Source organism: Polistes fuscatus, unplaced genomic scaffold (genome assembly GCF_010416935.1).
Source record: "Polistes fuscatus isolate 324 unplaced genomic scaffold, CU_Pfus_HIC Scaffold48, whole genome shotgun sequence".
NCBI lineage: Eukaryota > Metazoa > Arthropoda > Insecta > Hymenoptera > Vespidae > Polistes > Polistes fuscatus.
The window spans coordinates 155,745-227,610 of NW_025113127.1; the positions used below are offsets into that span (position 1 = coordinate 155,745).

General features: G+C 33.9%; 4 protein-coding genes and 1 long non-coding RNA gene across 5 annotated transcripts; 1 reads left to right on the forward strand and 4 right to left on the reverse strand.

Annotated features, from left to right (window-relative positions):
* Window positions 1-20,592: 20,592 nt before the first annotated feature.
* LOC122521768 lies at window positions 20,593-27,901 on the reverse strand. The gene is made up of 6 exons (XM_043642519.1): window positions 27,336-27,901; window positions 26,893-27,275; window positions 26,267-26,802; window positions 25,879-26,164; window positions 25,434-25,789; window positions 20,593-20,697 (listed from the first exon to the last, which is right to left on the reverse strand). Exons 1-6 carry the CDS (start codon window positions 27,899-27,901, stop codon window positions 20,593-20,595), a joined length of 2,232 nt encoding a protein of 743 aa, XP_043498454.1.
* A 313-nt stretch (window positions 27,902-28,214) lies between these two features.
* On the reverse strand, window positions 28,215-28,886 carry LOC122521769. Its single transcript, XM_043642520.1, has one exon. It carries the CDS (start codon window positions 28,884-28,886, stop codon window positions 28,215-28,217), a length of 672 nt encoding a protein of 223 aa, XP_043498455.1.
* A 4,125-nt stretch (window positions 28,887-33,011) lies between these two features.
* LOC122521770 (THAP domain-containing protein 5-like) lies at window positions 33,012-34,145 on the reverse strand. Its single transcript, XM_043642521.1, has 3 exons — window positions 33,929-34,145; window positions 33,408-33,572; window positions 33,012-33,318 (listed from the first exon to the last, which is right to left on the reverse strand). The coding sequence occupies exons 1-3, from the start codon at window positions 34,063-34,065 to the stop codon at window positions 33,012-33,014; spliced, it is 609 nt and encodes a 202-aa protein (XP_043498456.1). The 5' UTR covers window positions 34,066-34,145.
* A 17,632-nt stretch (window positions 34,146-51,777) lies between these two features.
* LOC122521763 lies at window positions 51,778-52,221 on the reverse strand. The gene is made up of 2 exons (XR_006304893.1): window positions 52,033-52,221; window positions 51,778-51,952 (listed from the first exon to the last, which is right to left on the reverse strand). It is a non-coding gene; the product is annotated as an uncharacterized LOC122521763 (long non-coding RNA).
* A 3,538-nt stretch (window positions 52,222-55,759) lies between these two features.
* LOC122521771 (piggyBac transposable element-derived protein 4-like) lies at window positions 55,760-57,550 on the forward strand. Its single transcript, XM_043642522.1, has 2 exons — window positions 55,760-56,899; window positions 57,539-57,550. The coding sequence occupies exons 1-2, from the start codon at window positions 55,760-55,762 to the stop codon at window positions 57,548-57,550; spliced, it is 1,152 nt and encodes a 383-aa protein (XP_043498457.1).
* The last annotated feature ends 14,316 nt before the right edge of the window (window positions 57,551-71,866 follow it).

A 71,866-nucleotide genomic window follows, 5' to 3' on the forward strand; every position in this document is an offset into this window, starting at 1 on the left:
AGAAGAACCAGGTCGATAGACAATTTTGTAATTATAGTCTGCTAATTTGAGACTCCACTTTACGAGTCGTGAAGTGGGGTCTTTGACCGATTTAAGCCATACCAGAGGTCGATGGTCGGTTACCAATGTGAATTCTCTACCATACAAATAGGGGCGGAAATAGTTTACTGCGTAAACAATGGCTAGCAATTCCCGCTCTATGGTGGAGTAATTAATTTCTGCTTTGTTTAATGTTCGAGAGCAGTATGAAATTGGTAAATCTTTACCGATTGGACCCTGGCTTAAAACTGCACCGATTGCGTATCCGGAAGCATCGGTGGTAACATTGAAAGGTAATTCGAAATTTGGAAAAGCCAAAATTGGTTCTTTGCAAAGTGTGTCGCGCAATAAACAAAAACTATTTTCTTGAGTTCGTCCCCATTCAAATGGAACGTCCTTTTTTAATAAGTCCAAAAGTGGTTTTGATAATTTGGAAAAGGCAGGTATGAATCTCCAATAATAGCCTGCAAGACCCATGAACTGTCTAATTGACTTAATGTTTCTTGGTCGAGGAAATTCTTTTACTGCCATGACTTTCTTTGGATCTGGCTTTACGCCGTCTCCACTTATTATATGGCCTAGATAAGTTACTTCCCGTCTTAGAAATTCGCACTTATCAGGCTGTAGTTTTAAATTGGCTTTAGGTAGCCTTTGCGCGAGTTTACCGAATTTCACCTCGTGCTCGGAGAGCGATCTAGAATAAATGACCACGTCGTCTAAATAGACAAACATTTTTTCACCCTGCAACCCCGTAAGAACATGGTCCATTAACCTTTGAAAGGTTGCATTTGCGTTTTTAAGGCCAAATGGCATCCTATTAAATTCAAAGTGACCGTGTGGTTTTGAAAAAGCTGTCTTATCACGGTCATCTGGATGCATTTTAATTTGGTGAAAACCCGACTTTAAATCAAATATTGAAAAATATTTAGCTGCCCTGAGCTAATCTAAGATTTCGGTTATGTTTGGAATTGGGTAAGCGTCCCCAATGGTCTTCTCATTTAAGTTACGGTAATCTATTACCATTCGCCATTTGGGATTACCCTTTGAATCCGATTTTTTTAGTACGATCCATATCGGAGAGTTATATGGCGAAAGAGAAGGCCTGATTATACCATCTTTAAGCAATTCCGGAGTCTGTTTCTTTACTTCTTCCTTGTGAACCGGAGGAAATCTGTACTGTTTGGTATAAACAGGAACATTGTCGCTCGTAATGATTTTGTGCATTAATATGTCAGTACATCCGAGAGGTTCGCCCGGTAAATGGAAAATGTCTGCATTGTCTTTTATTAATTTGCAAACAGACCGTGTCTCTTCTAAATTCAAGTGATCGAGGCGGAGAAGAGCCTTGACGGATTCGGCTCGAGAGGAGGTAAGGGAAGGTTTGGCCTCAAGAGTATTTAATTTGGGAATTTCTCCTCCATTCTTTTCGGTGAAAATTGTATGGATAAAGGATAGGACCTCGGACGTGTCAGGATCGTTAGTTTTATTACTAGTATTAGATCCTGAATTTAGAAGGGTATCTTCTTTAAAATCCGAAAGTTCCAAACGCGGGATTTCAAACATATATGGTTCCGATTTAGTGTTTGAAATCTTGAAAAATCCTTTTCTGTTATTATTTTTAATTAAAGCCTCGCAAGCATAAATACCAGCTGGAAGCTGTAAGCGAGGCATATAACCTTCTGAAATTTTTGAATTTTTAACGTAGCAGTAGAAAATTTTGGACGAACGTGACGGAATGCAAACACTTTCGTTTTTCGAAAAGGGTACAGACATATTCTTAAAGTTCAAGCATCCGAGAGTATTATCAATAATAGCGGATCTGGATCCCAAAAAATCCATCCCTAAGATACCGTCGAAGTGAATGGGGAAGTTCTCGTCAACTACGTGAAATAAAACGTCTTCCTCGAAAATGCGAATAACTGAAGTACCCAGTGTGCTCTGTTTCTCAAGAGTTATTCCCGTCAATTGTAATAGGTCCGTCTTGTCAATTTCCGTTAAAGGTTCAATACAATTTCTCTTAAGTAAAGTTATTTCTGCGCCAGTGTCAATCATAAGTGTCACTTGTCCAGTCAGTCGAGGTGAGAACCCTGTGACACAAGGAGACTCCCACCTTGGATTATATTTTACTTGTTTGATCGAGACGGTCCTGGTCTCTGGGCTGGACTCTTTGGACGCTCCTTGGGAGTAGGGGAGCGACGCGCGTCTTGCGCCGCACCCTTTTCCAAGTTTCCCGAATTTAGATTCTCGATTTTATATTGAAGTTTTTACACTCGAGAATTTGGTGCCCAAAATTTTTACAATACTGGCATTTCTTTATTGGAGTCTTTTTCTTAGAAGGAGACCTAAATTTGGTAGGGGATCCAGGCTGGCTAGGAGATTTTCGCTCAGATTTTGAAGGGAAAGGGAAACCTTTCTTTTGCCAACAATTGCTTTCCAAATGCCCATCTCTTTTACAATAGTTACAGTTAATAGAATTGTTAATTGGTCTGACGTTCGCGACGCGACTCTTAATTATCGAAGTACCTAACTTACCATCTTCCTCCTTGATCTGTTTGTCTATTTTGAGGAGGCAGATTAAGACTTCGTCAAAGTTGTTATATCTCCTAAATCTCAATGCTGTTTTATAGTCCCGAGGCAGACCCTTAATAAATGCGTTTAATCCTTCTCTCTCGATTGTTATTTCCATCCCGCGTTCTAAACGTCCCGACTCTTTCGCCGTTTCATCTAGAACCGACTGAGTGAGTTCCCTCACCCGACCAAAATAATCGAGCGCGTGTTCGCCCAGTTTCATGAATTCCGTAGAGAGCTGTCCTCTATAGTAATTTGATCCGCGGGAAGGAAGGAATTCGTCTTTTAGTCTCTCTATAAGGTGTTTCACTCTATCGATTTTAAGGCTTTTTGTTACTAGATACGCATGACCACTAAGTTTTGAAAGGAGTAGCCTAGTGAGGGACGCTTCTACCTCTGGTGAATAACCTGCTGGCAATGAATCGAGCGCGCGTCGACACGCCCTAGAAAACTGCGTTACGGGGATATTGTGTCCGTCGAACTTCGGGACATGTTCTATATATTCCCGTAATTTTAAAGAGGAATTTGACAAATAGGAAGGGGGAGCGAAGGAAGCAATTCTTTTCATATTTCTAATTTCGCGCCTTAAATCCTCGATCTCTCTTCTCAATTCGCCTTCACTATCAAAATCAGGTGTTAGCGTTCTCCGTCTTGGAGCTGGCGCTGGAGAAATTACACGCGGAGAAACTGGACGCGGAGAACCAGGGGTAAAAGGTAAAGGGACGAAGGAGTCCACCGGAGGATCAGAACGTTCGAAACCACGAAAACCTGGCATATTATCGCCTAAGGATCTTCTGATCTCCTCCTCTTTCAACGCGAGTCTTCGTTCCCTAGGTTCTAATTCGAGTTCCCGGTTACAGTTTTGAGAAAAACGCGTTTAAAGTTTCAGAAGTAGTTTACACATAGTTAAAATTTTTTTTCTTTAATTTAAATGGTATCATCTATTCCAGGGTAATAAGAGGGACCTTCTGCAGTATTGATAGCTTCTAATAAGTTCAGCTGGTGTTGTCGTCGAGCCATTCTTCCTTCTCGCGTGCTCCCATGCGCTCTCGCGTCGGAGATCATTACACGCTCTGCGTCCTCTTTGTCGACATAAGCATGAGCTGCGTTGCCTAATGAAAGTCCTAATGCACTCATACAGTACAATAATGATTTTTTACCTTCATTAAATATTCCAGCTGCAATGTAAGCCGTTTTTTTCTACTACTTTAGAGCCACATGGAACAATTTTTGCAGTTATTTTCTATATTAATTGATTATAACTCTCATTATTGTTTTATGTATATCCACCAACACACCTTTCCAATAATTTTTCGTTGCTAAGGTCTTCATAAATGGGAAATATTGCTTCAGCAACATCAGCTGATAAAGTTTGATAATCATGGGTTTAAGAAGATAATGTGTTTGTTGCTAGCGCTTGCTGCCAACTACACCATGAACCTTCTCCACCAAGGCACATTTCGTGTTGAGGTTTCTCATCAGTCGAACAATAGTGATAATACGTTCCCCAAATTGCATTGTACATATTATTAACAGAATCATAATTTCTTCTTATTGCCAAACCATAGTAAACTATCAGCTTATCAATTAGCTTAGCCGTGAGTTTACCTTTCCCTGAAAGTACTGAATGTGACCTTGAAGTACTTAGTCGTGTCTGGAGTAGTATTGAGGGCGTTTTTTCTTCAGAGCTCGTCCCAATCTGATCAATTGTGTTCGGTAGAGAGTTCCAGTGATTGTTTCTCTTGGATTAAGCAACTCGTAATACACTACACCCAGCTGATCCCACCAAATACACAGCATGAGTTTTTTTCCATGAATATTCGGTTTTGCTGTGGATGTTGACGCGTGGCCAGGTAGTCCCCATGATTTTCTTCTTTTTGGATTATCATAATGTATCCACTTTTCATCACCAGTGACGATTCGATGTAAAAAACCTTTTTTTTTGTGCCCAGCTAGCAGCATTTCACTAATGCATAATCGGCGTTCAACATCTCTCAGTTTTAATTCGTATGGAACCCAATTACCTTGTTTATGAATCACTCCTAACGATTTTAAACGATGTGAGACTGCTTGCTGAGTGACTTCTAAAGTAAGTGCAAGTTCCTTTTGTGTTTGAGACGAATCTTCCTCCAATAATTCCACCAATTCTGCATCCCCGTAAATTTTTGGCCTTCCACTGCGATCTTTGTTTTTTACGTCAAAATCACCGTTTTTAAACTTTTGAAACATAACATGTTCTCTCACTCAAGGCAGCCTCATTACATGCTTCTACGAACAATCGATGCGCCTCAGCTTCAGATTTTTTTAAATTAAAGAAGTAAATTAAAAATTCCCGCAAATGACGCTTATTTGGCTCAAATTTAGAAATTTTTGGATAAAAAAAAATATATGATGCCAATACGAAGTTAATAATATAACAGGGTTATGTTGTTATTGAATGAGTAACCTAATTTTCAAGCCGGTTATCATCTGCGAATTCTAACGTAAGCCTTGTGCAATGCCATTTCTCTCAAAACTGCGGAAGCTTATTTGTACTTCTAATATATGTGATGTCGAGTGTTGTCGGTTTGTCGTTCGTTGTTGAGTCGTGATGTGTTGCTGTGATGCTTGCGTGATCTTTCTCGTTTTTTTGCTTCCTCGTCCGGGGCCGATGCGTTCTTCGTAAATTCGTTCTTCGTGATGTTGAAGCTCGTTAAAATGCTCTTCTCGTAATGCTCTCGTTGAATGCGCTGTCATGCTATTGTTTCAAGAGTTTTTATAGGGAGAAGATGATCGGTATCCCTTCCCTAGATTGATAGATCCAATAACAGAAAAGTCCGTAGTTCATCAATACAGACGATTAAAGTTTTTAATGGCTGTGGTAGTGGAGACAAGGGCCGGAAATAACTTATTCGGAATAAAGGAAATCGTCTTTCTGGGTAGGAACGCGTGTGTTTACTTAGTCAGTCGACACCACTTCGAAGGTCTGCCGGCCGAACGTTCCGTCGCATCGATACCTTTCAGATAATCTCGGGCTTTGCTTGACAGTTTTACGGCCTTCGAGGATGCGCTATAATGTCTCTTCTACATCTTCGAATACGATGCTTGCGACTCAACATAATATCGAAAACCTATGTCATACGATTCATTACTACAATTGCGTCATGCCTTAACATATAATAAATACATTTTTGCAAACGGTTTAATTAAATTTTTTTGAAGTAATACTTCTTTTGGCGCGTTGGGGAAAATGTAAAGGGGAGTGATTTTGTTCCGAGCGTCTGGAAAAACGACACCATGAAGTTTGTCGGTATTTAACAACGCTCGGCAAAGCGATTTCAAGTATACGGCATCATAGTCGCGATCAATACACTGATTGGTACGGACGTGTTTATATTTTGTTCTTAATCTCTTATCCTCCTGTCTATACACATTCAATAGTTTGAATAAGGTCGTTAGACAGCTGTTAAATTTGAAATCTTTTGACTCGGTTACATCAATGGATATAAGCTTTTCGCATATCCTTGACCAGGATATGCAAACATTCAAGCTACCGCCGTGGCAAGTAGCTATTGGATCCAGTCGTCCGACTACTCCTAATAGCAGGAAAAGACCAAGAGCAGAGGATGATAACTTTAATAAAAATCATGAAAAGGAAGGAGTTCTACTAACAGCAAATAGGTACGCAATTCTAAGTGAGTGCACGGAAGTAGATGCACCGGCTCCAGTAAATGGACAGTCACCAAAAGGGTCCCCTCCTCCTCCTCCGATATATATAGATGCCGTTATTGATATTCAATCGCTGAAGAAATGTTTAGAAGAAGTCGTGCATGAAAAAAGCTACACTCTTAAGATTAGCAATAATCAGGTTCGTGTCCTGCCGGCCGATCCGGAGTCTTATTGAAGGATTGTGAGAATTTTGAAGTCATCGAACGCTAATTTTCACACATATCAATTAAAACAGGAACGGTCGTTTCGGGTTGTCTTGCGCAACATTCATCATTCCGTTGATTTGAATGCCATTAAGGACGAACTTCAAGAGCTTGGGCATGAAGTTGTAAACATAAACAAAATAAGACACAGGGTACCACATAACCCGCTATCAATGTTCTACATTGATTTGAAGCAGAATCAAAATAATAACACGGTATATAACATAAACAAACTAAATAATACAATAGTCAAAATAGAACCACCCCTAAAAAAGAAAGAAATAGTTCAATGCAAAAGGTGCCAAAGGTACGGTCACACTCAGAGGTATTGCAATCGCACATACCAGTGTGTCAAATGTGCAGGTCAACACGCAACGGTTGATTGCAAAAAATCAATAGATACTTTAACAACCTGTATTCTATGTAGCGGCCTACATACTGTGGACTACAAGGGATGTCCACGCTATCAAGAACAGCTTAAGAAAACATTCCCGAAACCAAGGCTCAGGGAAAATCTTAATATTCAGACCAACCTACAAGCAACGAAGGGAAATAATCACCTGTAAATAATCCAAACCTGGAGACATCCAATAACGAAAATACAAGCAATTGTACAGAATCTTCCGAAAGTCTGAGGAAATTGGAAAAACTTATCGAAAAACATTCTGAGCAAATAAATAACCTCATCTCATTATTAACAGTTATCGTAAATAAATTGTCAAGTATCGGCAAATAATGAAGACTCTACGTATCGCGGTTTGGAATGCCAACGGTCTAATGCAACGAAAAGTTGAGTTGGAAGCTTCCTTGAAACATCAGGATATTCAAATATTGCTGGTATCTGAGACACCCTTTACTGACAAAACTTATTTCAAAATTTTTGGCTTTAAGGTTTACTGCACGAATCATCCAAGTGGAAAAGCACATGGAGGTACAGCGATTATAATTAAATCTAGTTTGAAAGATTACGAACTTGCACCCTATAAACAAGATTATCTTCAGGCAACAAATGTTATGATTTACGACTAGCATAGCCCACTAACTATCTCGGCAGTCTACTGCCCTCCTAAACACAATATCCAAAAAGCAGAATTCGATCATTTCTTGGAAAGTCTGAGTACTAAATATATGGCAGGAGGCTATTTTAATGCTAAAAATAACCATTGGGGCAGTAGAATTGTAAACCCAAGGGGGAGAACTCTTTTAAAAAGTATTGAAGCAAATAAGGCAACGTTTATTAGTTCTGGAGAACCAACGTATTTTCCAACAGATGTCAACAAAATTCCAGATTTGTTCGATTTTTGCATACTTAAAAATATATCTCTTAGATATATACAGGTATGCTCTACACCTGACTTTTCTTCTGACCATTCTCAAATCATAGCAACAATAAACACTACAATTGTTGAGAATAGCCCCCCCATGCTCAATATGCAATAAATTTACAAACTGGGATCATTTCGGGAGACATTTAGTACTGCTGCTACAGCCGTAACACCATTGGTAAAGACCAACGATGTAGACGTTGCGATAAATTACCTAACAAATAATATAATAAATGCAGCTCGAGCTTCTACACCTAGTCCTAAAAGCAAGAATAACCACGAGTACCCTGAATACATTATAAGAAAAATCCAAGAAAAACGAAAGCTGAGAAGAATCTGGCAAAATAGCAGATTACCGGATGACAAACAGAAATTAAATAAAGCAACGAGGATTCTAAGAAAAAATCTCACGAACTTTAAAAATGAAGGCCTACAGATCTTCCTAACAAAATTAAATCCCACAGCTAACAGTAACTATTCACTTTGGAAAGCAACCAGGCGATTCACATGTCCAATACAAGACATTCCGCCGATTCGACAACCACAAGGTGGATGGGCCAGAAGACCGATAGATAAAGCGAATCTCTTTGCCCTTCATCTGACTGAAGTATTCAAATCTTCTCCATCTTCTGCATCTAACGAGGAAGAAGAGATCAAGTGTTTTCTCTGCTCGCCTTTTCAACTGTCACCACAAATCAGACCTTTTACCTCGACAGAGGTCAAAGAGGCAATCGCAGCTTACATCAATCCAAGAAAGGCACCAGGCCTTGATCTAATCAGCGGGAAGGTGATTAAAAATTTGCCGAAGAAAGGAATCGCATCAATAGTTTCCATATTTAATGCCATTATACGTCTAGGATACTTTCCTACCACCTGGAAAACAACTGTAATAACGCTCATTCATAAACCAGGGAAAGCAGCAAGTGAAGTTACGTCATACCGACCAATTAGTCTTTTATCCGCTCTGTCTAAGCTATTTGAAAAAATGTTAATTATTCGCCTCCACGCTGAGCTGGATTCTAAAGTACTCCCTGATCATCAGTTCGGATTTCGAAAGCACCATGCAACAATTGAGCAAATTCAACGCATAACTAGTGTACGATCGGAATCGATCATAGCCGAAAATCGATTGTAACTAAAAAACGATATTTACTATGCGCCCACTAAATCGATGGAGAATACTAGTAACCCGACATCGATAACCCCCACCACTCGACCGTCGAGTGAGAGCACCCTGCAGGGCTCATTAAAAAAGACATTCGGTCTATTCTACCGCTGGACGCCTACGAGGACACTTGGAGACAAATTAATCGGAGGCAAGGAGCGAGAGGAGCATAGAAAGACAAGGAGTTTATCTGTTAAGCGAATGTATCTTACAGATATTATAAATACGATAGTGAGAAGTAGAGGCGATAATTAACGGTGAGAGATATAATTTCTATTTCTTTCAACTTGATTACTCATCCGGGTAATCGTGACGAGAAGTTGATCACGGACTATGTCCGTTATCCATCGTCGTCCATTGTACTGATAACAACAGGGTTTTTTGCCGCAAGGCCTTTTCCCTGACGAGCCAATAAAGCCTTGCACTTATTGGCTCAACCACGTGTTTTATTTTATTCTAATTCACCTTTTCACCTCCTTATAATAAGCTTAATCCAATCGCTGGAGGACTCCGTGTTGGAGGAATTTTGGCAAATACAACTAGAAAGATATCACAAGATCTAGAACAGAAAAAATACTGTTCAGCGGTATTCCTGGACATTAGGCAAGCCTTCGACAAAGTGTGGCACACGGGACTGCTTTACAAACTAAAAAAAATACTATCATATCCTTTTTATCTGATTCTCAAGTCCTATCTCACAAATAGGAAATTTATAGTCAAATATCAAAACCAACTCACCACAGCCTATCCTATTTTATCCGGTGTTCCGCAAAGCAGTGTACTCGGGCCTTTACTGTACGCAATCTACACAGCAGATTTTCCAACCTCTGACGAGATAACTACAGCTACATTTGCGGACGATACAGCTCTGTTAGCATCTGACAGCAATCCTCAAAATGCGACTGATATCTTACAACGTCACCTACATATTCTAGAAAGATGGTGCCAAAAGTGGCACATCAATATAAACGAAAGTAAATCGGCGCATGTAACATTTACACTGCGTAAGCGAACATGTCCTCCAGTTGCCATTAATGGGGCAGAAATACCAATGAAAGATTCGACTAAATACTTGGGAATGATACTGGATAAAAGATTGACGTGGAAACGACATATCCAATCAAAAACAAACTACTTGAAGGGAAAAGTAAGAGATATGTATTAGATAATTGGGAGAAAATCTAAGTTAAGTCTCGAGAGCAAGCTTGCTATCTATAAAGCAATCCTAAAACCGGTATGGACCTATGGAATCCAAATTTGGGGTACTGCTGGTAACTTAAATATAGAAATCTTACAGAGATTCCAATCAAAAATCCTGCGTTGCATCTGCATTCGATGAGCTAGAATTTTCTGACAACGATGATGACGAGGAGAATAATTTAATTAAAATAGCAGAAAGCAATAGATTTTTGTCATCAATTTTTTACTACTTATACTTGCAACTGGTAGTTTAGCCAATCGTGAACGCGTTAATTTATTACTCCAGTATTGTATTGTATTTTATTATCTACGTTTTATTTATATAATGTATGTAGGATTGGAAAATACGAACAGGAAGCTATCGAATATTCGATAACGAGCATTGTTAAATATAGACGTATCTCGAATAGAAATAAAGTCGTATGTCAGAAAAAACGTAAACAGAAACACTAAGAGTCGAATAGGCAAGAAACGACAGTTGCTGAGAAGATACGCAGTTCAAGTTGTTGTTCGAAAGTTCTAGAACCATCATTATCGAATAGTCGAATAAGCAAAGAGAAACATAAGAAAATAGCGTGTAATATTATAGTATGAAGGAAACAAGAAAATATGAATGTGTATGTGTTTAGCGTGGTTGCGGGGAAGACAAGAAGGAGAGAGAGTATATAAGGTGAGAGAATGGGCAGAGGGGTACGAGTTTTGACGAGTGTAATCTGAGTGCATTGATGAGTTTGATGAGCATGAGTCTGACAAGAGTAAAGAGTTTTAATGAGTATAAAGAGTAAATAGTATTAATGAGTATAAAGAGTAAAGAGTATCGATAAGTATATCAATGAGTATAACGAGTAAAGAGTGTAAGAGTTTAAAGAGTATAGTAATAAAGAATGTAATAACAGAGTAATTTAGAGTATTTGTAGGGAAGAAATAATATTTCCTACATGTAATATACAATATTATTAATATAATACGTACTACATTAAATCTACATATCTATTATCTACGATAATTATCGAAAATATATCTTTTTTCTAAAAATCAATCATTTTGACACAATCTTAGTAGAAATAGATATATATTATAAAGTTTTGCAACGTTTAATGTCCATTGACATAAATTTCCAATTTAATAAAAATTTAACTATTATCTACGATTAACTGTAGAAAATATTCTGTCTGTCCGAAAAAACGGTATATATTCTTAGAAACATTTAGGATTACAAGATAAGTAAAAAATGAAGTAATCAAGTAAAACCTTACTTTGTATTTAGTAATTTTTATAAAGCAACAGATGATAATAGGCAGAAATTAGTTTTTGTATAAGAAAAATATTGTATTTATTTTAAATAATGTAATATCCGCTGTTTTTAGAAAATAAGAAATATAATAGTTTATTGCAAAAGTTGTTATAATTGAAGAAAGGCCAGAAGTTAAAACACGCTACTATTAAAAATATTTAAGCTGATTTTAAAGCAGATTGTTTATTTGCGGCTAGAATTTAACGCTTGACTTAAAAGCAATATAGTAAAGGTGTAAAGTCTTTAAAGATGTTTCAAAAGAGAAAAAGATATGCTGGAGCAAACGTAAGGATTATTTAGAAAATTTGGCTAAAATTACTAATGTCCCTTTAGATTTTCGATTATCGATTAGTCTGTTTTTGATCTATTTACGCTCAGAAATTTACATAAATATCTCTTGTCGATAAGCAAAGCCGTTAAAGCAGGAAGACCTGTTTCGACTTCGATTTTCTTCCGAGCATTGTTTAAACTTTTTAAAGTGTTTAAAGTTAACAGATGACTTACGGCTAGGGAGTGTTGTGATGGTTCGATCTTCTAATAATGCCATGAAATCTACCGGGTCGATTAATATTATCGGCGATAATTATATCTTAAGAAAAGATTATGATAAGTTATCATACAAAAAACTGTAGATTCCTAAAATCCGAGCAAAAATTCGGTTTTGTGGATAACAAAATAGTAGCCAAACAAGTACAGACGATCGAAATAATAACTAGAAAGAAGTTGAAGCAAGTAAAAGTCGTAAAGTGATCTCGTATTTAAACGATTCTTAGACGCAACCCTGGCTACAAGAAATATCACTGTCAAATTCGTTTAGCTAATTGGAAGAAGAGATAGAGATTAACAAAAGTAAAAAAGCTTACCTACCAACAACTCATTTTATTAAACCACAACTTACTTACGTTGTAGCTCAAATTGTAAAGCCCCTTATTGAGTTTCTTAATTATACAGCACAGAGACAAAAAACTATATTTTAAGACAAATAAAACTGCATTAAGTTAAAATACAAACAAGACACTCCCAAAATATTTCGTAAAGTAAACAAAGTTTTAAAGTCAAAAATCGCAGTCATCACACATACCAGCTGAAGACGGAAGAAAGCTACAGAACAGTCATCAGAGGCTTACATCCGAAAATAAGGCAATACAACCATCAAGAAGGAATTTAGAAAGCTGAAATATTAAGTAAGAGCTGTAAATTGTATTGTAAAATATGACAGGAAATAAGTATTGCCGTTTTTATGGTAGAATTTGAACCTGGAAGCAATAACAAGGATATTTTTAGTATAAACAAAATGCTAAACACTAAAATAAGTGTGGAACTATCATGACATTAAAAAAAAGTACCGAAGTGCATAAGATATCAGCAATCCGGACATACCAAGAATTATTGCAATAGAATCACCTTCGTGCGTAAAATGTGCACAAAATTATTTGTCAACTAATTGCCTTACTTTAGGAAAGATGTAATCAGTAAAATGCTAAATTAGCAAATGAAACCCCCCCCCCCCACACACACACAGACAAACTTAGTTATACAGGCTGTGAGATAAGAAAGAAGCTCCAAAGAAAACTTTGCTCACTTCTTCCAAGCAGAGTACATCTGCAGCAAAATATACAATAAAAAACAGTAGTAACTGACTTGAGAGATAATACGTGCTGTTCCAAGCACTTTATAGAAATTATAAATTTTTTTGTCTCATGAAGTTACGCGCAAGCGACTGCCAATTGATCATAATTAAACGAAAGAAAACAAGTGGACGCTACAGAAATCACAAAACTCTTTAAACAATTAATTAGAAATATAGAATAGGAACAAAAATTATAATAGGAAAAACGCAATACAAAAATAGCAAATAATAACTAGGCTACAACTGCTCATAATTGTGTTAACTAAGAAATAAAAATAGCTACCCTGAAAATAGCATTCTGGAAAGCTAAAAGATTGCAACAAAAGGTAATAGAGACAGAAATATTCTTAGACAATAACAGCATTGATATACTCCTCGTTTCGGAAACACACTTCTTTACAAGAAGCTATATAAAAATCTAGTATTACAATGTATACAACACAAGACATCCATCAGGGAAGGCAAACGAAGTTACAAGCATTTATATTGAAAAGTGACATCAAACACCATCTACATAGTCAAATTTGCCACGAACACATTCAAGCAACTACAGTTACAGTACAATCTAACACCAATAACAGGACAAAACCCTACCTCACAGAAATGGAAGGATTACTTTCAGTCGATAGGTGACAAATCCATCTAAGCAGAAGTTTGTAATACCAAACATAATATTATGCGTGTAGGATTCACATATTATTAACACTAGTTAAACATTGGAGAAGCTTTCTAAAAAGTTTGGCATGTAGGGCTCATAGATACATCTAGAGCCCTCTTACCAATGCATATGCACAATCTACTTGCATCATCATATCTAAGGGACAAGACCTTTATTATAAAAATCAATGATGCATACATACAAATTAAAGAAATCTAAGCTTGCGTACTGTAAAGAATTGGTCCTTGGATCAATACTGATACACTGACCAATACACTTTACCTTTAAACAGTCTATACAGTTGATATTCCAACTACTGATGAAAGTAAAATACTAACTTTTGCTGATAACATTGCAAATACTAACTATCATTCTGACCCAGCAGTAGCGGTGATCTTTTTGCAAGAGAATGTAACAAAAATAGAAAGATAGTTAAAAGAAAAAAGGATTTAAGCAAACCAAGCAAATGCAACCACATACTGTATAAAATGTGCAATACTGTAGAAATGCATACTGTAGAAAGCAGACTTCGCGGATATTAAACTAAATAACATAGTTATTCCACAAACTAGTGAGAAATCCAAGCTCAGCCTAGAAAATAAATTTAAAGTTTATAAAATCGTTAAAAAACCTTTATGGACCTTTGGGATATCACTACATTGGACGGCAGCAATGAATCATATAATAATGCTAGGATAAATACAATCGAAATTACTAAGTATAATAGTCAACGCACCATGGTTCATACGAAATGAAATATACGAAAGGACCTTTTACTAATGACAGTGATGGAAGAAATAGAAAATTTTACAACAAAATATAAAGAAAGAAGAACCCGCACTGCCATCAACTAACTAGCCGCAGAAACGTTAACTACTCTACTACTTTTAGAAAAAGACTAAAGAGGAAAAATTCGGTGAACTTAAATACATAAAAATTGTAAAAAGAAAAAAAACGATAACTCTAAGTTAGTGGTAATACGTAACCACCCACATGTTATTTTAAATTAATCAAAATAAGAAATTTACCTTATGCTCACGGACAAATTGTAAAGCAGAAACTTAAGGGGTTATACGCAGTTGCGAGGCTCAAAAAAGACGTCTTTTTATGAATTTTTTATAGAAAAGTTTTTATTTATCAATTACAAGTGATTGTAATTCAAATATAGCCTACTTTCAAGAATGCAATAGCGCGTCGATCATGTAAAAATATTAATTTGCACCGCTCCTGTAGATGATATCCTGAACGTCCTCTAAAAAAGGCACTTAGGGGTAACATCGATTTCGGCAGTTTGGATTATCAGAAATCAAAAAATATAGTGGTTGTTGCGTAATCCACACATCCGATTTAATATCTCGAGGCGTTACCCCCACTGAACTTCGTGAAAATAAAATATGAAAGTCAGGACCGGCGTGGCTCGTTAAACCGGAATCAAATTGGCCACATAGTCGATTAGAACCAATCGAAATTCCAGAAATAAGAAGGATTGCAACGCACGCGATATTGAACACTCCATTTAATTTATTTACGCGGTATTCTTCATTCATAAAGTTAAAACGGGTAATAGCTTATTGCGTTAAGTTCGCACGCAACTCGCGCAATACAAAAGAAAAAAAGGATAATAGGTGAATTAACGGTAGACGAGTTAAAGGACGCAGAATCAATTGCTATTAAATATGTGCAAAAAGAAGCATTCTCCGAGATCATCAAACGTATCAAATCTAAGAAAGAGGTTTGCGCGTCGTTTTCTGTACTTAACCCTTTTATTGATAGTCTGGGAATAATAAGAGTAGGAGGTAGATTAGCCAAAAGTAATTTGCCATACGAACGAAGACATCCGGCACTGCTGCCCAAGGATCATGCGATTACAAACGCGATAATACGTGAAAAACATTTTCAGATAGGTCACGGTGGTACGCAAGCCACATTGAATGCTATTCGCGAATCGTTTTGGCCAATAAACGGGCGAAGTAGCGTAAAAAGAGTAATTTATAAGTGTATCATTCGTCGGCGGTTAAAACCCACCACGCCTCAATATCCAATGAGTGATTTACCAGCGAATCGTCTATTACAAAATCGTCCATTTCTCCATACCAGCGTAGATTTTTGTGGACCGTTATTTATAAAGGAAAAGCAACATCGGAATCGTGGTCGAATTAAGATATACGTAGCAGTATTCGTTTGCTTTAGCACTAAGGCCGAACATCTAGAACTCGTGAGCGATTTAACAAACTGAAGCCTTTTTAGCAGCCTTACATAGATTTCTGGCACGCCGTGGTAAATGTTCGGACATATATTCTGACAATGCGACAAATTTTGTAGGTTCCGCGAACGAATTAGAAGCCCGCGTATCGCGAAGTTTAGCAAACGAAGGAATAAAATGGCATTTCATACCACCACGCTCCCCTCATTTCGGAGGTCTGTGGGAAGCGGCGGTAAAATCATTTAAACACCATTTAGTACGAATTGTCGGCGATACTTTATTAGGATACGAAGCGTTCTTAACTTATGTTTTAGAAATAGAGGCAATCCTTAATTCCCGTCCTATCACTCCCTTGTCTAATGATCCAAATGATCTTTGTGCTCTCACACCTGGCCATTTTTTAATTGGTGAATCATTAACGAGTTTAACAGAAGATGATTATCGGGATATACCATCTGGACGTCTATCACAATGGCAACATGTCCAGCAGATGAAACAACATTTTTGAAACCGTTGGAACAAGGAATACTTAAATGAACAGACAGTTAGAAAAAAGTGGCACAGAGGTACAACCGACGACATAAGCCCGGGTATGTTAGTCATTCTCCGCGAAGATAACTCCCCACCTCTTAAATGGCTTTTAGGACGCGTTACGGAAGTACATAAAGGTTCCGACGGTATAGCACGCGTGGTAACTGTGAAAACCACCAACGGTCTTTTAAAACGCGGTATTAAACGTCTTTCTCCTTTGCTGTACGATGCATAAAAATTTTGAATTGGGAGTTAGTAGAAGTAATTATTATTTATGTTTAATTCATCTGTAATATCTTGTTATTTGAATGTATGCATTTGAATGAATGTATTTGCTAATGTATATGTAAGTGTTGTGTGCGTGTTAAACGGTGCCCGTTCAAGGGGGGCGGTATATTGCGTAATCCTACGCAAGCGAGTGAGTGGGAATCGTTTCGAGACATCTCGAGACGTATCGACAATCGCCGAGATATAGGGACAAAAAACATTTTAGTTACGGTGCACTGAAGGAGCGCATCAAACTCCGTGCAGGGCGCTTGTGTCGCCTGGCACGCGTTCTCCCACTATTTCTATTAGTCCAATCATATGCATCGACAGCTACGGTTTCTACGGGTTTTTCTATAAAAGCTCGTGCTTTCACGCTTCAACATGATTCTACCACGAGACCTGCGAGAGATCACATCGAAGAGAACTACACTCCTGCGCTACTATTACATCAGCGGAACAAAGGAACAAGAGAAGAAGGCCACGTGGTCAGAATTATATTCTGCTTTGGATTAACATCATCAGCGATAGCTGCCGATAGGCAAGCCAGCGACACATCAGCAACAACTGTATTTTCAACCAGGGTTTTTATGCCGAAAGGCTTTTCCCTGCAACGAGCCAAATAAATCGTACTTATTAGTACTGACTGGGCTCAAAAAATATATTTTAATTTATTTTCACCTACCCTCATTCCTCATCCACCTATAAGTGCATTTTCAACGACAAGAAAACCACCGGAGTACCGATACAAGGCGTCGGTCGTTCAACAGCAGCAATTATGGCAGTTGAAATCATCCTGGGACGAAAACGTGCCCGAAAACATAAGCGAAACGTGGCAATCATTTCGTCAAAATTTATATGCATTAGAGGAGATAAGATTTCCGCGTAAAATAGCGAATAACAACAAAAATCTAGAACTGAATGGATTTTGTGACGCGAGCGAGAAGGCTTATGGTGCATGCATATATATAAAAACAACAGGCCGCAAACCGATGGTGCAATTGATATGTGCTAAATCCAGGGTCGCGCCACTCAAAACGCAATCTCTACCGCGTCTAGAACTTTGCGGTGCGTTAATACTAGCACGATTATACAAGGCCGCGAAAAACGCGCTACGAAGAATCGAATTCCGACGCTCGGTATTTTGATCCGATTCAACAATCGTGTTGAATTGGATTAATACTGCACCGCACACGTTGAAAACGTTCATAGCTCATCGCGTAGCAGAAATTACTGAAATCATCGCACCCGAACAATGGCGACATGTATCAACGAATCACAATCCGGCTGATTTGATATCTCGCGGCGTGACACCAATTGATCTTATCGGAAGCGAATTTTGGAGGTCAGGACCGTCTTGGTTAATTCAGCCTGAATCATATTGGCCACCCAACATATTAGAAAAAATAGAAATACCGGAAACGAAGAAAGTCGTATCACTCGCGACCTCTGATTCTTCGCCTGATTTATTTTTTCGTTACTCGTCAATTAACAGACTAAAACGCATAGTAGCGTACTGCATTAGATTCTCTCTCAATTCAAAGAGGTCGAAGGGCGATAGGATTACTGGCCAATTATCGGTGGATGAGTTAAAAAAACGCGGAAATGACCATATTATAGGTCATACAAGGCAAATCTTTCTATGAAACCATAAAGCAAATCAAAACTGGAAGAGATATTCGCACGTCAGTCATAGCTTTCAATCCATTCATAGATGATCGGGGTATTTTAAGGGTTGGCGGAAGACTAGCGAGAAGTAATCTACCCTATGATCAAAAACATCCGGCATTATTGCTAAAAGGACACTTTATTACAGATGCAATAATACGCGAAAGTCACGAAAAAATATATCACTGTGGGATACAAGCCACGCTTAACGCCGTCCGCGAAAGTTTCTGGCCGATAAACGGACGAGCTAGTGTAAAACGGATAATAAACAGATGCATAATTTGTAAGCGTTTAAAGCCGATCATGCCAAACTATCAGATGAGCGACTTACCGGCAACTCGAGTACAGCAAATGCGACTATTTCTACATACCGGTGTAGATTTTTGTGGTCCTATATTCATAAAGGAAAGGCAACATCGAAATCGCGGACGTATCAAAATATATGTAGCCATATTCGTCTGCTTCGCTACAAAAGCAGTGCATTTAGAACTAGTAGGCGATTTGACGACCGAGGCTTTTTTGGCGGCATTACAGAGATTCATTGCTCGCCGAGAAAAATGTGTTGACATATAATCTGATAATGCAACTAATTTCGTGGGCGCCGCGAACGAAATACAAAATCTCATTTCGCGTAAGCTGTCGGATGAGGGGATCAGGTGGCACTTCATCCCCCCTCGATCACCTCACTTCGGAGGGATCTGGGAGGCGGCGGTGAAGTCCTTTAAGCATCATTTGATTCGCGTAGTTGGGGAAGCATTACTCACCTACGAGGCAATGTTAACGTATGTACTTGAAATTGAAGCCATCCTTAATTCCCGACCTCTGACACCTCTTTCCGACGATCCCAACGACCTTTGTGCCCTCACTCCTGGTCATTTCCTAATAGGTGACTCGCTAACGAATTTGCCAAGCCACGATCTCCGTGACGTACCATGCTGCCGATTATCTCAATGGCAGCAGGTGCAACAGATGAGACAACACTTTTGGTCTCTGTAGAACAAGGAATACCTAAACGAACAGACGGTACGCAGGAAGTGGCACACGGGCACAGCGGACGACATATAAATAGGCACTCTAGTAACTCCCCGGAAAGACAATTCTCCTCCTCTAAAATGGCCATTAGGTCGAGTGACTGAGTTGCATGCCGGTGCTGACGGCATAACGCGAGTGGTGACGGTGAATGGTTATTTCAAACGAAGTGTCAAAGGGTTATCTCCGTTACTAAACGACAACGAAACCAAAAATAGGGATGTAAATAATTTTGATAGTATGTAAGGAGCTTGTATTTTGAATTGTGAATAGTGTAATTTTGAACGGGAGCCGTTCAAAGGGGGCGGTATGTTGCGTCGTTACGCAACGGTATTAAAAGAGCATGGCATGGGTTTCGATATTATTCAAGACCATAGAACTTGTCGAACAAAGCGCTGCCTGGGGTATTCACGCGACAGACCGTTTTATCGCCAGATATCTAAATCGGTTCTTGATAACTGGGTAAACATACGGTGCCGCCGAGACTGGCGATTTTCTTTATTCCTCATGGATCTTTCTCGTGCTTTGTCTCCACGTCCGGGTAACCAGACACTTTGTTCATATGCAGCTATGACTATGAACCTTTTTCTGTTTGGCTAATCAACGCGGGGAGGGGATGGTGCTCATTCTCACACTATAAAAACCCCTTGCAACCGCTGCGAGATCATTATATTGCATCATACATATCAAAACACGACATCTTAACATATCGAGACATCACATCATATCATATCAAAACAACACAGCCAGAAAGCATCGAGAAGAAGAAAGCATCGAGCATTTTCACGATAAATAAAATATCGTGTTACCGATCAAGGCACCGGAACCTCACTAAATATATTATCTATATAATATTAATATTGTATATAAAATATAGTTTATATATTCTTTTATAAATTTTTATAATAACAGATAAAATCTGACTTTCTTTTAACAAAGTTAATGATACTTAAAACAAGCATTTTGTTTTTCACACAGAGGTAAACGTGTCAATCCAGTAAAAAAACATTACTAATGCGTAAAGTAACATATTCAAATAAAAATAAATTAAAAACGTTTTCCTCTCCGATATTGAATACTTTATGTCAGTATATCCAGCTCAGTAGTTCAAAATTTATAATTTTTAATTTTCTTTTTAATATTCTGATCACGTTTTTGAGATTTAGGATCACTGCGGGTTGTCAAAATTCTACTACTGTAACTCCCAAGAAACTTTTATAAACAGTTAACATTTCTGAAGATATAAATAATTCAGATAAACTAGTTCCGTTCATAAAAATGCAATCAGGCAGATTCTTTGGATTTTATATCATTCGGAAATCGCTTTACAATATAACTTAATAGAAATTTTTCAATGTCTTATGTCATTCATATATGTAGAAACTATTATTATTAAACCAGCGTAAAACAATTTCTATGAAATTGGCTTAAACTTCTTACACGATGAGCTAGATCCGTCTAAAGAAGGTTTAAGATATTACATTCAGAATAAAAAAAATCTATAAGATATATTATATTCTCTTTCATCTTTAGATAAATATACTCTTAAGTTTGCTAATAAAACTGTTATTAATTAAAAAATTGCTTAATTTAAATAATGGACCATTTTCTAATCGAATAAGCTTGACATAAAATTTACGCTCTTTAATGTCAATCTGCGTTAAAAGCTTCATTAAAAATTGATCACTTTATATTACACAATAATTTTTCCTAATATAAAATAGCTAACTCCGCCTGCATAATCGAGATCAGCGATCATGTTGCCGGTCCTAAGCCCGGGAAAAGGAGGAGGTTGTTGGATCAGGCTAGCTCCCTACTTAACGTAAAAAATAAAATTTTGCTCACAGAAACGAAATATTGCCTCGGAAGAGGACGGATTCACAGATGACGACCCAAGCAAGAAAAAGGACAAAGAATTGGAAAAAAAAGAACACATAATGCGTCTGGCTACCTGGAACATCAAGTCATTTAATAATAAAGATCAAGAAACCCTGAAAGAACTGAAAGATAATAACATTGATATATGCGCCTTACAAGAAACCAAAAAGAAAGACAAAGGACAAATACAATACGAAGACTACTTAATGATCTATAGTGGAGTCGAGAAACAAATCAGGGCAAAGGAAGGGGTAGCCATCGCAGTATCATAGAAATATAAAAACAACATACAAGAATGTGATTACATATCTTCACGAATATTAGTGGTAAAAATGAAAAAAGAAAACCAAAAATTAAATATAGTGTCAATTTATGCACCAGAAGATAACAAACCAAAAGAAGAAAGAGAAGCCTTCTACGATCAGCTACAAAATATAGTCGGATTATTACCAAATAACCAACATATAATAATCCTCGGAGATTTTAACGCCCGCATCGGAAACAAAATAATACCGGGAATTAAACAAAGGTTCAACGAAAATGAGTTAAATCATAATAAAGAACTAATGACACAGTTATGCACATTTAACGAGCTAAGGATTAATAATACATTTTACAATCATAAGGAACACTATAAATTTACATACAGCAACACCAGAGGCTTCAGGTCTACAATTGATTATATTGTTACCAACAGATACATCCAACCATACCAAATACTAGATATCAGGACGTTAAATTCCGCGAATGTAGGAAGCGATCATAGCCTGCTACTAGCAAAAATAAGAATGAAGTTTAAACCCCAAAGCAATCTTGCCCGAGCAACTCAAGAATCGAAAATAAACATCGAGTCACTATGGAACTTACCAACTAAACAACTATATGAGAACAGGTTGAAGGATAAAATCGAAATAAACCCAATAAAAGAAGAGGATAATATAAATACAGCCTGGAAGAAACTAAAAACTAACATTTTAGAAGCTGCATATGAAGCCCTGGGAACACGAAATGTAAAAAAACTCCTTTGTTCCGACTAGAGATTAAGGAAATATGCAAAAAAAAGAAAATAGCATACCTTAACTATAGAACATTACGAACACCTGAATCATACGAAATGTATAGACGAATCCGGAATCAAACAGCGACATTAGTAAGGCAAACAAAACAACACCATTGGGAGATTTTTTCGAAGAGAATGGAGAGTGACTTCTATGGATTCCAAAAACAAATCTGGCGATTTATTAGAAATCAAAGAAAGGAGGTCAACGAAATGATCGAAACAAATCAGATCACAAGAGAAACCTGGATTAACTACTTAACAGAACTCTATAAATCAGAAGAACCTCAAGCGGAACTAAATACGCCAGAAATAGTAACTAAAAACGACATACAAATTGAGTCCAGTGATGTAGAAACAGCTATTCGAAAACTAAAGAATAGGAAGAGCCCAGGGCAAGATGGCATTCCAAACGAACTGCTAAAATATGGTGGCCAACGTCTCACACAACAGTTAACATTCCTAATACAAAAAATACTATACCAACACAGAATAACTGACGAATGGCGAACTAGTACAACTATAGTTATGTTTAAAAAAGGAGACAAAAAGCTGCCTACAAACTACAGGGGAATAAATCTTTTAAATACTTCATTGAAACTAACAACAAAGGTTATAACGAATAAAATTAACAGCTTAACGAATCTAGAAGACGAACAACAGGGATTCAGATCAGGCAGATCGTGCACAGACGCGGTTTTCATCATAAGACAGATAACAGAAAAATCAATTGAATACAACAGACCAGCATATGTGTGTTTCATTGATCTGGAAAAGGCATTCGACCGTGTGCAGTTAAAGGATGTTATACACCTCCTCTATAATCGGCAAATTCCGAATAATCTTATCAAGACCATAGAGGACATCTATAGAAACAATAAGATCCAAGCAAAGATAAATAGTGCCTTGACTGAACCGATTGATGCAGGTCGTGGTATCCGACAAGGGGATTCCCTAAGTCCCCTGCTTTTTAACATCATTATGGACGAAATAATAAGAAATGTAAGACTGCTAAAAGGATATAAAATGGGCAACGAAGAAATAACCATCCTATGCTATGCTGATGACGCTGTATTAGTGGCCGAAAATGAGGATGATCTACAACGTCTACTACACCGATTTAACTGCATAGCCAAATCATTCAATATGAAAATATCGGCCCAGAAAACTAAATGCAAGACAACATCAAAGACACCGTTAAGGTGCAAACTGGAAATTGAAGGGAAGGTTATTCAGCAGGAAATGAGATTTAAGTACCTAGGAATAGAAATCTCAGGGTATGGTGATGTTGAAGCAGAGGTAAGAGAACAGACAATGAAGGCATCCAGAATAGCGGATTGTTTGAATGACACAATATGGCGAAACAAAAACATGGACATAGAGACCAAAGCAAGAATCTACAAGGCAACGGTAAGACCTATTATGTCATATACCGCAGAAACTCGACCAGATACAGCGAAAACGAAACAGTTATTAGAGACAACCGAAATGAGAGTTCTTCGCAGAATAGTTGGAAAAACACTACTGGACCGAGAGGGAAGTGAAGATATAAGAAGAACATGCAAAGTGGAGAACATTAACGAATGGATACTAAAAAAAAAAAAGAATGGAACGAACACATTAACAGAATGGACAACGGAAGAATTGTCAGAATTGCACGGGATAAGTCACCAGTTGGCCGCAGAAGCACGGGGCTCCCACGAAAAAGATGGTGCGACAATTTAACAGTGTAATAGGCAAAAAAACGTCGTTACGATACAGGCAAATTGCCTAAACTAAAGAATGAAGAAGAAGAAGAAGATAAAATAGCTATTATTACTAGACCTACCATCACGAATAGAACTTTTTTTTTAATGATACGAAGAATCATATAGGAATGTTCTGTCATTTAAAAAAATTAATTCATTAGATGCTTGTAATAATACAAAAACGTTATCAAATTTAAATTTGCTTAAATTCATTGTACGAATTCAACCGTATTGGCCGAAGCTTTAAGTTTTAAAGACTACATAGAAGTGAAGAATTCTAGATCTAGAACGTTTGAAGTATTTTATCTATCAGGATAGGTGGTTTAATCCTTTAAGATATGCACTTAAAATCTTATCTTTACTTACAATTACAGATATAAAAATAATTACTTTCTTTGTTTTTAGTTGTAGTTTAATTTTTTTAATTTTAGATTTTTTTAATTTTTAATTTTCTTTTATTTTTTTTTTGTATTTTTTTTTGTATTTTTTTAAATAAGTTTTTTTGTATTTTTTTTTTAATAATTTTTTAGTATTATTTTCACTAATTTTTTCTTGTATTTTTTTTTAATCATTTTTTTGTATTCTTTTTAATAATTTTTCTTAATTTTTTTTCCTTTTTATTATTATTCTTTTTATTTTTTTTTTTTGATATTTTTTTGTCTTTTCTTCTTTTTTTTATTGTTTCATTTTTGCTCTTTATTCTTTTTATTTTTTTTATTATTTTTGAAGATACATTAAGGGGTTATACGCAGTTAGAATTTTCAAAAAATCAATTTTTTGTTTTTGCATTTTTCTCAGAAATTTTCAAATTGATCCGGCAAATATTCTTCACTCCATGTAAGCTGCAAACAAAAATTTTTAACTTTGTGTAAACGTCTCTTTGAAACTCTAAACGCGTTTTTCTCAAAACGGTATTTTCAAAGTCGATGGCATCGATTTCTCAGAAATGGCTCACCCGTTCGATCTTAAATTTTTCCACAATCTTCCTAGATATATTCCTCGGGTATTGAACGAAGGAATAAGATTTTAAAAAATTATTACTATTTTTTTTTAACAATTTACCACTGTTGAACGACCGACGCCTTGTATCGGTACTCCGGTGGTTTTCTTGTCGTTGAAAATGCACTTATAGGTGGATGAGGAATGAGGGTAGGTGAAAATAAATTAAAATATATTTTTTGAGCCCAGTCAGTACTAATAAGTACGATTTATTTGGCTCGTTGCAGGGAAAAGCCTTTCGGCATAAAAACCCTGGTTGAAAATACAGTTGTTGCTGATGTGTCGCTGGCTTGCCTATCGGCAGCTATCGCTGATGATGTTGATCCAAAGCGGAATATAATTCTGACCACGTGGCCTTCTTCTCTTGTTCCTTTGTTCCGCTGATGTAATAGTAGCGCAGGAGTGTAGTTCTCTTCGAAGTGATCGCTCGCAGGTCTCGTGGTAGAATCATGTTGAAGCGTGAAAGCACGAGCTTTTATAGAAAAAGACGATGCAACGCGTGGGCCAATTACCGAAAAGCTAGACAACGTAGCTGTCGATGCATATGATTGGACTAATAGAAATGGTGGGAGAACGCGTGCTAGAAGAACGAAAGCGCCCTGCAAGGAGCTCGCTGCGCTCCCTTGTTACACCGTAACTAAGATGTTTCCTTGTCGCTATATCTCGACACGCGTCGATACGTCTCGAAACGTCCAGATGATTCTCACTCACTCGCTTGCGTAGGATTACGCAACAGCTGCATTATTACTTTTGCATTAACTATAACCGGTCCTAATAAACCTAATGGATCGAATATTTGCGCTATTTCTGATAATATGTTTCGATTGCTTATCTTGCATGGACAGGTTGATCGTTTCACGGTATAGCTTATGGTATCTTCTACGGCGTTCCAGTTTACCCCCAGAGTTTTGATAGTGTTCGCGATATCTAGACTTACGAGTTTGTTGTTCGATGTGTTGTTAAGACCTCTCAAAATTTCGGTGTTCTTAGAGGCCCACTGTCTCAATTACATTCCCGCTTTTTTGGTTATGTTAATCAGCTCGTGGCGGATTTGTTTCGCTTCGGATAGCGTATGAGCTCCCGTTAAAAAGTCGTCTACATAGAAATCTTCTTTTAATATCACGGAAGCTCTTGGAAATCGTTCAGATTCGTCGCTAGCAAGCTGATGCAGCGTGCGAGTTGCCAAAAAAGATGCAGATGCCGTTCCATATATTACCGTATTTAATCTGTAGGTTTTTATCGGCTCGTTTTCGTGTCGACGCCAAAGAATGTTTTGAAACTTGCGGTCGCGTGGATCCATAATTATCTGCCTATACATTTTTGCTATATCTGCCGTAAGCGCGAATAAGTGTGATCGAAATCTTACCAAAATGGCGAATAGGTCTTCCTGAATGGTAGGACCGACCATTAATACATCATTGAAAGATAAGCCGTTATCTGATTTTGCCGACGCGTCAAATACTACACGAAGTTTCGTGTTTAAGCTTAATTGTTTAATTACCGCATGATGAGGTAAATAATAACCGTCATTGCGGGAGGACGAATTGAGTTTTTCCATGTGACCTAGATTTTCGTATTCGGTCAAAAATTCTTGATATTCTTTTCGGATTTCTGGTATGCGTGCCAACGATCGTTCTAATGTATGTAATCTTTTTACCATATTAATATATGAATTGCCTAATTAGTTTGTGTCCCTTTTGAAAGGTAGTCTTACAACGTATCTACCCGAATCGTTGCGCCAATTATTCACTTTGTAATGTTCTTCGCAGCATTCCTCTTCGTGAGACTTGATACTATTTTCTGGGGTTAGTTCGACGCGCCAAAATTTTTCTAATTGATTGTTCAATTTAACCATGGCGGTATGACACTTAACGGTTTGTGGAACATGCATGTCTCCATTTGTTACTACTATCCAGCCTAGTCGCTTGTTTTGTACGGCTAATGTTTCATTAAGTTGAACTATTTGACCGGCGCGCCACAAACTACAGAATATTTCAATTCCAATAATTGCATCGATTTCTGAAGGTTTAGCGAAGTCGGGATCAGCTAATTGGATATTCCCGGGAATAATTAACTCTTCCGACAATACTTGATGAGCTGGCGAAGTTCTTGTTATATTAAGTAAAAGTAGGAATTTTAGTTTCGCGCTTTAATTTTCTGTGCGTGACAGCATTGTGGTTACAATAATTTTATTAACGTTGGTTCCAGTCTCATTTATTCCCGCTATTGGTATGTCTACGGTTTGTTTGGGAAGACGAAGTTTATTGGCGAATTCTATCTTTAAAAAATTAGCTTCGGCCCCCGAATCCAAAAGTACACGACACTTGTGTGGATTGCCGTCGCGATCGAGCAATGATACTACCGCAGTTAATAATATTGTAGGTAAGGGTACACGATCGAGTTTTAAATGTCCGCATTTTACCGTCGCGCTTTCTTCGTCTAGATGTAATAACGTGTTATGCCTACCCTTACATTTCCTGCAAGTTCCTGCCTGGCACGCATCTATCTTGCGATTGTCGCGTAAACAATTTGTGCACAAACCCGCCTGCTCAATGATCTTTCTACGTTCCTCGGGTTTAGCCTTTAATAACTGCTCACATTCGGAGGTATAATGACTACGCTTGCATAAAGAACACCGAGATCGTACTTGTGACGAGTATACTTGGACCTCATTCCGCCGCGGATCGCCTTGTGCATAGTTTTGTGGATTAGTGTAACGCGCTTTGGTTTGCATTACATTTCGAGGATTGGAATGTCGCGAGAAAGGTTTAAATTGATTGTTTATTCTAATTTTTTCTGTGTTTCTCGTTGTCCGCTGTCGCGTAGAAATTTTCCTAATTTGTCTACGGTCGGTAGATCCCGTTTCGATCGTCGATTTTCCCATTCGTAACGCGTTTGATCGTCTAACCGTGAAACTACCATGTGAATGGGGAAGGCCTCGAAAAATGACTTTTTGGTGAACAATAGTGCTTGATAGTTTGTGCAAAGTTCGTCCGATGCATCGATTAAAGATTGCGGTGATTGCCTATTGGGCATTCCTGTATCGCTTATATATGTTTGTTAATTAATACAAGCGGATTATCATAATATTCTTCTAGTAAGTTCCAAGTTACTTGATAATTATTTCCCGTGGTCTCTAATGCGCGTATTTTGTCTTCTGCTTTTCCCGATAAGCAAGATTTTAAATAAGAAAATTTCTGTATATTTGGTAGATCGACCTTTTGACTGATGATCGATTGAAATTGATCCGCGAAGTTTGGCCAGTCTTCGAACCACCCGTCGAATTGCGGCAGACGCACCGCTGGTAATTTTAAATTATTATCGCTAGTTAAAATATTTTTCGCGTATGAAGAGGCATTCACGGTGGATAGTGATACGGGCGAATCGGTTGTTTGAATTGTTAATGCATTGAATTTTGCTAGTATTTCCTCCGCCTTTACTTTCGCGCTATGAACGGCCTCACGATGATCATTACCCTCTTGGATACGATCTTCAACTGTTTCGTCGGATGATTTGTCTAATAATTCGTTTTGAATATCTTCAAATGTTACCACATCTGAATCGATCTCCTTTAATTTTAACTTGACCATTGCTATATCCTCCCGATTAGGATTGTCTAAGCCATTGATGAGTTTTTTAAAAATTGTTAATTTGCTTTTTAATGCTGCGCGTCTACGTATAAGCTTCGATTCACTAAGTTCGCTCATTGAGGAATGCATTCTCACGATAAAAAAGGCATGATTTGGGAGAGATAAGAGAGGAAGTATTTCACAAACGGGTGACTCGATAAAAAGTATTGCTTAAGACTCACGTGCTTTATGTTGACCGCCCTGTGGTGATGTACTACACGCTTCCAGACTGCGTTGATTTCCTGTGGTGAGTCACTGCACGCTTTCCAGGACGTCTTATGATCGCTTTGTTTTTTCCCTGTGGTGACGGTTTCACGCTTCCAGGATGAGTCTCGCTGCTGGTAGGTTTGGAAACTTCCGCGTTCTCTTTCTCGTCTGCTTGAAGTGGACTGTATTCGCTGGCTGATATTGGATAGGATAGAATGATCCGGCTCGAAGGACAAAAAATATGATGAGGTACCGGTGCCTTGATCGGTAACACGATATTTTATTTATCGTGAAAATGCTCGATGCTTTCTTCTTCTCGATGCTTTCTGGCTGTGTTGTTTTGATATGATATGATGTGATGTCTCGATATGTTAAGATGTCGTGTTTCGATATGTTAAGATGTCGTGTTTCGATATGTATGATGCAATATAAAGTTTCGATACGTTATGATGTGGTTTTTCGATATATATGATGCAATATGATCTTTCGCAGCGGTTGCAAAGGGTTTTTATAGTGTAAGAATGAGCGCTATCCCCTCCCCGCGTCGACGAGCCAAACAGAAAAAGGTTCATAGTCATAGCTGCATATGAACAAAGTGTCTGGCTACCCGGACGCGGAGACAAAGCACGAGAAAGATCCATGAAGAATAAAGAAAATCGCCCGTCTCGGCGGCACCGTATGTTTACCCAGTTATCAAGAACCGATTTAGATATCTGGCGATAAAACGGTCTGTCGCGCGAATACCCCAGGCAGCGCTTTGTTCGACAAGTTCTATGGTCTTGAATAATATCGAAACCCATGCCATGCTCTTTTAATACCGTTGCGTAACGACGCAACAATAACACTAAATATATTGAAAATAAGTAAATTATATAAGTAGCAAAAGAAAAATTTTAAAATTTTTCCAGCAGACTTTGGAAAATTCGGAATTCGAAAATCAGTCGTCACTGAGACGTGACACACATCATCATCTTCATCTCTGCTTTCTTCGCCCCTAAGTTCTCCGCAAATGCGATTGAGTTCTTCCCGGACCATTTTGAAACAGAATTCATCGTCGCTTGAAAATATTTCACTGCTATCCATTTTTCTTGGGGTTCGAATAAAATCACTCTATACAGGTTTTCTAGATATTTTCGGCACGAGCGTTGAGTCTCAACTGACGTCGGAGACATTTTCAGAGGCACAGACTCAGAGGAATCGTTTACTAATTCTAATCTTATCTCCGTTAAGATGTGTCATATGAAAGGATATCAATAGTTTAGGAACCTTCTCAAGTAGCATTACGGCATTCCTTTTGCTTGGAGATAACGCAATCTAACATAAACACCGTTGTCGCCGCCTACGCGCCATTTGACCTGCGGCCCGAATAGCCTTAGCGCCGGAGAGGCGCCTTCCGACCGCAAAGGGTAATATCATTATTATTACTAAAATCCATTAAAATGTTTGTAGAATTATGGAATACAACAATATACTCAATTAGTATCTTCATCGAAGAATGCACGATTGGTCATCCTACCCTTAGGATGACGATGAGAATGCAGAAACGCTGACTCTACAACTGCATTATATGCTGTCAATTCAATTAAACGAATTTCAACAAGAATTTAACCAATAAAACGCTAATACAATTCAACGAATACTACTTCTACTTCACGCACTATTGCAATGATAATCTGAAACAGAAAAAAAATAAAATTATGAATATCATTTTTTAAGAAAACTTATTATAAATATCGAGAAAATGTTTATTATGAAAAAATATACTTACATATATTCTTCATGGACGAATACATGACGGGTCCTCTCCTACCTTTAGGATGACGACGAGTAAAACTTTAAACCGAAAACAAGAAACTTTAGTTAACCGAGCAGGTGAAACTTTAATATGCTACTGTCAACACTGACTCTTCTTTTTGATTTTTTTTATGTTTTATTTAAACGATACAACTCACAAATACTTCATTGCCTACACCCACACAGTTGCAATAATATTCTGAAACAGAAAAAGAAAAAGGACAATAAATATCATCGTCCTAATTTAAAAAAACATTGAAATTATCATAGGAATGTTTGATTTAAAAAATCTTCTTACTTTAAATCTTCATCGTTGAATGCATGATGGATATCCTACACATAGGATGACAATGAATAAAAATAAATTAAAAAATAAGACCTGTAAAATCGAATCGCACTAAAGATTATTAATTATTATCAAGTGGCGTTGGGACCTCGTGAGCTTATTGCTTCATACACCAAATCTCGCCAGTGTTCTCGTTCCTGAGCGCGATTCCTCTACTCGCGACCCTCATCCTATTTCTTTATTATTCCTCCTAATATTGTCCTCCCATTTACGCCTTGGTCTATCCCAGTGGTTCCCAAACTTTTTTGGTCCATGGACCCCTTTTTATAGTCAAAAGTTGTCCACGGACCCCCAAGTGAAAAAGCTACTATAAAGCATAGGACATTAATTTAAAATAAAATTGTTGAAGAAGTATTTATTATAATTATAGCTTTTGTTTAAAATTAAATAGAAAAAATTAATGATTTGAATGAACGTAATGAGATTTTACCAGTATATTTATGTCTGGTTCTATGTTTGTGGGTAGAAACCGCAAATACCCACGAGCACTAATTTCTAGTCGGTTTTTTTTTTGTACCCTGAATGATACTAGAGACCCCTGAGGGTCCGTAAGGACCACTTTGGGAACCACTGATTTAAAGTATACACCGGCAAACTTTTCCTATGGTTCATGAAATGTTGGATGCCTTTACTAATTTGTCACAAAGCGATTATTTGGGAGTCTCTTATATTCATCTTGAAGACTAACCCTTTTGGTACGGGCGCTCTATCCGTCATAATACCCCCGCTGAACGAGGTGTCGCGCCGAAAATGTGCTTATAACAAACTGTCTTGATTCGGCCGAAAGATATCGTATAACACACTGTCAGTCTGCCTTTCTATGAACATTTTCCTAAGCTTTAAATAAGAACTGTGCTTAATAAAACAATGTTTTTTCCAACAAGTGTTGGTTGTTGGTTCAATATTAAAAATTAATTTTATAAAATATATAAAATATATAATATAATATAAAAAAATAAAATATATAAAATAAAAAACAAAAAATTATATGATTATAAGTATAACAGCTAATAATATAATTGGGTCTGATATATTTTAAAATACTGATTTATACATAAACCAACATTGCATTCTTTGCATTCGTATTTTGATTCAGATTTTTTATCATTTTTGCTGCAAACAACGCACCGTCGGCTCATGTTCTTTCTTTTTGACACAAACAATGATGGAAAATGTCTCTCTGTCAATCTCATCGGATAATCATTTTTTCTTACTTGTTGATAATCTTTATGATATTTATCGCATATTTTTTTTACCAACTGCAATTGAAAGTTTGCCATGAATATGGTTGCGTTCCTTTTATGTTTATAAAGGCAATACGCATTACATACACAAATATCAATTAGATGAAAAAAAATTTCTGGTACCATTTTAAAGTTTTTCGAGTTGAATTTACACTACTTATTACCATATCCACTTTATCTTATCTATTGGCAAGGTGCGCGATGACAATGACATCTGATGGCCGCATTAAATCATGCTCGAAAGCCGTGGGAGAGGTGTAATATTATTAATAAAAATTTTTTATTTTTAGTAAATAAATATATATTAACCTGGTCAGCATTGTAAAAGTGAAATGCAATATAAATTAGTGAATAAATAATTTGAAAGCAAAGAAAGTAAGTATAAAAAGTGTCAGTAAGTAGTAATGTTTATTACTGAGGAATGAGGTTATCTGGTGTAACCAATACAAATGACAGTTGGAATAACATTGCAACTATCATAATAAAAATAAAAAAAATAAATATATATAAAAAAAATTAAATAAACAGATTTTTAAAAATAATAGTTTATTTTAAATTAATGAATAGTTGTTTTTACTAATGTAACATTATGTTGAAGATTTTTTAATATTTTAATTGTCATTTTTAACAAGTTTGAATTTCGACATCACACTTGTCAGCATTTAAATATATGTATCTATTACAAATAAATGTTTTTTCTGCTTCATTGGAGTTTGAAAGGAAATCGACTTGACAATCTTTGTCAATTTTTTCAATAGGTACATTTGTAAAGTCCATTGTATAATCAATGATCATTTGATTAATGTCAGTGTTTGTGACCACTTCTGAGACTGCTAAATTTTTGTTTTTTTTTAATTTTTCAGTGTTTGTGACCACGCCTGAGTCTGCTATATTATTTTTAGCAAATCTTCGCTTTAAGAAACGTGCATGCCTGTAATAAATTAAAAAAAGTTAATTTTGTACATAACTGTTATATATTTTTACAATTTTTAGAGGTATTCATTACTTTAAATATATTACCTGTTAGAAGAAGTTTCTTCATTAATTGTAGGTTTATTATAAATTGAAGGGAATATCGTTGGGATGTAGCTTGGACTTGTCTCTTCTTCACCCTTTACACCTCCAACGAAATGGTCACTGCAAATAGTATCTGTTGGTTTCGGAGTCCACGGTGATCCGTCAATCCTAATAAAAATTTTTTTTCATTAAAAAACGAATACATTCAAGTTAGCAGTCACTACAGAATTTTATAATTTTTTTTCAGAAAAAAATTAGTTCCAAAAAATTATTTTTTAAGAATTGCATTTTTAATTTTTTTTTAACATTTTTACGAGTCGATTTATTTTATATTTTTTTTTTTGCCATAATTAATTTATTAAAGAAAATTCTTAAAATTATCAAATATTTGATAAATTTATTTTCATGAAAAACTAATAATCACAAAATTATACTCACAAATTTATTAATATTACAAAATTATTTTCATTCATACACGTGAATTGGAGTAAACATATTATTAAGTTAGGTTATACACTACTTACTTTATTCTCTTAACTGCATTAATCCATTTTCTCCTTTGTTCTAACTTCCAACTAGCACTTGGAAATGTATAAAATTTGCAGTTACTATTTCTGCCAGTATTCTTACATTCAACTACACAGCAACTATTATGGACCATTTTTAATTATATTATCTAATTGTTTACATTTAAATCAAGCATGATTTAACGAAAATTTGACCACCGCGATCGCTGCAATCGATTCAATTGTCCCCACCATACACTCCGCACCTTGCCAATACCCATTGAATTATTATAATCTACAATACATACAGGCTTTTGTATACTCTGTCTTCCTCTATGTCTGGATACTGTCATAACATCAGCAGTATGCACATAGTTGAGATCATATATACTTCTCTCTTATCCATCCATTCTAAAACCAATAAACTTTCGGAACTAAGAAAAGACACCTCTCCCCTTTTCAATTTATTTTCGATCTTGGGCATTCCTTGTCGTCTTTTTGTTACTGCCCGCATGCATTTGTGCGGTTAGCGAATAATAGACTAAATAATGTGGGACTGGAGTAAAAATTATCCACATAAAGTGTATGGCCCTTTCCTAAGTATGTCTTCAATAGTTGTAAGACGATTGCTCCAGACTTTCTAATGTTCTTGATCGGAATATCCGCAACTGTAGATGCTCCAGTATAAATGATTATGTCCTGCACGAATCCGGTTTTGCAATCGCAAAGAATAAAGAACTTTATCCCGAACCGATTCCTTTTCTTCGGAATATATTGTTTGAAAGATAGGCGGCCTTTGTATAGAAGTAAGCTTTCGTCTATGCAAAGTTTTTGGTAAGGCACAAATGCCCCACTGAACGAGTGTCGCAGTATGTCAACTATTCGTTTTATTTTTATTAGGCGGTCGTCAATGTATTCTGGTTCATGGGAGAAATGTAAGATTCTGAGTAGCAGAAAGTAACGATCTCTGGTCATTATTTTCCCAAAAATATCGCTGCGTAGAAAATCGTCTGTGCTCCAGTACTGTTTGAGTGATAGTTTTTTATTTCGCGTCATCAATAACGACGTGGCCAAAAAACAATACAACTCATATCGCGTCATTGGTTCTTGATTATTCGTATTGTTATTGGTTTGTTGGGCCAAATAATAGTTCGACTCTTCTACAATTATATCTACTATCTCCTCAGATATAAATAATTGAAAGTAATCAATGATTTTAGATGACAGGTGTATTTGGTTGGTGATTCCCGAATGTTTTGAATTGAATCGATGAATTTTTGGTACAAAATGATTGTTTGACCATTTTATTTCACAGTTCGTGTTATCAACCTCTTGGGTCAATTCTGTTTCTGATTCAGAACTGCTATATATTACATTTTTTCTTCTTTTACGTCGATTGAAATTATTTTCATTTTCACAATTCTCGTCACTTTCTGAGTCAGTAAGATTCTAAATTTCTTATTTCCTCTATTCATTCTGAAAAGGGCCTGAATTTTTTAAAATCTATAAACAAGTTTCGAACAAAAGCGTAACCTCAAAATTTTTTAATAGATTAGTTAAAATCAAACAACAATTATACCTGTAGCTGTTTTTCCAGAATTCTTGTAACGAAAGACTTTTTGTTAAAATGATCTGTATTAGGTTAGAACTATCGCTCCACTGATAGCCAATCAACACAGATAAAAACACAGAACGATTGTTAAACAATGTAAAAGTTCAAGGTTTTATGCGTCAGTGCGAAATATATTTTCAATAAGTTTCATATCACATACGTCAGTAAAATAAAATATAATTGTATAAAATGTACATAGATGTCACTTGTTTCTTTTTCTCACGGATTGTCACACATCATAAATGTCAGATATATTCGGCACTCGTCGATAACAGTGATCAGATGCTCGCCGGATATATCCGACATTTGACCACACAGATCATCGGATGGATGCCGGATATATCCGACACTCGTACTGAAAGGGCTAATCACTGCAGTTGATGGTCTTCGTCCGTGATAAAAAGTATTATCATTGTCTTGTGCTGTAATATATAAGCCCTCTATACTTATTACGCGTTACAAAGCGACATAGACTAATGCCAATTGATGTTTTTTATTGTATTCATAAACAACTTCGGGATATGTGTTCCCATGTGATTTCTGAATTGTCGTTGCACAAGCACAAATTAGAGGTAAACGTAAACGCTTAACGTTAATATTTGTTTTATTGTTGTTAAGAGAAATAGTTGAAGATCTAAGTCCGATCGGCAATGCTGTTTTTTTAATTTGAATAGCATCAACATGTCCAGCTACTTTCTTTTTGATTTTCTGGCCAATCTGTAGTGAATGCGGAAACTCAAGCCATACAACATTTACTTCTCCATCTTCATTGTATTCAATATGAACAATTTTACCTACAGCTCCATTTGCTAAACCATCAGACACATCTATGTTTGTCGTTATCATGTAGAAAACATCCTTCACAAATATAATTTCGTAAGGCAATCCTCCAGTATCAATTAATGACATTCTGTACAGCTTTTGGCGAAAGGAAGCTATTTTCTCTGCCGATGTACAACCACTGAATACATCTTTTGCTATTGAAGTAATTTTGTCTTGTGCAAGATTTAAAATTTTATTGTTATATCTTTTTACAGCTTCATTTGTACTAAATAATCGAATTCCATACGGACATTTAGTTTCTGCTTCTTCAGCAGTTACAAAACGTGATTCTAATAAAGCTAATTCCAAAACGCTAAGTTGTTCATCGCTTCCAATTTTAGTTAATATAGAAGAAAATTGCTGATTTGCTTGCCTCATTACTTGGTCTAACTCAAAAATTTTAATCCTCGCCACAATTTTGGCCTATTTAGGTCCAACAATCCTTTGATTTTGTTGTTTATATATTGGAGTAGCTCTAACTGGAGGTAATTGGCGTAAATCTCCAATCAGAATAATATCTAAACCACCAAAATTAGTGTTGAAATTTCCTGTTATTTGCTTTAAACGTAAATCAATTTGAGCAAATAGTTGAGCACTAATCAAACTGATTTAATCAATGATTAAGATCTCCTTAACGTATTTAAATAATGCTCTGTATTGATAAGCTATTTCGATACTTAATGGAAGTAACTTTGATAGAGATATTTTTAAAGCAATATCTATAGTTGTTCCATCTATAGCGACAGCAGTCTTATCTGTTGAAGCACAAGCAACATAAGAGTTACAATATCCATCGTTATCACTGTATCGGTTGTAAATCTCCATGAGAATTTTTATAACAAAAGTTTTACCGCATCCTGCTGGCCCCGTAAAGAATATTTGAAATGGATCACGATTTGTAGTTAATAGAGTTGAAATAACATGTAGCAAAAACTTTCTTTGCTTATCGTTTGCCATTCTCATCAACTCACAAAATTGAATATGAGGCATAAAATTTTCTCTTTTTTTAGCAATACGACCAAGTTTGTGTTAAGTACATCAAAGCGAAGATTTCTGTTTACATCAGAAATAGAATCGTTATATAAATTTTAAAATGCATTAGGATGAGGCATAACATTAGCAACATCTTGCATTTCATTATTATCTTGAATACCGTCTTCTCGACATAAATTTCGACAAAATTCAATAGTTTTTTGGATATCCAAGTTAGATTCAAATTCTTTACGTCTAATTAAAATTACATCTTTATAATTGTTGTATATTTCAATGAATTTCATTTCAGCGAGTATTTCTTCATCTTCATTTCGAAATGGAAAATGTAAAGATACCATTTCACGTTTATAATTATTCAAATCTTGTCCCGTATTATAATTTCAATAACGAATAATACGTGGAACTTTTCTTTTCGTGTAAGTACTGTTGGGTTTAATGTTATAATTAACAACAAATTGAGCAAGTGTTACATTTTCCAAATCCTGGTTCCGGTGTTCATATTTATCAAAACCATTTTCCTTCCAAATATCTGTAGAATCTTCTCCAATACCTATCGCATCTAATTGTTTATGTGTTTTTCCTATTCTTTGACGATCAATTGGCCACATAGTTGGAATGGTGGTAACAATAACAGAACTTTTTGACATTGGCTCCCGCAGTAAATACCACGCAGCCTCTTGACTAGTTTTCTCTACACTGTTTAGCATATTCACGCCTAATTTTCTGGTTATTTCCACAATGTCAAAATTAGGATTTTCATTCATAAGTTCAATAATCTGATGTTGTAGGTAGATAATACCACGGTTGGTTTTATTTAGATATTTTTCAATGTAATTGGCACATGAATATTCTTCAGTGATAAACTGGATATCTATATTAGATTTAATAATATTAAATATAAACGCGAAGTAAACAGGTTATGCAATTTTTCACAACGTTGACGTCTGATAAAAACTCTGAGCATTTTAATTCCAGCTCGAAGTATATTGTTTTAATCTTCATCAGAAGTTGTTGCGTATCCTACGCAAGCGAGTGAGTGAGAATCATTTGGACGTGTCGAGACGTATCGACGCGTGCCGAGATATAGCGACAAAGAAATATCTTAGTTACGGTGTAACAAAGGAGCGCAGCGAGCTCCTTGCAGTGCGCTTTCGTTCTTCTAGCACGCGTTCTCCCACCATTCCTATTAGGCCAATCATATGCATCGACAGCTACGTTATCTAACTTTTCGGTAATTAGTCCGCGCGTTGCATCGTCTTTTTCTATAAAAGCCGCGTGCTTTCACATCAGTGGAACAAAGGAACAAAGGAAGAAGGCACGTGGTCAGAATTATATTCTGCTTTGGAATATCATCATCATCGATAACTGCCGATAGGCAAGCCAGCGAAACATCATCATCAACTGTATTTCAACCAGGGTTTTTATGCCGAAAGGCTTTTCCCTGCAACGAGCCAAATAAATTGTACTTATTAGTACTGACTGGGCTTAAAAAATATATTTTAATTTATTTTTACCTATCCTCATTCCTCATAAATAAACGATTCTCAACATCCACCTATAAGTGCATTTTCGACGACAAGAAAACCACCGGAGTACCGATACAAGGCGTCGGTCGTTCAACATAAGTGATATTGTTATTTTCATAAAATGAATCTATATCTGAGTAATCATCATTTTCGATATTAATCCAAATAGCTTTGAAACGTTGAAGATAATTTTTAAAATGCGGCTGATCTTTCTGCATGGGTGATAATATGACAGTAGACCTACTAGGCATATAAAAAGTGCTTCAAATCTGCATTGCTGCGGTTTATTTGCCACTATTTTTTTGTAACATGTAAACTTGTGTGTTGTATGCTTGTGTGTTTGTAGTTTAATGTTACTTGATGCTTCTTGAGATGAAACAGATATTAGGTTATCAGTTAATGCAATGGCATCCAGCTTATTTTTATCAAGTGTATCTATTGGAGCATTAGCCAGTCACAGTAGTATGTTGGTGTGTGGACTACCACGATGCTGGAACTCAATATGTTTGAAATAATGTACAACATAATATTTTTCAAAAGGACTGAATTTAGATGATATCAAAATTTTTAACAGTACATTGACCAATTTGTTAAAATGTATAGCACACGAAACTGCATCCTAGTTGATAAGTGTTATTTTGTCAAGATAATGTAAGACTTAAGCAATTTCTTCAGAAATATTTTCGCCGTTGTGCTTGAATTTATAAAGCTTTTGGAGAAGATCATTCAAACCAATTTCATTAGCATTCGCAGTAAGGAAAATAGTTGGCTTACCAAACTGTCTAATAATGACAAAAAGGTCTTTTTTACGATCCATCCAATACCACATTGAATTTGGAATAGCTCTTACAAACGCAAGATTGGTTTCAATACAATTGGTAATGTATTGTTCATCTTCAATTTGTTTTCTAGTAATTTTGGTATCCTTACTAACGTATTTAAAAGCAACTATGAAAGAGTCACGAACTCGAATCTTCATAATCTTCATTGCCATATACAATAAATGATACGGTGTAACTGCACGACGATCAGATCTTCTAAGCTCCCTAGAAGCCATCATAAATGGTGTTGCTTTAACGCCATCTCTGAAATTACGCAACTGATCCAGGTAAATTGTCGGGAAAGAAAGTTCTCCTGCATGTTAATCAAATAATAAACTTTAAGGTAAATTTTCTTCGCCATGTGCAATACGTAAATATTGTATTAATCCCGCATTAATGTCTGTTGGTGCGCCGTAAGACTCTTTTCTACAGAAATGTCTTCGCTGACATCATTTTGCTTAACTTGGTCGTTAATTTGATTATCATTAATAAAATGTATCATCAATTTTAATTAACGGATGCGGTATTAAAAATTGTAGCCAAGCTTTTTTTTTTAATTTTACGCTTGTTAACAATGCCATGTAAGTAACTAGATCGGTGAATTTTCTTACGTTTGATATGTACATTTACACAATAATCGTCATCAATATTTCTTGGAAGAGATATGATCATTGTATTAACAGAAAAAGGCACGTTAATTACTTGACCGTAAATGGCGTATTGACCATTTACATGTCTCAGACGTCTGATCTGCATAAAATGAATACGAGGCAAAATTAATCTTTCAGAAATTAAATCTAAAGGTGGTAGATGCTAAGGTACATCTGGATATATGTTGATATTAAAGGAATATTCTTCTTGTTTAAAGCTTGTATGTATGTATTACAAAGCTTAATATTTTCCATAGGTACATTAGGTATAATTTGTGTTAGATATCCTTATGTTCATTAGATGGCTCTTTTAAATCCTTTTTAAACTACAATTTGTCACATACTGAGCACTGATCTCCAAGTGAATTGTCCAAGAATTTTATTTTAAATTCCTTATGAGCTCGTTTAAATTGATGATAATTGCTATATGGTAAAGAAGGATGTAAATCCATATCAATTTGCTCGCCAGTGGAATGATTAATTACTAACTGGTCTGAAGAGTCAGAGTAAATAGAGGGTACACCTGATTGAGGTAATTCCTGATCCATGATTGTGTCTTGATTTAACGAATTGCGTTCTTCATCCGGTACAATGTCTTGATTAGACAATACATGTATATTTGAAGCGTCAGCTAAATATTGATTATTTCGTGCTCGAGATCGTGAACTTTGCTCCATGTTTGTTGGTGTAATGTTTTTCGATGTTATACGATGATGACACGGCATAGAAGAATTTTCCATATGCACATCAGCTTGCACAGTAACAGCGGGTTGCCACTCAATGCTAAAGGATAGGGAGCTTATTTGACTATACGGTTCAAGAGTAGTACGAACTTAATTATTTTTAGCAATAAATTTTTTAAGTTTTAGTAGTTAGTTTAGGTTTTCTATTATATTTAATGGTAACCCTGTTTTAGTGCAGCGCACTCTATTGATAAGTAATCCAACAAAATGATTAGTTCACACGTTAAGTGTAACAAAAAAATTAAGAAATACATTGCAATCGCTTGCGAGTCGCTACAGTTCCTGACTTTCAGCGTGAGAAACGTGAGTTCGATTCCGATACTCGTATTTTTTTTTCTTTTTTTTTCTATTAACAAGTAAAAATTACTCAAAAGTAGTAATGAAAATAATAACAATAGCTAAAAGAAAAGGATCTATTGTAATAGGACAAAAAAAATAACGTAAACGTCTCCAATACTTTTACTATTAAATAACATAAATAAAATCTAGAATAAATATAATTATTTCTTTACAATAAAATAATAAGTTATTTAGCGACACCTCTTAATTGTGCAATTATGGAAGCACTGCAGAACGGACTTCGGCTGATTCAATTCTTGATTACGTCCTTGGCATTCTACTTGAATAATTACTGTTGCTAAGTCTTGTGTTGTGTTACGGAAGTCAAACTCTTTTACTCCGCCTTCAGATAGTAAATAAGATGATAATCCGATTAAAGCTAATCAATTATCTCTGATTGCCTGTGGTGTTGGCGTACGTATAACGCGATCTTTTGAATTTTTTAAAGTATTCCAGTTCCCATAATGAAATTTCAAAGGTTTGAACATGTTTGATAATTCCATCCACTTTTTAATATGACCAAACGTTAAACTAACGTTACGTCGGCTACTATTACGCTTTGAATCAGGCTTTTTAATGTTACTACTATTCATGCGATCAAACGCGTCATCCAATTTTATTAAAACCTCAGCGGTTTCAGCTGCTGTTGGAAACTTTTCGGAGTTCTTAATAGCAAAATCATCCATACCATTAGCTAAACTTGAACTAAATACTTGGCTGGCGAAGCACACCTTCTTCTTGTTAGTGGAAGATGGAAAATAATGCGGATTGCTGCACGTGTACGATCTGTCCAGCGGCAGCCCGCAATCCCGATTTGTTCCGTCACAGTATGTCCTGTTCCTGGCAACGGTTCTGTTATTGTCGTTAGCAACGGCGTCGGTTTTGTTTTTGTACGTACATCCGCATCTTTTCCTGGTGGGGGTTTGTTTGCATAATCTCACAAGCACATAACAGCGGCGGAGAGTGCCCTTACGGAGCGCGTGTACCGCCGTACAGGACAAATTGGTCGTACACATGCAGGAAACAGGGAGTGGGAGTTTCCCGATATGTTGTATGATGGAAAATGTATTATAAAAGAAAAACAATTTTGAGAGATTTTACACGTGGCAGGACGTCACACCTGCGAAAAGTATGAACGTTACTTTCCGATTATTTAATATTTTTTCCCCTCCGTTCATTTTATTATCGGTAACAAATAACGCAAGAAACGTTATATGTCCTCTGAGAAAGTTTTTTTTTGAAATGTTGTTTATACAACTTTCCTAACATTGCGCATGTGTGCAACGGTAATAATATACGTAATAAATAGAATTTAATATTGTAACGTTCTGATTTTAATTATTTTTTCATTTTTATGCAATTATTTTAACGTTCCTGTGCAGTGATGATTTCGTTGCGGTAGGGTAAAATTTTCATCTAATAAAATATCAGATCGAAATTCTTTAATATTCAAAGTATGTTAATAATTATGTATTGTTCAAAATGATATGAATAATTCTAAACATTTTGAAATATAATTAGAGTGTGTTAGAATATTAAAATAATTGTTAATAATTCAATAGAAGTATCTATTGTTGTTTAAAAGTTCGGAGTATATGATCTATTTACCGTCCTTCTCGAAATCCACTTTTAAACTGATGGGGAAGATGTGATAGTGCTTGTAGAAGTTGGAATGAATTCAGCAGGACTAGAAGTAGTCGCATTTGCTATAGTTGAGTCACGACATGCGGGAAGTGATTTTGATGTTTCTAATTGGAAAAGTGTATCTTGGATCCACTTTATATGATTGGATATACGTGTGTGTAGAGAATACGAATTACTATCACAAATCGTTGTACCACCCGTTAATGTTTTACCAAGAGAGAGACTAACGATTCCTCTTAAAAACCATACATTCCCAGTTTGAAATAGCAATCCTCCACCGCTATCACCATCGCAAACAGATGTTCCTGAAATTCAAATAATAATTGGTAGGTACAGTTTTTAAATATGTTCATTTTCCTATATTAATTTTGATTTTATATCCACCATTTGTATAACCAGCACAAAATTTATCCATTGTTATGAGTTTCTCAGATTCAAGAGAATTTTTGGAAGATTTGCATTGGCTAAGTGGAACATAGAGGGCAATGACACAGATTTTAGAATAAAACTGGATGATCCTAAAGCAGTTATTCCAAATCCTGAAGTTACCCCTAATCCAGACTCAATTAGATCATCATTTAAACATGCCGGTAATACTAAATGTGAAAATTCAAAAGGTCTTTCGATTTCCAAAATAGCTATGTCATTAGCATAATTTCCTTTGTAGCCCACATAATTACAAGGAACATAAATGCCTTTCACCTTTAAAAAAAGAATATTATTAACTTTGTTACAATTGATGTATAAGCAGCATACTAATATTTTCCAAGGTTAGTATTTGATTTTATTTTAATAAAAATTCTTTTCTATTTTTTATATTCTGGCTTTTTTAACGAATCTCTCATCGTGCAGGTTAGAATCATAGTCACGAAAAATGTTTCCAGTTGCTATATAATATTTATTTGGGATCTCTATCCTTCGATACGTTTCATCATAGATGCAATGTGTGTGTGCGCTGCGGTAAGAAGGAATTTTTCTTTTACTATTGTTGCTCCGCAAACAAAATGTTTCAATCCGTTTGAAATTTTTTCTTTATACAAAGTAGCGTGCTAGGGAACTTGTGAGAGTGTAGATAAATAGCCGTTTACAGCTGCGGTGATAGCAATGGATCTTTTTATTAAATGAACAACCCCGCATTCTAAAACATGTAGATAAACGAACATTAAAATATATGATTATAATTAATGTTACTAAATTATTAATTAGAAATTAATTTTATTATTATATAGAATTATTCAATTATTCTATAGAAAAGCTATCACTTTTCAATAATATTCTAGTATATATTACAAAGTATAATATTTAACAAAAGATAATTCACAATTGTAAATCTGAAATTAAACACAATTAATAAGTTTAAATATCCAATTTTTTAATTATCAAGTTTTTAATTTTAATTTTTGTTTAAGTGACATAAGAAACTAGCGTTAGTTAGCTGTTTTTCTTTTTAAAGCATGAAGCAATGTATAATGAACTTAAATAGTTAAAAAATAGATTAATTGATAGAGTTGATCGTGTAAAAATATAATCGATAAAAAAAATGTACCTCGTATATGATTAACGAAAATATTGCAATTTTTTCTAACTATTAGATTAATTGAAAATTTTCCGTATAAAAATAAATTAATTTAAAGAATTAACGCTGCATTAAATATGGCATAAGTAACTAACTCTTTACACTATTTCAATGAAATTTTCTACTTATTGTACTAGAACCCTTGTAATTATAATTATAGGTAATATTTGTTTGTTTACTATCTGAAATTGTTAAATAATTAAAATTTAAGATATGTTATCTAGCATGCTATATTCTAATAATATGTTTATAAAAAATTTTCCTTTAATATACTATGATATCATAAAAGAATAAGACCGTACAGGTCTAGGTTTTTCAAATTGTTTCAAAGCTTTTAACGTGTTAAGTCACTTAACATAGATATCGGGATATTTCTAATTACAAGTATTTGTACGTGTTATAATTTTAGTTATAAAGAAAAAGGGTTATTTTTCCTCATAAAAGTTACAAAAATTATGCTGACACACCCTTAACATATGCAATAATAACCTATTTATTTGGGAAACATCGCATTGGTTGGGGTTTCTAATGACCTGTATCATTACATGTAACTTGATTTTTTTGTTTCGATTGAACTTTTCCTACTTCCTTATAATTGTCGCGACAACTAAGTTCTGCGATGGTTCCAGACAAAACAGGAGATTCACAAGATACCCATTCACCAGTCAATGTAGATTAAGCGTTAGTCGATACTGAAGCCAATGACTGGCAAAGTATTTCTATAATAATATAAGAATTATTAAGAAAATGATTAGTAAAGAATTGTCGTTATGAAACAAAAGTTTGTAATCTTACCTGTACAAACTGGAATATTTAACCAGTTTCCTTCAGGATCACAAAATACATTACCGGAATTACCTATTTTGTATCCAGGATTGCAGGTATAAATTAAAAGAGATGTAGTTGGTAATTTTGTACCCTCCTGCACGTCGCAATTGCTTTGTTGTGATTGGCATTGCAAATTACATAATTATCGATAGCAATTTGCTAATTTGGGAGACACCGTATAAACATTTGTTTCTACTGCAACGATTGAAAGAGTTATGAATGTTTAGAAGACTATGAAATAAAACTACTTGTTAAACTATTCGATCATTTGTCAACTAAATTTTCTACAAGAATCATACAAAGTCAAAAATAAAAACATTTTTTAAATAACAAGATTCTTTTACTATCAGGTAGTTGATTACCGTGTGAATCACATGTTTACGAATACTATTTATAATCGATATTACCAATACTCTTGTTTTCTTAGTTCAATATAAATAATATTGTTCTTTGAGTTCAACGGTATTCTGTAATCTTACACAAATCTGGTTTCTGATATCTTGGAATGAGATGCGTCGTATATTTGTTTATTGAATAATTGATTATACCGTAACATATATTATATTTGTTTTTCCTACTAAAAATATTTTCAATTTTCATGCTAAATTTTCGGGTTATTTAATCCATGTGATGAATTTGTATTTCGCGCTTAATTGGTTTGGTTGATGCGGCGCTAGTGGAGTTGCGAGGGCGTTCAAGGGCTCGAGAAGGTGGGGGTAACGTACCTTTGGCCACGTATATGGGAAGAACATCTGACCCCTTCCGTTCAGGACAAGGTACCTGCATAAATCGTTAGTGCATAGGTACAGTTACGCCATATTGGCTTTGTTCTAAGTTTTTCGACTAGCGTGCGGCTGTTCTTGTGCGAATTACAAATAATTCCTGATTTCCTGATTTTTGGGTTTGATATTCAGGTATTATAAACATTGTATACAAAATCATTCCTGCTATAAAACCATTACATAGTTAGCATATTCACTGCTAATTAGTGCTATTAATAACGATTCCTTCTATTAAATCAAATCTACACAACAGTACGAACTATTTATATTTATTCCGATTGGTCTACAAACGCAACAAATTACGACCAGACTGATATATTATAATCAACGTTAAACATTCATATTCATATGTTTTTAGTGTTAATTATTGAAGGTGAAACAAAGGACACAAAAAATAAATGCTAACAAGTTATCAAATTACCTGTTATAAAAATACAGAAACCTTAGTTGTTATTTAAACAATAAACGCAATAGAATCAATGGAAAATATGGAAGCAACTGAAACAACAGAAACAATAGAAATGGGATTCATCAGATTCAACGGAAACAACGGATTCTACGGAAACAGCGGAAACAACGGAAAAACCGAAAAAAAGGAAAGAATGGCAGATATACTGTCTGATGGATCCGATTATCTGTTTAGATATGATCCGGAAACTATTGACTTTTTTGAATGGCTACATGCATTTGAGTATACAGTCGAGTTTCTTTAAATAAAATATGAGAGAATAGTTGATTTTTTCTTCTATATAATGGAAAGTTCTGCTATTGTGAAGTTACAAAAAGAGTTCTCAATGTCATGCTTTTTCGTCATAAATACGAAGTTCTTATATCAAAGATAGCAAATGTGTTCGGATATACTGACGAAACATTGGTTGCTGAATCTCGTTTTTAGAATCGAGATCAGTTTATCGGCGAACATCCGCAACAATATATGAACGCATTAAAAAAGTTTATTACTAAATGCAATAGTAGTATTAACACACCTGATAACTTGCAGAATCGATTCTTCCAAGGACTAATAAAAAAACAGCAAATTAATAGATATAAACGTAAAGGAAAGTTATGTCTCGATGAAGTAGTAAAACTTGCCAAACTTAGGAATTTCATGTGCTTTGGTCTATAATTCATGAATTACTTTAGAAAAAGAATCTAATTGGACTACATATTACTAGAATATAAATAAACACAGGACAAATAAATTTGTATATATATAACAATAGTTTTAATCACATTAATTTTATGAAGATAATCGATTAATCGAAAAACACCGTATCATCACAACATTCTTTACAAGAGAACAAGAAGTTTTTATTTCTAGTGTGTATTGTTAGATACGATACGATAAAACACATTGACTGCGTTTATTTTGGTAACTGAATTAGGCTAAAAAGAAGGAACATACGTTAGCCAGCGTATTTTTTGGTAAAGTAGATCTTGAAAATTATTTCGAAGATTACAAATAGAAATTATGATTCTTATTTGTTTATAACACTCCATTGAGATATCGAAGGTGTAAAATTTTGTATTAATTGTCAATGTTCGATAGATGAAAACAAGTATTGTTTATTATTCTTCGAAAAAAATGATTATTACTTATAATAGCTTTCCTCAAAATAAAAAAACAGGGATTATTTATGAATTCACGCAGTGACTGACGTAGCATACAGTTCTGTTCAGTTATTTTAATTGATACAAGTCGATAAGTTCGGGTCGAGTCACGAACAAATGTGCATAGCAACATTGAAATATTATAGCAAAACTAATCACGTTGAACGATGATAATGTAAAAGATTTTTGTCATTTTATAAAAGCATCACATTGTAAAAAAAGAATATTAATCAAATTCGAGACAGTAACCATTTTATTTGGGTGACGTTCAATTTTATAATACTTTACTTATTGTTTATAATTATCATTTATAATATTATTTTAAATAAGAATTTAGGTAGGACGATAAGTATCTTTTACCCACCTCTCCTGTTTAAACAAAATAGTTTAATTTAATATTTATAATATATGTAAAAAAAAAAAATAATTTATATAATTAAAATATAAATTGAACATATGTATTTATATAAACCGACCCGAACTTTACGGACAACCCAATAAAATATACAAATTGCAATGCATTAATGAAAGACTATCACATAATGAAACGTGAACAGTAAAGTGCAATTTTACCGCTTGCGGCACCAGGTAACGTAATATGAGACAAAGTGGAGAACTTTGAAAACTAAAATACAAAGAGATAGAAGAGAGAAAAGAGTAGTAGGTTTATATTTGCTTTAATGGAACATTTTAAAACTAGAAAAGAGCTTATCATAACTTTTTTATCAAAACTCAGTAGATCTTCGCTTATTTTACATTATTTAATTATTTAAATATATCGCAAAATTGAGCTACTTTGAACAATTTTTCGAAGACTGCTTAGGCTTAAAAATTTTACAAGTATTAAAAATAAAAAAACAAAGACTGTGTGTGTCCTTCAAATGCCCGATAGAAGCGAAACTTGTATTTATCGTGTTAAAAATAATCAATTGATCCATATATAAATATGTACCTATTGCGAGAAAATGAAACTAAGAAATAAAACGAAAGAAAAAAGATAGAGAAATTTAATAATTTAAAAATTTTATTGTAAATTTCTCGAAAAAGTATTTACAAAATTATTATTGATTCTATTTTCACCTCTTCTATTTAAAAAAAAAAAATTATACGAGTAGCTTATAGCAACTAAAATACAGTATATTATATTTTTTATAATTATAGTATATCTTATATAGTTATTATATTTTTGCATTTAATTATAATAATTATTATTTCAATATAAGTTATTCTATTAATTTATCAACTATAGGAAAATAAAAATTATTAAAATATGAAATATTTTACATTATTCAATAAAAAAATGTCTTGAATAACCTCCGAATTCCATCTTATTAATGTTAACTTTTGGATATCAGTATTTAGAATTCTTACCGACGTCAAAAACGGCGCATAAGAGATCTTTACATTAACTTTGTTATCTTTCTGGCCAGTTTTTTCGGATATCAGATGAAAAATATGTTATCTCTTAGAGCTCTAAGATAACTTTGTACTGAGCAGGTTATAATGTATACTTTTTAAAATCAAATTATCAGAGGTTTTCAACTTAATGGATAATTAGTTCCAAGATAAATATACATCCGATATTGTTCTTATACAAATTTTTTTTACACGATTTTAATTTAACACGCATATTGACAGTTAACTTTGAAAGTGGTGTAAGTCCATTTAAAAAAAAAAAAAAAGATCACGTAATTTATATAATTTAGCATAAACTTTTTGTTTATAACTAGTTGGTGTTTAATTCCTTTAAAAATGCCAATGCTTTGTCCAAGTTAAAATTGGCCTGTAAAAGAATTACGTAGAAAGAAATTTATATATGTAAATTACATATTGAGATAAATTAGTAGAAACACTGCCAGACTTGACATAATTAACTTATATTTCTTAATTGACAGAAATGTAAACCTTTAATTTTCTTAATAAACAGAAAATGGACTTGCATCATTTTCAAAATAAACGGTCTATATATAAATTATCCGACAGGAATGTTAATAATAGTAACATAAGATTTCTATGCTCTACATAATCAAATATCAATATTAACACTATAAAAATATATGTAAAATAAAAAATCTCCGTTATTAGGTTAATCGTAATTAAATGTAAACATTTTCTATTTGATTAAATCAAAAAATTATTCACAGAAAATTAATTTAGACAAAAATTTTCTCGTTATATCTGCAAAATAGAAAATAATTAAGACGTAGTTTTATCGGTTTAGGATAGAAAACGGAGTATCGATTCGTATCTGTTAATACAGGGATACGCTTAGAGAATTAAAACGTTTAACGGTTAATCATGTTATCAACTTAAGTGCAAGTTTAATCGCGTAAAGAAAAAATTAGCTCGGCAAATGTATCTAAAATAATTTTTTACTTTTGTTTTTTTTTCAAAGTTTGAATTAGGCTGTTATCTGAGAAGAAGTTAAACTTCTCGTAGAAATTAAACTTTCATTTTTAATAATATTAAAAGAAATAAATCATCTGTTTTTTACTTTTTTGTATTTGTAAGATTTATTATAACATATCTTATATATATATAAATATATAAGATATAATATATATATTGCAATATGTAGAAAATATGCTGTTTCAATTATGTGTTTTTATGTTGCATAAGCTTTTTTTTTTTTATAAGTGATATAAGTTTAATTGAATAGTATATTAGTTTGAATCAGGAGTGCACAACTTCTTTTCATATTGTTAATAACAAAGTAGACACACTAAATCATTACGAATTCATCAAAAAAAAGTTTCACTTTAAAATCTTAATGCAACAAATTTTTAATTTTTAATTTTTTCCCCCGAAGTAATATATAAGTTATAGAACCTTATTTTTCATTAGCCGTTTTTTATTATCGAATAATAAGATTAAACATGCTTGTATTTTATAAACATTGTTCAAATTCATGAAAACATGTAGCAATCTTTTTAATTCAATTCAAACTAAAACTCTGAAATATTTAGAAATTGGAATAATGGTCTTATATCATTAAAAAAAAAAAAGAACGAATCATAACCAAAACTTTTTATGTTCATTTATTTCACATTGTCGGGTTATCCAATTAAATTGAAATACGCAGTATCGTTGAAAAAGGTATTTATTTAACATAACTGAGAAATATATATAATATTGCTACTCAATACGTGGCTACCTCCTATACCGCGTCGCGCTAACTCAGCTCTATTACACCATCTGCCAACTTACTAAAAACTAAGTGGTTTGGTACCACTGTATCGGAGACGCCTGAGATACCAAGATAGGCAACTCGCTTTATTTTTCCAACACTCCCCCTTATCTAGGCGTCGTAGATTTCCTCAACATAAGCTTAATAGTTTCACACAGGTATTATGCTTGTTACTCGCTAAGGCTTTGGTTAATATATCGGCGGTCATCTTCTCCGTACTTAAATAGTTCACAATAATATCACCCCGCTCTTGCGCTTCGCGTGAAAAATGATACCTTATATCTATATGTTTGCTACGGCCATGGTAAACGCTATTCTTACATAGTTCTATGGCACTTTGGTTATCACAATAAACTTTGGTTGGTTGCTTTAACAAATCATAGGCCTTCATATGTTTTAATAAGTTTCTAACGTATATAATCTCTTTTGTAACTTCTGAAAGGCTCATATATTCAGCTTCCATAGTGGAAAGGGCAACTGACTTCTGCTTCTTACTGTTCCAGCTAACTAGACCCCCTGCAATGTGTACACTGTACCCTGAACACGATCGTCTATCACTAGTATCTCCTGCCCAATCTGCGTCTACATACCCTAATAAACCGATTTCGTCTTTGGTATAAGTTATCCCATAGTCTGCAGTTCCCTTTAAATATCGTAAAACTCTTTTCGCCATTTTCCAACTAACTAAGAATCTCCTTCTCTTTCGTCGTCTACGTACGTTCGAAATATTCTCTTCGTTCTCATCGGTGTTCGAATCTGTTTCAAGTGGATCATAATTTTCCGTATTGTTATTTTCCATATCCAGAATTTCCTGATCATCTTCAGAACATTCTGCATCGATATCATTTATTCTCTCTAATAATACATTCGCACTCCTCAAACGTCTTGCCATTTTGGGGACAAATATTCTACAAAAATAGAAACTAAAATATGAAAATGTAAATCAAAATAGATAAAAAAAGAATAAAAGATAAAATGTGAAACTTACTGCGAAGTATTGTTAGTCTTGTTCACTATTTTGAAAATGGCACTTATAACACGTAATACGATATAAAATATTACAAAATAATAATAAAAGACTGCCAAGTATGCTCTTTGTGACTTTCACGTTCGATGCACTCTGTTCGTGTCGCAAGACTACACTGATTTGAATTCGTGAGAAGACGTCTATACACTTCCTTCACTTACAAGTTTATTTATTTTACGTCATAGTAGATGAGATGGCGTAGAACATTCGAGGATCTTGACCGTATCGGATATCAATCAAGCAAATAAACACCGTTAGCCCGATAGTCGAGTGAGAACTGTAAACACTTGGAAGTGCCGTAAACCATTTTCTGGAAGGCACTTATCGGATAAAATGTGTCATAACTACATTACCTTTCGTTTGTAACGACTTTATAGTTTTGGCATTGAGTCTTAGAGAGAAACTCTTACATAAATGTATAAATCGTACTACCGGTCAGATGACCGGTCGTGGTAGGTAAGACAGACTACAAATTTTTCTCAAAATAAATAATAGAAAATAAACAATAGAAAAATAAGTGAGTATTGAAAAATATATCATACATATATATGAGGAAAAGTGGTAAAGTTTAAAGGCGATTTACATACGTTGAATGTAGGAAATTCCAAATGAAAATTTAAAAACGGTCATTTGACCGGTCCTGGTAGGAATAGTGTTAATCGAGAAAGGTGAACCGAATTTCAAGTTGAAAAAGTTATAGAGAGAGATAAAAAGACAGCATTTTAATCGAATTTAGAATTAATTTCAAGATCGTTCATTGGAAAGAATTCCATTCATGTTTACTTAATATTATAACTTTTCTAAAAAATAAAAAGGAATCTTTTTTTATACGTAAATAATTCTAAAATCATTAAATTAAAAGAATTTTTCTAGAATTTGAATAACTCTGTATAGTACGGCATTTCTATAGAACCGTTTTGTTTTAGTAGAGTTTGAGAATTGGGGAGAACTTTTATACATCAGGGTATCCAAAAACATTGTTTTGCTCTAACATGGTTTGAGAATAGACGAATCCCCTAACAATACCGAACGTCATGTGAGTACAGAGAGACAGGGTCGTAAAAATCACAAAAATTTATTTAAATAAAAACATAACAAAAGTATGTATGTAGGTTTAATGAATATATATAGTAGTACCTTGAATTAACCAGCGTGATCAAAGGACAAACGACATAGATAAATCATCAAAGTTCAATGAATAATCAAAATTAGGGTTGAATTATTTTAAATAGGATTCTTGTACGTAAAAAAGATTTTTTTACTACGACTTTTTTATAGTATATATGTACTCAATTATGAAAGTGATCAAAGTTAAAATTAAAAAAAGAAAGGGGGTTTATCAGTTATTTCACACATCATTATTTTAAACCTAATTAATTCAATGTAATTTTCACTATATTGTCAAAAATGAAACATTAGATAATAGTTGTTATATTTGCATTATATGGAATTCATTTAGTGTCCAAATGTAATCTTTTAAATATCTCAAAGAAAGAGATTTATTACAAACGAGTTTAATAATAAGGGTCACAATATGTATATGTGTATATATTTTTTTTACCCAACCAACTAGCTATAGAAACGTATGCTACTTGCATTAGAAAAAGATTAGAAAGGAAATGTCCGATGTACATAAAAATTGACAAACAGAAAATGAATAAAATAAAAAAATATATATTTGTATTTTATATATATATGAATATGTTTTATATGTATATATTATTTTATATAATTATATATTATATTAATAATATTATATTAATATTATAACATTATATGATTAATATTATAGTTATAATATTATTTATATTTATATGTATATAATATTATGTAGGATGAAGAGACCATTTCTCGGAAATGCATTTGTTTGTTTAGGTACGGGATACCGCTTGAAAGAGTCGGTCGTTTAAGGTTTTGTCGCACTGAACCTCTCGAATATTCCCTATCGAAAGTAAAGAAATAGTCCAGATGGTTAATATTCCGAAATAGTCGGGAAGTTTCAAGAAAGATAGAAGAAAAATATAAAAGAGAAGTAATTCATAATTGTTCAGTTCACAATCAGATTGAATCAATGTTAGCTAATAGTGTGTAACATTATACCCGTGTAATCTAAATAAAACCACCTTTAATTTTATTATTCACTACCACTTTTACCATATCTCTATAATTATATATAATATGTATATTTTACATATGTATTTATTACAAAATAATATTTATATTTTCTTATTTTTATCAGAATATTTTTATCTGTTTGCATTTTTAATTCTTTATTTATTTACAACTTAAAAATGCATTTTTACGCAAACTTTTCATTTATACTAATATTATTTATAATATAACTTTTTTTTATACTTAGTCTTGTTTTGTTACAACTTCCAACAAATAATTACGGAATTCTCTTATAATTAGTATAATTTAAATATAGAAGTAAAGTTGAGTTTGTTGAAATAAATAAAACATATGTATTTATTATCAAAGATTATGTTAAATTTAAAGAAAAAAGTTTTTTTATAAAGTTGTATTTGTGCAAATATACACAATAAAGAAATTAACGAGGATAAGACAACAGATAACCATTATCTTGGTTAAAAAGACGCCGGATAAACGCAAACTTGGTAATCAAGTTCTATTGTATATGTATGTATAAACAAACATTTTTCTACTTAGATTTGTGCTATAGTAGTGAAAAATACTTAATCGTTCATCAACTGACTTACAAAAATTGCTTTAATAAAGATGTTTCTTTTAATTATAAAAATAAAATGAAATTGTTATTTAATTTTAGGAAACCAACCACCTTTTTGTATCATTTTTACTTTTTATTATATAACATAGTATTTTTTAGTAACATTAAAACGGTTTATCCGAGGTTTTTTTTATAATATATGTCAAAATTTCTTCATGTTATCATGGCGTGTTGTTATTGAACATAGTTAACTAATTATATTAATGCTCGTACTTGACATACATCTATTTATTTCTTATGCGGTAAAAAGGACTTTGTCTCGGAATTATCAAGAAATTCTCAAGAGAATCGTTACGTAAAATACGCCTGGATCTCGTGCTTTTGCAGTTATCCTTACACACCCAAAGAGATATCACAGACTTTGATGTTTGAAATACTCAAATTCAAATAAATACTAAAGAGAAAGAAAAACCAAATGAATAAATCCTTTCCGCTAATAAAGACAACTTTTGATAAAGTTATTAACCCCTTGCACTATTTTGACGAGTCTGACTCGTGATGAAAATTTTAGGCCAAACATGGATGTCACGAGTCGGGCTCGTTGTTCAGTTTCAGATCAAACATGAATATCACGAGCTTGACTCGTACTCGACATTTCAGGCTGAACATGAATATCACGAGTCCGACTCGTACTCGACATTTCAGAACGAATATGAATATCACGAGTCGGACTCGTGGTCTTAGTTTTAGACCAAGTATGAACATCTCGAATGGGATTGTGTGTGCCTACATTCTAGATAGCACCTGCTATCTAGAACCTGTGCTAAATCAAATAAACATACGCACGCGACGAGATCAAGACCGCTCAGTCGATCTTCAGTTTTCTGTTCCGGATCTTCAGTTTGTACCAGTCTTTATACGAGATACACACGTTTCGAACAGCTCTCTACACAAAGTGATCTGTGCATATTCGTTTTTAAATCTACCAAGCCCTTCAGGATGTATAAGAAAAGAAGCAATACTTTTAAAAATTCAAGTACTTCGCGTGGAAGTAAGAGCCGAGGAAAGGCTTCAGACAGTGACGATAGTTCTAGTGGCAGCAGTGTAATTGTGCCAGTAATGAATCCTGCAAGACAATTCATTATACGCGAGAGTGATGAAGAGGAAAATCCCAGACCTGAAGGAAGTCTTGAGTGGAATTGGCAGAAAAATAACAACACGCCAACGATTTGGGAATACTCGGGGACTTGTGGTGTAGAAAATTATGTTTTAGACCAATTAGAAACGAATTATGGACTGTTGGATTTATTTTTTATTATATTTGACGATAATTTGTGGGACATTGTGGTCACGGAAACAAATCGTTACGCGGAACAAATAATGAGTAATGGGAGAAGAAGAAAACTGGATGACGGTTGGTTTCCAATTACCAAAGATGAAATATTGGCCTATTATGCGCTCTGTATTTTGATAGCGCAAATCAAAAAACCAAATATACAGATGCATTGGTCCAAGCGGGAGGTAATAGAAACACCGATATTTGCAAAAGTAATGCCACTGAAAAGATTCACCCAAATTTCACGATGTTTACATTTTTCAAATAATCTGACGGATCGCAACAATGATCGCCTTCACAAAATCAGGCCAATCATTACTTATTGGAATGAAAAATTTAATAATATTTACACGCCGAAAGAACATATAAGTATTGACGAATCGTTAATGAGATATAAAGGCCGCTTAATATATAAACAATTCAATCCTTCAAAACGAGCCAAGTTTGGTATAAAAATATATAAACTATGTGAAGCAAGCACTGGATTCTGCAGCAAGTTTAAAATATACACTGGGGAAGACAAAGTTGACCTCACTGATAGTGCATCAGAAAGTGTGGTGATGGAATTGGCAGAATCAATTTTAAATAAAGGATACACGCTATACATTGATAATTGGTATTCCTCACCCAGTCTATTTCTAAACCTGCACAAGCAGAAGACAAATGTTATCGGCACCGTGCGTCATAATAGGAAAAATAGGAAGGCTGAAGGATCTTTCGGCAGACAAATTAAAATCAGGCGAACAACTCTACAAAACGTGCAATGGAATATTAGCTGTGAGGTGGAAGGACAAACGGGATGTGTATGTATTGACAACAAAACACACATCTATAGAAATGACAGAAGTAAGAGACAAAAGAGATAGGAAGAAATTCAAGTCAAAGTGTGTAATTGAATACAACAATGGAATGGGGGGAATTGATCTCAATGATCAAATGCTGGCAGGTTTCCCCATTATGAGGAAATATATTAAGGGCTACAAGAAACTCTTTTTTTATATGACCGATATGGGCCTATATAATACTTATGTAATAAAAAAACAATTACAAAATACAAAAAGAGAATCCTACGTTAATTATAGGATAGATATAGCCGAGGCAATCCTAAAATATGTACAGCTGTCTGACTATGCAAAACGTGGAAAATCCACAGAAACGCAAACGACAATGCGCTTACAGGCGCAATATTAGGCTCATTTCCTGAAACATATTGATGCAACGCCTAGTAAGAAACACCCAACTAGAATGTGTAAATTATGTTACAAACATAAAAAACGTAGTGAAATAAGCTGGGAATGCAGTTGATGTGAGGTGGCTTTGCATGTACCGGAATGCTTTAAAAAATACCATACCATGCAAGAATATTAAATTTATATTTGTAAGTACTCTTCAATTTAATATTTTGTTCATACTTAATTGGTTATTTATATTGTGTTTTTCAGTTTTTGGTTTGATGTTCAAATACTACTGCCGTGGATTTGCTTTTATATATTTTTATTTTGTAGTAATCAATTATATTATTATTATTTACTCAGAATTTTTTTCATCTAATGTGATAATTAAAGCATTTTTTAAAAATTTTTGATTGAAATTCATTTAAATTTCACAAGAGTTCCAACGCGTGGAGTAAATACGGACACGACTATCTTGCGCTCGGTCGTAAAAATAGGTTTCAAATTTCGGCACGCGCGCTCCGCCGCTCGTCTTTCACCGCGATGATCAAAGCAGCCGCGTTCGGCCTGGCGTTTCCTGAGGTTTCGAATAGTGCAAGGGGTTAAAATAATTGAATTAAGGTCATTGATATATTTAATTTTTATTTTGACATTTTTGATTAAAATGCAAATTTTTTTTTTCATATCTCATTGCCAAAATTTTGTTAGGTTGTACTTCTGATCTTTACTGTTAGCTGCAGTTATATAATAATTTGAACTGTGCGGATCACCTGTGCGTGATTTCGCCTACCGAGTATCGACAACCTGAAGCAACTAACTTGGGACGTGGCGATCTTCCCTTCTGAGGTCCATTTCTAAGGTCAGTCCCACCAAGGGCCCTGTCATGACCTTAGAGTGGGGGTAGCTTCCAAATGCACCATTCTCCAAGTTTTAGAAATAAAGATCGAATACCGAACGCAATAGCCAGATATCTATCGACACCCTACTGTTTGCCTACGAAGAAAACCCAGTAATCCTAAATAAATATTCTCTATTTATTCTAGATTGTATTGTCCGGTATATTTATGTTTGTGCATGTTATCCGAATTTTCTTTTAATAAATTCCTTTAAGATGTTCCGACAATGACGGAACAAGGCTCATGTTGAAGCTTTAGTTTATGATTCAATAATTTTAGCTGGAATTTTATTAAGTTTGCTCTAGATTCTTCAATACGACATAAAATCGAGAAGAATATCGAAAAATTCACCCTGAAACTGCGTCTCGCCGGGTTTAATCCTTGTCCAAACATATTTGGAAATAGATATCGCATAAAATATATATATCACTTCGTTTGTAAAGATTTACAGAATCTGCTGCTATGATGAGAAATTATTTATCGTTAATTATTGGGCTGCAAATATGGTCTAAAGTTCAAAAAAGTGTAAATTGTCAAAACTGATTTTCTTAAAAACTAGAGCTAATAGAAAAAACGGTTTGCATATTTAGAATAAACGCGCACAATATACCCTAAATCACTTCTACCAAAATCCGTGGTATACTGTCTTATCGAAAGCGCCTAAATGTTGTTGCCGCATTCAGAAACAACAATTGCAGGACGTGAATTCACGTCAGTGGTAATCAGGAATAGAATTTAAAATGACGTGGCCGCGAATGTGTTAATGTAATTCTTTTTCTAAAACAATTTTTATGCTTTATAGATAAAGATTTATTTTGTCGACTTAAAAAATATCAAAAGTAGGGATAGATAGAACATGCACAAGTCTTTTCCATCCCTGTGCCGATTCGTATTTATTCTCCGCGTGGCCACGCTAAACTTCTAACAAGTTATAGTTTCAGTATTGTTCTCAAAAGTCTACAGGTAGATAACGCCAGTAATATTACATTTAGTGAAGTGTACTGACACGCTCCCTGTCACATGTTTTCAGTAAGCTAAAATAATTTGTATTAATTTGAAACATTTTCATCTAAAAGTAATTGCTGATAAAACTGTATTATGTGACGTGTGATGACGTTAACAGCTATTTTTGAGTCGTGTACCGAAAACGGTATACGTGGCCTAGAAATGAAATCTCATAATCAGCATGGCAGGGAACGTGTTAAGAGAGACCCAACGAACTTATCCTTCTACACACGCATAAACGAGAGCCGTCAGTCAGCTCATCATTCTCATACATACATAAGTGAGAGCTGCCAGATCACAATGTTCATACACGCGCATTAGCCAATAAGATCGTCGTCCTTCTACGTACAAGCGCAAATAACTCGCCTGACTAGCGAAAGAACCTAATATATGTTACAACATTCGCTTAAGCATGAAGCAATATTCGCCTAAGCAAGAACAATTCGCCAACGAGCGAATTTATACGTAGGTGTATGAGCCACTTATTATTCGCCACACTTGTTTAGTCGAATTGATCTAACGTTGTATCAATATATAGAAAAACTTAGGGTTCTTATGTTGTTAAAGTTTTTCCCCAACAAACCAATAAATGATCATATATTTTCATTCAATCACGACTTTTTATTTTAATTTGAATTTTAATTCCTCGTTGCATCAGCAATCCAAAACCACGAGATGATTTCACGTTAGATGAATCGGGAGAAATACATACAATACTATTCAAAAACATTCTCATCTTTCCTTAGAAGAACATGGTCGAGTATTTGAACCCCTTACTTAAATTTAAACTCCGCTGTGATTTCAAGCAGGTAAGAAAATAAAGCGTATCCGACAGCTCATTCATTTGCACGCTACTAATCTGTAGTATAGTTGGAATTTACATTTATTGATTGAATGCTCAAAGTAAACGAAACTATTTGAGTCAACAATGTTATTTAAATTTATGACGTAAAAAATATTAAAAATACCTAAATTCAGTGGTAAAAACGTATTATTTTCTATTTCATTGCTGATTGAACCAATGACCCACGGAAAAGCTTGCACGCAAGATTTTCTTTCATAATTTTATTAGACACACACAACGGAACGGTCAGAATAAATTCGAATCAAAAGTAAAGCTAAGCTTTAGAAAATGCTATAGTTGATTCTGACACGTGAAAGAGCCTTGGCAGATTAATATTTATATTACAGCTAGCATTTTATTATAGAGTAATGAACTAGCGCAACAACTATTATTTTTCTATATAACTAACAATAAGTAGTTAAGTTCTAAGCAACAAATGATAATAAAAACTTAAAATCATTTTCGCTGATCAATTAAATAATCTAAACTAGTTATAATTCTTCAATTAAAATTCTTTTAAAAGTCCTATTCTGAGAAACTGTAATCGCTGTCATTCTCAAAACAGTTTAAACGATCTCATTAATAATTTTATTAAAAAAATTTATTTATTTATTTAATTTAAAAATATTATCTGCTTATCAGCAGGAATAAAACATTTTCAGATAGGAAAAAATAAAAAACATAGGCTCCCGAACGCTCCTAAAAGAAATCAAAATCTACATTAGCCACTGCCACTATGATCGAACCGAATCAAACCTCTGCTAATGCAACACTGACGAATGCCTAGGCATACTTAAAATAATATTAACGCTGCGAAAAAGTTGTGTGTGTGAAAAAATAAGTATGAGAAAGATGGCCTGACTCTGACGCCGAGAAATAGGGCTTGAGTCATCCCCATCAGGGATTCCTTTGGTCTATGTGAAAAGGATTTCGGGCTAGGCCGCGATGGTTATAACGTTTTTTATTACAATTATTCGACTAATAACATCCATTATTCCTGTTCACTGTCTCCCGACATCGAGGACCACACCACCATTAATCCGTCAACGTAATTTTTAAATTCAACAGATTTCGATTCACTACCAGACAACTTACTTTTCCGCCGATAACGACTATTCTGATTCGGAGCATCTCGAGAAGTTCGTAAGCGACTGTTTCAACCTTGAAAAGACTAGCCTTTTCTAATTTCTCTAATAAATAATTCTATGAAATATTTTGATAACCAGAGTTTAGGTGAACTACAATTTTCACAAATAAACTAAAATCCTCGATTCATCCTTATCCTTTCATAACCCTTTTTTGTAATTTGCCATCATTTACAGTTATTTAATCTTCGGGTAAAACAAAACTCCTGCCTGGACCATGGACTCCATGGAGTCCATGGAAATGCATAGGAATCCCTTTCACTACATTGAATACATAAGCTACTTGCAAATTTTGAAATTTTGTTTATTATTGTTTACACAGCGAATTTTTCTGATAACTTTTTATATTTATATGATAGTTTATTAGTCGATAAATAAAATTATATTATCTATTTATGAAATTAATAGTTAAATTATTGAATTTGGAATTTCCCTTCTTATTTAAAATCCACAATCACTTAGTTGACAACTCAATATTATTAGTGTCTAAATAGTACGTACAGTAAAATTTATATTGACCATTCTTATGAGACAAAAAAAGATCTATTCCGTAATTAACGGTCTACTTTTATTATTATTGTACGGCTTTATGAGACACGCGTTTTATTTATTAGTTTAAACAATAAAATATAATATAAATTACTTTTAAAAATATATAATCGTTTGAAAACAACATTTTATATTCTTTATTGCACTTTAAAAATTAATGTTTGCAGTATATTTAATTTTAATGTAGGTATACGTGTATTTGCCAAAATTCCTCCAACATGGAGAGCTCCGGCGATTGGGTTAAGCTAATTATGAGGAAGGTGGGAAGGTGAATTAAAATAAATAAAACACTTGGTTGAGCCAATAAGTGCAATGCTTTATTGGCTCGTCAGGAAAAAGCCTTACGGCACAAAAACCCTGGTTGGTATCAAATACAATGGACGACGAGCTAATTCTCGTCACAATTAGCCCGGATGGGCAATCCAGTTGAAAGAAATAGAAATAATATCTCTCACCGTAAATTATCGCCTCTGTCTTTCGTTACCGTAATTATGTATCAATTATCGCTTATGCGATATACCACCGTGATGGCGCTATACCCTCAGGTGTAGCCGTTACCATCCGTGAACTCTCTCCTCCACGGTGCGAGTCACCGTCCTCTTATATTATCGCCTCTGCAATCCACCACTGTCGTTATATTATCTGTAAGGTATAGTCGTCTTAGTATGAGAATTCTTTGTACTTCTAATAATGCTCTCGCTCGTTGTCTCCAAGTATTCTCGTAGGCATCCAGCGAAGGAATAGACCGAACGTCTTTGGTAATGGGCCCTGCAGGGTGCACACACTCGAGGGTCGAGTGGTGGGGGTATGGACGCTAGTATCTAGTAACTCCCTATCGACTAGGGCGCGTATTATGAATATCAATTTTTGGTTACGATCGATTCCGATCGTACAATACGTATGGTTAAATTAATCTTACCTAAAATATTGCCATAGCTATTGTCACATCTAGTCATTTAGGGAATATCGAAAAGTGTAAATATTCGCCCCGCCCCTCTTTAAACCGTTGCTAAGCACGCCCTGCAAAGCCCGCTAACAAAACCGCATTTGCTATTCTCTTCCGCTGGAGAGTACACGCCCCCACGAAGACAGATATTATGCGACAAGAAAACAATATACAGGATGATTTATTAACTCTTGCCACCAAGATAGCTCTGAAAGTATGATAATAGCAGAAAAGTTTATAGAACAAAAGTTGCATGAAAAATTTGAGAATATAATATGACGTTACTTTTTTTTGCTAGGTTAAGTCGCTTCCGAGATTTATGAGTCAAGTTTGTTTTTTTAAATGGAATGCTATGTTTCGACACTTATTTTCTGATAGCGACTGTCGTTGCGAATCCAACGATATACCAATACGATTCCCAAATACCTATCGATAATCGACAACCTAATTTTCTTATCCTTACTTACGTACTATATATGTGCATGTTAGAATTTATCATGCGTTACTTTTATCCAATACTTTTTAAATAAAAATAACAAATTCAAAATTTCTTTCTTATAGATGCTCAAAGAATTAAAAAATCAATTGTTTCACTTTTATTTTATTATAAATAAACTTCTTTTTTGATATTATCATATTGATAATAGTTTCTTAATTTATGAAATTTTGTAATATTACTGTTTATTCAGTCATTCTATCTTTGTTATAGTTTGTCCGTAAGAAACACTTAACAAGTTGTTCTTTCTATACCTTTTAAATTAAAAAAGCAAGTTTTTGAAGTCTTGCATTTCTATTATTGGGTACGGAAATAATTTTTCGCCAATTTTTCAATGGAAGAAAAATCTTTATATACAAAAATACCTATCGAGTTTATTAAAAGTACATTTCAACGTAAACTTCGAACCATGAATATTTTATTTTAACATTGATAAACCTGTTAATTTTGATATTACCAATGCTTCCAGACATTTAGAGTTACAGAAGTAGTTTTAATCAAAATTAATAACAATTAAATGCAAAATATAATATATAATATATTTTCTTTTCCTGTATATCTTGAATTAATTTTATGTGTAGATATAAGATTCTTCTTTTACAAATATGTATTCATATATATAATTAATTAATTTTATGGCGAGACACAAAATTAATTCATTATTTTTACTCTCGACTAAATAATAATAGTTTCTGTTAAAATGAATTATTGTTTTTCTTTTATTCAAGATTCATTATCTTTGACAATAAATAAAGAAACGACGTGCTATAAGCACCAAGATTCGATTTAAAAACGCCGCGCTTATACGCCGATATTCTTATGTAAACCTTTAATTTTCTTAAGAAACAGAAAATGGACTTGACTTATTTTTAAAATAAACGGTCCATATATAAGTTATCTAACAGGAATATTAATGATAGTAACATAAGATTTCTATGCTCTTCATAATCAAATATCAATACTAACGCTATAAAAATATATGTAAAATACAAAATTTCCGTAATAAGGTTAATCGTAATTAAATGTAAAAACTTTCTATTTGGTTAAATTAAAAAATTATTCGCAGAAAATTTATTTAAACAAAAGTTATCTCTTTATATTTGCAAACAAGAAAATAATTAAGACGTAGTTTTATCGGATTAGGGTAGAAAACGGAGTATTAATTCGCGTCTGTTAATACTGGGATACGTTAGTAAAATAAAACGTTTCGCGGTTAACCATGTTATCAACTAAAGTGCAAGTTTAGAAGAAAACCAAATTGGGTTTTTGAAAACCAAAGACTGGTTTCTGTCAAGCATGCACAATGTCTTTTCATATTGTTAAGGTAGTAGTCTGGTAACTTGAGTTCAAAAAATCGAAAATTTTTTTTTTGCTTAATTTGAAAGTGCAATGTCTTGAGAATATACTGTGAAAATTTCAGACAGAAATTCGAAATATTTCGGGAGTTATAACGAGTTTCCTAGAGCGCCTCGGAGTCCAACCTTTCAAGTTGACCAACAGCTGCAACCGCTTGGACCCTTCTTTTGTTTGCGCGCATTTTTATACCTGGGTTGACTCTGTTATTCTATTATATGTATATATTTATATAATATATCTTTACTTTAAAGTATATTCAACTCAAAATTCACAGTACTCGTTAGTATTTGATCGTGCGTTGACACGTAAGCATCTAAGATGGATAGGAAAGGAAAAAAACGTTGTACGAAAAGTCCTGGAGATCCAGGCATCAAGCGAAAATTTCACGGTAATAGATACACTGCTGAAAAAGATGTAACATGTGTGAGCAAGTCTGCTGAAAAATTAAAAAATGAAGAAGATATTGAAGTAGCCATTGATGAGAGCTCAACTTACGCTCTTTTAAGTTTTACTTTAGTATTCAGTGCTTTAGAAAGTGTTCTGATTTGTAAAGCTTGCAAGAGTGATATAAAATTTCTTAAAAAATCTCAAGTTGGATTGGGATTTAACTTGTGTATAAAGTGTAAGTGCGATGAATTCACTACTATTAATTCTTGCCCAAAAGTGAGGAATGCGTTTGAGGTCAACAGACGTCTTACTTTTGTTATGCGACTACTCGGTGTTGGTTTATCGGGTATAAACATTTTTTGTGCCATGATGGATTTGGGACCAGGGTTAAGTAAGAGCGGATACTACAGTATCCTTGATACAATACATATTGCTGTTAAAAGTGTTGCTAAAGTTTTATTTCGTAAAGCAGCACAAGAAGAAAAAAAAGAAAATGAGCAAGAAGGAAATATTGCAGATGAAATAACAGTTTCGGGTGATGGTTCATGGGCAAAACGTGGCTTTACGTCACTACTAGGTATCGTTTCTTTAATCGGAAAGTACTCTAATAAAGTTATAGACGTTATCGTTAAATCTAAAGTTTGTAAAGCTTGTGAAAAGTGGGTGGGTAAAGAAAATAAAGATGAATATTTAGAATGGTACGAGGATCATCAGACTGAGTGTACGGCGAATCACGAAGGAAGTTCTGGTAAGATGGAGGTTGACGGAGTTATTGAAATGTTTCGACGATCCGTTGAAGAGCTCGGTGTAAAATATAAAAAATATATTGGTGATGGGGACTCCAAAACTTATAAAAATTTACTAGAAGCAAATATTTATAACAATGATCCTAAAGTTGAAAAAAATGAGTGCGTTTTACATGTGAAAAAGCGTATGTACAGACGAGTCAAAGAAGCTAAAAAAACTTTAACGCAGCTCCAAAAAGCTAAAAAAAAAATAGAAGCTGCTGAAGAAAAATCTAAAAAAACGAAGAAAAATTATAAAGAAGAAAAAGAAGTAACAGCAAAGAAAGGAGTAACTCCGAAGAAAGGGACGACACCAAAAAAAACAAGAACACCAAAAAAGGATACCATTGATACCGAGAGCACCAAAGCTACCAAAAGTCTGACACTAACTAATAAATTAATGATCAAACTTAGTACTTATTATGGCTTAGCTATTATGAGAAATGAAGACTCTGTAGAAAATATGAGAAAATCTATATGGGCAACCTATTATCATTTGATATCAACTGATGAAGAGCCCCAGCATTCTTATTGCCCAGAGGGTCCCGATTCCTGGTGCAAGTATGAAAAATTGAAATCTGAAGGTCATGAAGATACGTTTGTTCATCCACCTGCTTTCGATAATGACACTGCAAATCTTTTGGAACCAATTTACGAAGATCTGTCATCAGATGATCTTTTGGAAAGATGTTTAGGAAGAAACACACAGAATAATAACGAGGCTTTTAATCATTGTGTTTGGAGTTTTGCACAAAAACATATTTTTGTAGGCCAAAAAACTTTAGAAATTGCTGCATTCACTGCAGCATGTATATTTAACGAAGGATTTTTCCCAGTACTAAAAATATTGGAAGTCATGGACGTTACGCTCGGCCCGTGCGCTGTCGCGTTTGCAAAATCCTACAATAAATCTCGGATTGCAAAAGCGGAAAATGCCACAGCAATGTCATCGAAAGAAGCCCGAAAGAGTCGAAGAGCGGACAAAGTTGCAGAGAATGATGCCTATGAAGAGGATGAAGGCATATTATACGCTCCAGGCATCGACGATTGACGTAAGTATAAGTTTACTTAGGAAAATTTGTTGTTGAACTTTAAACGCGTTTTTCTCAAAACATTGTTTTTCTGGTCGGCCCGGGTCGTAACTTTTTTTCTACTTAACCGATTGCTTTCAAATTTTAACAGGCTGTTCTACACACGTATAGTTCTCGCCAGTACTAAAGAGAAATATTTCCAATCCTAACTTTTTATTTTACAACCCTTTCTTTGCTAAAATAAAAGGACTTTTTTTTCAAAGTCCGCCATTTTGTGATTTACGCTTGAAATTTAACTTAGGTAGATCCGACCAGAATGAGATGTCTATAGATTAAGAATAATCAAGAATATTTGATTTCAAATGACATCAAGAGCTAAAATCACCCGGGCCACCCATGTGCATTTTTTTTGAGGTTTTAACTTCGAGTGAAAATAATAATAGGTATAAACTATTAAATTTTTTCAAATAAATTTTTTTTTATATTTTCAATATGTAAATAAAAACACTCTAAATATTCAAGATAATTCATTTTCATTTTCCTATAAAAAACCACCCTCCAAAAAAGTCATGAAAATAGGCATAAGTTACCAGACTACTACCTTAACTACAAAGTAAACACACTAAGCCATTATGAATTTATCAAAAAAAAAAACGTTACACTATAGAATCTAAAGAGGGGAGGGGGTTAATTCGGTCAAAAATGGCATATTTTTGAGTTTTTATTGAAGAAACAGTTAATTTAAAGGATGTTATTCCAATGGGGTATTGTCAAGTCACATTACAAGAATACTCTGTGAAATCTTCGTGAGAAAATATAAAGATTTGAGCCAGTGGCAGCAACTTTTATCAGGCAACGCGGAAAAAACACGTTTTGCGGTGAACTTCAGAACTGAAGACTGGATCATTCAAAACAAAAAAACCCCAATTCTGTTAGTTTATAAATTTATCTAGGTATCCCAGTCGAGACAAAAATGTTTTATTCATTTTTGGATTTTTGGTAGCATTCTAAAAAACCAACATTTCAGCTTCTATAAAAAATACTTAAAATTAAAAAAAAACCTACCTCGCTAAATATGTGTAGAAGAAGTGCAAAAAATCAAATCGATCGGTTTAGTAGATTTTGAGTGACAGTGTCCACCGACTTTTAAAAAGCAAGTTGTTGGAAAATCGATATAAAGTTGGACATTGAGAAATTTCAAAATTCTTCATAAATAAAGAGGTATTTATTTTTTACGTTCATAAAGTCGTCAATTCCGGGTCTGTACATTATGGAAATGTCATCAGAGGTGTCCAGAATACGTTGTTGCTCTTGTCTATGTCTACCCCGACCTTCTTTGCTTTGAAGCGTTGTTTTAATTTCAGCTCGATTAATCCTTTTTTTGTAATATAAAGCCTACTAAAAATGCTGTATCTCCATCAATTTTTCTCGGATCGACTTGAAATTTTCACAGAATATTCCTAAAATATGATACCTCCGCCTCAAAAATTTTCAAAAAATCGAAAAAAAAAATTAAATTCCCTAGCCCTCCCCCTTAATACAAAAATTTTTTATTTTTTACTTTTTTCCCCCGAAGTAATATAAGTTTTAGAATTTTATTTTTCATTACTTTTTTTTAATTATCGAATAATTAATTTAAACATGCTGCTATTTTATAAACATTACTAAAATTCATGAAATCATTTAGCAATATTTTTAATTCAATTCAAACTAAAACTTTTAAATATCTCGAAATCGGAATAGGTAAGTGGTCTGATACCATTAAATAAAAAAAAAAAAAAAAAAAAGAACGATTCATACCCAAAACACATTTTATGTGTTTATTTACGTTTCATTTTTGAAGATATCTTTTATTCGACGACGACGTTTACCGATCGAGAATTACAAAAAGATTAAAAAGAAAATGTCCGACGTACATAAAAATTTGAAAACATAAAATAAATAAAATAAAAAAGATATATTGTATCTTATATGTATATGGATGTTTTATATATATATAATATTATGTTGGATAAAAGAGACTTTTTCTCGGAAATGCATTCGTTTGTTTAAGTACGCGATACCGCTTGAAAAAGTGGAGGTCGTCTGATGTTTCGTCGCACCGAACCTTTCGAATATTCCCTATCGAAAGTAAAGAAATAGTCTTTTTGGAGCAGTAGGGACGATACGGTTTATAACGAACAGTAAATGTCGTTTCATTAGACTATTTATGTGTATAGTATATGTAGGTAGAATACAGTTAAAATCAAAATTGTGTTTCTATAACGAAAAGATTTAAACTTTCATTTACAAACTTATGTGACTAATATTTACATTTCTTACCTGTAACGAGAAGAAACGACATTTACTGTTCGTTATAAACCGTATCGTCCCTACTGCTCAAGTAAACGCTCTCGACTGATCTCGCAACTCTTATTTATCCCCCTCTCTTTTACAACAGCTGACTTATATGTCAGTTGTATGTACCGACGATTTTGACTAACGCAGTAAATTAATTAAAGAATATTTCTTTACATAAATAAATATAGAAGTAAAAAATTTGTCGATGATAAATCAGAAGAGTGGTAGTCAACTATACAACTGAACCTAATTCATGGAAATAGTTGTGTAGCTATGATGAAAAAAACTAATAAACAATATTAACGTTTCTAATAATTTGACAAATGATGCGACGAGAAAATTAATTTTAGTTGACGACAATATAAAGCGTATTATATTTATATGACATAAAATATTTCATATAAATCAATTTTATAATCGTAAATAAAATAGTTTCTTAGGAAATATTTTGTTCTTCTTTATTCTTTGATAAAAAAATACCACTAAAATCCCTAATACACGAAAATGTAACATTTCTGTTCTTACACACGCAAAAATATAATTACATTTCGGAATATAATTGACTCTTATACTCGTATATGTAATGGAAGAAAAAAATACAAAATCCAGTTTCTAAGTAAACTTTAAATTCGTGAGAGTTTAATGATAAAAATGTAACGAGTATGTAATATGCAAAAGGATAGAAGAAAAAATGAAAAGAGAGAGAAGAAAATTATGTACAAGAGAGAAAGATAGAAAAGCTGGAATGATATGAATACAGATATAAAGATTGAAAAAAGGACGAAAAAATGAAGAAAATTAAAAGAGAGTAAGTACATTCCTGTTTTCCGCAATAATATCTGTACACGTAGGAGGCTGGAATTTTTCTTAACAGTAGCTACAGAAAATACAGAGGATGCTTTTATAAAATATGCTTATATTAAATTCACGTCTATATCTTCAGTTAAAATTGATTATTGCCACAGAAAAATCTTATTGATTACCTATTAAATATTATAGAACAAAACTTGTATGAATTTAAAAATGATAATAAATTTAAATAATTTAAAAGAAATAATACCTTTTATGAAAAAGATTATAAAAAAATCATAGTTACAATATATGTTTTTTCACAAAATGATTTTTCTCGAAATTAATATCCACAAAGAAGGTTACTAAATTAATAAACATTAAACTCAACCAGAAAAACTTTCATTAACATTGCGATACTGTTGTATTAGTTTATTTGAAGTACAATGAACCGTCAAATTCTAAGTTTTCAATAAATGTTCTATATAGTTATTTTCAAAGATTTTCTTTATTGGATCTTAACGAAAAAGGAAAGGAAAAAGAAAAGGAAAAAGAAAAGGAAAAAGAAAAGGAAAAAGAAAAGAAAAGAGCTCTGCCTATAAATGCAACCTTATATAAAAATTTTCCTATAGAAAGAAAAAGGTATACAAAAAGAAAAAAAAATAACCTTTAAAAAACTTGCTATGTACGCCACTGCTTTTCTACGAGCAGTTGTCCCCACGAACTCGATTTTGGCTACTACTTCCGTTAGCAATATGAGCTTTCATTTACCTCCCCACCCTTCTTCATCTAACTCATCAAAATTTAGGAATTACAAGAAACAAAAGAAACAATCGGGTTTAGAGGATAAGGAAGTAACCTTCTACTTGAAAATAAATATTAGATTTTAATAAATATTTTACATATATTTTAGTTTTTCTATTATACTATTAAACAGACGTCCTATTTATAATTAGGACAATGAACTAATAATAAAAATTCTAATGAATTTATATTATAAAATCAAGTTTTTCGACCTACTATGACTCATACATTTATCATGTTTTTTTGATTTGACAAAATAACAAAAAAGACAAAGAAAATTAAATAAAGAAATATATATAATAACAAATTTTACATTTATTTGCATATGTATATTTTCAAAATTTCATGAAAATAGAGGGACAGAGGATTGATTACTCATGAGATCTAACGATGAAATTAGTAAAACTTGAAAATTTATTATTTCCCGATAACTTCAGGTAGTAGGCCAGTGTAATGGGTTTAAAAATTGATTTTTTTTTAGATTTTTCACAAGAAAACATCTTAAAAATATTATCTTAAAGTTCAGACAAAATTTAAAATATTTTTAAAGTTATAGCCAAAAGAAAGAACGCGCCGTAGTGTGTATGAAAGTGTTTGAAAAACTTTGAACGCGTTCTTCTCGAAACCACGTTTCCGGAGTTTCGGGGGGGAATTTTTAAAAACTATTAAGCTGATTTGGCTAATTGAACCCATTATTTTCGACAACACTAGCTAAATGCGCAACCTTTGAAACATTAAATTTTTTATAAATTAATTTTTTAAACAATTTATCGAAAGCAAATTCGATCTTGAAAACATTATTTTACAATTCTGCTTTTTTTTTTTTAATATGCATATTGTAAATTAATTCATTAGAATGAAGCCTAAAAACATAATTTGTTTATTATTTTAATTCACATGAAACCGGAAGGCTGTGTGTTTCTTTGAAACAACTCACCTTTTTTTGAGGACTCAACGTAGACAAAATTATTAAGAAAAATAATATAAAATTAATTAAAAAAAGTTTTTTTGTATACTTCAAGATACCAATAAAAACGAGAATTTCAAAACGATGGGATTATTTTCATATTTAAAAAATTCATGAAAAGTTCAGTTTCAATCAAATTTAAATTTACTGTTGAATTTCAAAACAATTGTTAATTTTGTGGTTGTTTATATTTAAAAATTTTTTTAGGTATTTGAATTATTACTTTTAAGTTTAAAATATATCATAATTTATTAATTT

Bases quoted from the DNA above. Each gene is read 5' to 3' on its own strand.
- LOC122521771 (XM_043642522.1), top strand. From the start codon at position 55,760: ATGTATAAGAAAAGAAGCAATACTTTTAAAAATTCAAGTACTTCGCGT.
- LOC122521770 (XM_043642521.1), bottom strand. From the start codon at position 34,065: ATGGTCCATAATAGTTGCTGTGTAGTTGAATGTAAGAATACTGGCAGA. The intron at 33,573-33,928 runs GTAAGTAGTGTA...AATTTTTATTAG, and splicing joins AATGCAGTTAAGAGAATAAA to GATTGACGGATCACCGTGGA. The intron at 33,319-33,407 runs GTAATATATTTA...AATTTATTACAG, and splicing joins GAAGAAACTTCTTCTAACAG to GCATGCACGTTTCTTAAAGC.
- LOC122521768 (XM_043642519.1), bottom strand. From the start codon at position 27,901: ATGCAAACCAAAGCGCGTTACACTAATCCACAAAACTATGCACAAGGC. The intron at 26,803-26,892 runs GTAGATACGTTG...TACATACATTAG, and splicing joins TAATTGGCGCAACGATTCGG to AACGATCGTTGGCACGCATA. The intron at 25,790-25,878 runs GTGAGTGAGAAT...CGGTGTAACAAG, and splicing joins GCGTAATCCTACGCAAGCGA to GGAGCGCAGCGAGCTCCTTG.
- LOC122521769 (XM_043642520.1), bottom strand. From the start codon at position 28,886: ATGCATTCCTCAATGAGCGAACTTAGTGAATCGAAGCTTATACGTAGA.